This window comes from Pimephales promelas, chromosome 17, assembly GCF_988280905.1.
Source record: "Pimephales promelas chromosome 17, fPimPro1.hap1.1, whole genome shotgun sequence".
NCBI lineage: Eukaryota > Metazoa > Chordata > Actinopteri > Cypriniformes > Leuciscidae > Pimephales > Pimephales promelas.
Window position 1 is genome coordinate 20,168,685 of NC_142785.1, and position 72,089 is coordinate 20,240,773.

At 37.2% G+C, this 72,089-nt stretch overlaps 1 long non-coding RNA gene across 1 annotated transcript; it reads left to right on the forward strand.

The window, feature by feature from the left end:
• Positions 1-2,732: 2,732 nt before the first annotated feature.
• Positions 2,733-44,151, forward strand: LOC120471492 (uncharacterized). Its single transcript, XR_005620808.2, has 3 exons — positions 2,733-2,941; positions 33,636-33,718; positions 43,634-44,151. It is a non-coding gene; the product is annotated as an uncharacterized LOC120471492 (long non-coding RNA).
• The last annotated feature ends 27,938 nt before the right edge of the window (positions 44,152-72,089 follow it).

Here is a 72,089-nt window from a genome sequence, read left to right on the forward strand (position 1 = left end):
AAAAAACACACGCACAAACAATCATACACACATGGCTCCTCTGCTGGGCTTTCTTGTGTGTGTCCTGTTTCACACGGCTGAATAAGCAGTGCGTTAACCATCTAATGGGGCCAAAGGACGTGTCCGCTGAACTACACTGAACACACACACACACACACTCCTCACTCACACTACACCTGAATGAGCACTGAGTTAACCATCTAATGAGGCCAAAGGACGTGTCCACTGAACTGAGCGCACACACGTGCATTTGCCTAATGCATTATAATAATATTGTTAATGCATTAAGGCCTCCATAATGCAAAATTGACAATTAAAACAGCTTATTGGTTTATGTTCTCTTTAATGATTGTAACCACCTTTATAATCTATAATTATACTTACCTATTTATACTTATCGATAGGCTACACTTTAAAGTCAGCATGAAATGGTCTAATATGTTCTTGATCTTATTGTGAACTTTTCATCACTGTGCTTCTTTAATTATTATTATATTTTTTAATTAACCTACTAACCTCTCTCTGCATGACGTGTGCAAGACTTCTCCAATCATTTAGTTTGACCCCTTTTTTACTATCTGACTCGCATTCAGATATTCCTCTATCCAGTCAACTGATGGATAGAACCCACCCAACATTTTTTTTTTCTTTTTTGATAATCCATTTCACAAAACGGATGAAAAGATCTCTTGTTACTTTTGTTTTATTGTCACTTTAAAAAGTATAAAGTATCACAACTAGGCTCCAAAATTAGCAAATGCTTAGCACCCAATGCAAGAAAATATTTGCTTCAGGTCAAGTCAAACATGTTATGGATAGATTATGTGGAAATGCATCTCCGAAACGGGACGTAATTTAACCCAGATATTTTTTTCAGAAGACAGAAAACATGTCATAAAGCCCATTACAAGTCTTAACTCATTTTTGACCAAATGTGTAGTTACTGCACTTTGCCTTTGTAGGGCAGTATGGAACCCACCTCAAAGAGCATGCACAGAGAAGTCCAAATTAAACATGATTTAATGACTCGTAAATGTAAGTACACATTGACGGCCCACAATATTTATATTGTTTTTACCTCATGTAATCACATCCAAGTGATCTGAGGGCGCGGGCGCTTTGGTCTGTGCAAGCGCCAGGAAGCGCCGAAAGTGATGGTGACCATAACCCTGTGAGGCCAAAGCAGATGTGGGATTTTCTCTCAAGCAGTATTAAGTTAAAAAAAAAGTGTAAAATACATTTTTATGGCCAGTAAATTTTCCCCAATTTACCTGTCACTGGCAAAATTAGCTCACCATCTCATGCATTACAGAGCCATGAACATTTTAGCATTATAATGCTCTATAAATGTGTTTATACTTACACCAGCATTATGTAATGGATTTTAAAGTGCATTATGAGACATTATGATATGCCTTTTACGGTGCATTATCTACAGCTTACATCGAATGTTTCCATTTACTGCACATATTCACTCTGGTGATTTAAATGTCACTATGGGATGTGTTGCTATGAATAGATAAAACCTATAGATGAAGATGAGGCAACTAAGAGAGACTGAGAGGGTCTTCTGAATGAAAGGCCATGAGCGGGGGAGAGATGACCCACTCAGATTAGCTTCATATGCAAGGAGGCCTCTGCTGAAAGGCTCTGATCAGACTCTGCCTCCAGACTTCAGACAGACACAGCGACCTGGACTACACTGACCTGGGAATGGCACAGACGGACAGAGGAGGGAGAGAATGAGATAACGGGAGTGGAATGGAGAGATGGTTGTTGAGGGATGAACCATCTTGAGTTGCATATGTATGTGTGCTGAGCCGTTTTCCTTTAACTTGAATGAAATGAATGACTGAACCATAATCACAACGAACCAAATCAATCTGATTAAACTACTGTGAAGAAATTAAACACTACCAAATGTTGTTTGGCATGTCAAATGCCCAAATATTTCATAGAATCTACTTTTATGTGGATTTTTTTTTTATTGGAGCCTAATTTTTTACTGTGATTCACATTTATTTGATACTTCTAGCATTGAGGTTTAACTCTGATGAAAACACACAAAGTGCGCTTAAATGTGTGTGTGTGTGTGTGTGTGTGTGTGTGTGAGTGTGTTTAATGGCATGAGTAGGGAAGGAGATTGGTGCAGGCTATAAAGTATCTCATTAAAGCTGTCAGGGCTACAGTTCAAATCAACTACAGCTGTGCTGTGTCTGCCTGTTGAACTGCCTAACTGAACACTTCCCCAACAAACACACACATACACACACACACACACACACACACACAAGTGCTTGACAGATCAGCTTTGGTCTTTTGGTAATTCTATGAATGAATAAAGGATAATTTGAAGTTATAATTTTATGTGCATAAAAAGGCAGCTTCTGTCCCATTTCACAAATAGTGCAATCCGACCAACAGTGTGAATATAAAATAGTTTACTTAAACAAGAAATGAATGTGAAGTAGGCTACATTACATTTTAGACACCATATTGCCAGTTGCTTTATTTTTACTTCTTTCAGGGAAATTAATTCCATAACACCTGTCAGGCTATTTTTTTTTTCTGAATGAATTGAGTGTTTTTGAGCGAATCTGTAAAAAGAATGATTCTGAATTTAATGATTCAGTGAGTCACTTACATTGCCACCTACTGACAATTGTGTTTCTTTCCGGAACAAATCGTTTAAGTTAATGATTCAATGATTCACTTTGGAATGAACGATTCAATTACCTGCACACTACGAATAGGCTAACGTTCGAGAGAAAGCGCACTGAAAAAGTCTTGGTGTAACGTTAGTGTTCTTAGATAAATTTCAAATTATTCAGCTAAAAAAGGAAAGTGTGGAATGGATACTTATGCACTCACAGCTTTATATATTTAAGCCTGGCGAGAAATTGTCAAGCCTTCGGAGAAGACAGCAAAGCATCTTTCAAATGTGAGTTTAATGTTTTATCATTTTTGTGTTATTAATGTGTCAGTGTTTGTACATTTTGTGCTATAAATGTAGGATACATAATATCTTACTTGTTATTTATTTATCTATATATAGGCTAGCATCGCATGCTAAAGCTGTGTGGTGAAAAACAGCCTGCGCTTCCGTGTAGCAAGAAACATCCGTGTAATGTAGGCTAACTTCTGAATAAGTTCTTGACCGACGCGATGTGTTATGATTGTATAGTGTATGAAATTAATCTGGATTTACTACATGGACATCATGTTGTTTGCGGTAGGCCTATTGTTTCAGTCGCGTTTCCTCACTGGCTTTCACAACTCCTCTGCAGTGTAGATAGGATAGAAAGAAAGGTGTGCACTTCAAAATCTGTTTAGGTTAGGTATACTTATTGTCCCGATGGGAAATTTATTTTGGCCTCACGAATACAGCCACTGCAGCACCAAACATAAAACTAACATAATGCCAAAAAAACAACTATTTCATTTCTGGTGTTCAAAACCATAATGGACATTATAGAGTGCACTCATTCAGTTTAATAATGCACCTCAATAACGTCTGTACAATGTAGTGCATAATTTGAGAACAATTAAAATATATTCCATCTCAGTTCATCTACAAATCTTTCCGTTGTTTATTTAATCACAACTGAGTCTGACTGTCAACTTTCATCATGTCACTCCATAACAATTCTTTATCTCCTTATCCATTGCTAACACCTTGTGGGCCACAGAGCATTTAGGAAGGAGGTGAGGATCATGAATGCTTAATAGACAGGAATGCCTCTCCTTTGACCTCAGCCTGTAAAAGAGAAAATGAGAGAAATGCTTCAGTTACTTCTTATCCTTACAGAGAGCCGTTGCTCTTATTAGCACAATAGCAATTCAGGGGAAAAAAAGAGAGGAAGGGGGAATGAAGTGTTTTGTTCTTTGTTCTGTAGCTGATTGCAGACTGGACTAGGGTGTCACGTGGCTTGAGCGATTCACTCTCTTCTAACCACCACATGCCCCCCCTTCCCATCACCCCACCATGGCCCTCATCAGGTCATGTCAGCTTGAGTTTGTTGCTCCTGTAGTTTTTAATTCTGTCTGATAGCTGGACAAAAGCAGAGTGGAGGAACAGAGGGGGAAAAAGAGGCACGATGGCGCATTGTGGGTAATAATAAAGCATAGGGAAAAATGGGGGACAAAAGCATTTTTATGTTTTTTATAACCCGTCATTATTGCATTCTTTTTTTAGTTTTTCCTTCGCTCTTTCTCTCATTCTCGTCCTCTTTCTTGTCTTGACTGAATGGATGTTGGTCCTTGAGGTTTTATTTTTCACTCATTCATATTACAAGACAAATGATGTTTTCCCAAAATCCAGAAACTAAGATCAGATTTCTTGACTCTGGATTCTATCCAGTTTCTGCTAATAGCAGAATAGCACTTAGCTTTGACCTAAGGCCCTTTATGAATGACAGAAGCAAATGAAAAAAGAAAGAGGGGGAGGGAGAAAAAGCGACCACACCAGCCTACAGCGAGACCATTATGTTTGATGAATTTGGCCACCGGTATGTGCCATTTTGAAGTGTTCTGAAGGGGATATGGTTTACATATTAAGCTTGAGGTTGCCCAAAAGTTGTTCAGAGCTTGTGTGAAGACTGGGAGAAACACGAATTGTGATGAGAATCTACCGATTCTCTCTCTCCCGCTCTTTCAAACACACACACACACACACACACACACACACACTAGAAAGAGCTCCCTCTGGTGAGCTTACAATATCTCTAACTCTTTCTCTCTGTCAATCTAGTGTGGGGCTAGTTGTCACAGTAACCAACAGGTCCTGAGTAAGTAGTACAAGATTTAACAATAACATTATTTGTTGGTTAACTTAAAATAACAATAAGTTTGGTGGTTACTTTTTTATGTTTTGTGGTTGATTGATTCACCTAAATTTTTTGTGTAATTTTTGCTTTACTGTTCATATTTCACTGAAAGGCCTAAAATAAACTGTGTAAAGGCAGATATTGTTAACTTACCCTACAGTGTGTGGTGTGACAACATGCCCTACCCATTGATCACAAGTGGAATGGTACATTGTTTCCTGCTGTAATGGTGCAAATGTTCATATGTGTTTATGTAACCATGGCTTTACAGCAATAATCCTCTACCAGTGGTCTGAGACCCGCTGGCGGCCTCTGTAAACTTCCAAGGGAGGCTGAAGATGACTTTAAAAGATTTGAAATAAAACAAACCAAGCATTAAAAAACCCTAGATATTTTAATTCACCCCCTCAATAACTAATAATTACCAACTAACTCACCCTGAGAAATATACTTCAATATTCACTGGTGCTCAGGAAAGGGCCTAAACTATTTTCTGTGTGTCACACTTCCATCAGATTTAAGTCTGAGATGAAAATGGAAGCTTGGATTAACAAGGGACTTTGACACAAAGGCTTTATAATGAACCCAGAACATCTCAGCCTCAGGCACAGTCTCACAGTCAAAAGATTAGGACCCCCAAATCTCTCTAAAAAGGCACTTATAATATAATATAATATAATATTGTTTTTAAAAAAAGTCTAATAGATCAGCTATTAATGTTCATGAGTTCTAATGGTCTGGTGGTAGAACTTTTGTTAAGCGTGCTAGCGTTTCTGGATTCTAATCTGCCCTCGTATAGTTTTTTTTTTTTCTCATTAAAACCAAATTTGTTTATCAATAATTGTATATCAAGAGCAGGTGATTTCAACAGGTGATTTTTATTTTTTTGTGTGATTTCAACAGTCTCAGCAATTGTTAGTGATAGATTGAAGCATCTGTGTACATTCCAGCGCCAGATTTTTAATTGACGTGTGGCGTCTCACAGTCGCGTCGTGTCTAGTGTGGACAGACACACTTGCTGTCCCTGGAATTTTATCGTGTCGCGTGTAGTTAGGACACGATGATAGGAACCGTTTCTAAATTAGAAACTTTGCGTGTCGCGTCTGGTTAGGACAAAAACTCTGATTAACATCACATGGAAAAGATACCTTTTATCGCGTCGCAGCGTTGTGTCACGTGTAGTTAGGACACGGTGTTAGATTCGCAGCGGCGAACACACACTCGGCAGAGTAAAATGATTTAAAGCAAGATGAAAGTCAGCGACTTCAGATGCAAAGGCTCGTCCCGCAGAAAGCTTTTCTCAGACTGCGCGGAAGCGCCCCCATTGGTTCAGACGTCGCCAAGGCCTCTCGATAGGCTGCTGCAGTTGCCACAGCACAGCCAATAAGCACGCAAGCTGTCTTGCGAGCCCGTTCACATCCCAAAGCGCCATATAGGACGCTTTTGCAAAAGCCTAAATATCCAACGCACATGGCACCCTTTAACGTGAAATGAGACGCAGATATATTTGGGCAGAAGGCGCCCCCTAGTGGTCTAACCCTTACCCAACACCATACCTAAACTTAACCATTAACCGAAGCGTCTCATTAGACGTTAAAGGGTGCCATGTGCGTTGGATATTTACGCTTTTGCAAAAGCGTCCTATATGGCGCTTTGGGATGAGAACGCGTTGGTCTTGCATATGTCTGCATGCTGCCGCAATGCTTTTTACATTAATTCAAAATTAAAGATAATTTTTGGCTTCAATATCTTGTGGAAAAGAGGTTTTTCCCTAGCGTAAGTGTGGCGAACAGGACGGCCGAGAGAATGGTGCGAGGCTGGTGGTGCGTTTGCTAATGAGCAACAACTGTGGAAGCATAAAGGGGGAGCGACGACATGGATGATCGAGAAAGGAACAGGCCTGGTTTTACGCTGGTTTTTTTTTGTTTTGTTTGTATTTCATTTTTGGTAGCCGGCATTTGTCCGCGAGGGGCTGTTGGCGGTTTTTATTTTGTGTATTATTTGTGTTTAATTTTGGAAGCCAGCCGTCGTCTGCGAGGGGCTGCTGGGTTTTTTTTTTAGTTCGTTTGTTTCATTTTTTTTAAATAAAGATTGTTCACCGGTTCCCGCCTCCTTCTTCCCTGAACTTTGCTACCGTAAGATATTACACAGAACGAGAGAACCTCTCGTAAGAGAACTGGATTTGTAAAGTGATTTCATGGAACTTTAACCCTTTAAGTGCAGCACACACATCGCCATTATAACAGACGCCTAATAGTCTTTCTGAATGAATAAGTAGGAGGCGTTCTGTTCTCTCAGCCCGCAGTTTCTTCATGAATCAAACAACTACGAGACAGACAATTTCATAACATGTGGTGTGCTACTGCTACCCCGGCCAGTAACCAAACTTAACCTGTGCAATTAGAGCATGTTACACCGTCTGAGGAGGTGCTTTGAAGCTGTCGGCACCAGACATAGATAATGAAGGGCTAGGCTTTGAACTGGTCAGATGAGGACCACTTAAATTAAAGCGCTCATGCCTCAGCATCTTGTGTCCCGACATGAAGTGGTTGATTATAGTGATGGGCATGATCGGATCGAGTCATTTCGTTCATTAAAGTAGCTTTAAATGTCATCCACGTACGCAAACTTGATCCATTATAATGCAGCCAAAGATAATTTACTGGGAACATAAATATTTAATTTAACTTCCAAGTCTCTGGTTAATTTGTCATGTAACACACGCAATGAACACTTGTTGGTTTCTTATATCCATAAAAAAAAGAAATGTCAGACAGTGACTGTGAAAGCAAGTCAATGCTAAATTAATTTAAGCATAATTTAATAATAGTGATTACAAAATTAGCTTTGGGAGTCAATGTATTCATCTTTCTTTTCTCATAAAGGAATATTCCAGGTTCAATAAAATTAGTCAACATGAAATGAAAATTTACTATATCTTTTTTTGTAAGTGCATGTTATAGATCTTATGGTGAAGGATTTATGTTGTTGTTGCTGATTTTAACTAATTACCTCGTAATATTTAAAGACACACTCTATGACTTGTTCTGTTCAAAATTGACAAAATTTACACAATGACTGAGTACATCATGAATCCATCTTCCAAACTGTAATTGTTTCTAATCTGACTATTTTAGATGGGGTGGGACAACTATAGACGTCATATAGAGCTAGACATAGATATCCACAAAAAGTCTTACAGCCGGCGGAGTTTTTATCGCCATCACTGGCGGCCATCTTGTCACAGGCAAGCTGATGTAAGATGAGTGATCAGCACGAACACAAATACTCTTATCTTGTCGAAATCTTGACGGATTTACAAATGGTTTGGTTTCTTACAAAGGTTATTAACGTGGCTATAATTCTGGATGATTATTTATTTATACACTTAATATTCATAAGTATGCAGTGTCATAACTACATCTCTGACGTTTTTAACAAACCAACCCGTTTGGAAATTGGTAGAAAATTGAGCAAGGTATGGTTATTTAAAAAGTACATGCACCATTAAAACACGAGTGAGCGAGCCGCCTGTGACAAGATGGCCGCCAGGTGCAGACGTCGACCTTCATTGGCAGCAGCGTGGATGAGATATCTACCCTTTATTGTGGATATCTATGGAGCTAGATGCTTTATTGGCCACTGGGCGCAAGAAATGCGGCCGCCATCTTAAACCGGTCATACTCCTATTGTGTTGCTAGAGTACTGTGCAGCATATTCCTGCTCAAATCGGCGGACTATCGCTCAGGAATTACTTTTCAGATTTAACATTACCGTATAATTGGTTGTATTTTGTGAATAAAATATCCCATATGTCCTGTATCATAGCTACCCTGTGTGAAAATCTGTTTGGTATTCGGTGAGATTGAGATACGTTTAATTAATTGCGCTGACAGCTCATTGCACCTTCCAAACAGATTATTATGCTAAGCGGAGCGGGCGACCGGTTTAAGATGGCGGCCCCACGGCTCGTCCGTGCCAATGGGCAGTAGCGGTCGATAGGGCGTCTATCTCTATATGATGTCTATGGGGACAACATCCACTTCGGATGTGATTTGTCTTAAACAAAGCTCCTGTCCTGCTACATTGTTCTTTCCGCAAGACGCATGCAATTCTGTTTATTTAACCACTAACGCGCCAAAAGTTCTGTTTCCTGTGTTTGAGTTAGTTACCTTGGTTACTCATTATTTGATTATCGTTTCCACCTGATGTTCATTAGTTTCTCTGTGTGTTTAAGCTCCGTGTTTCTTTCAGTTGATCGTCAGTTCTCGTCACATTTTAGTTTGGTTATTCAGTTCGTTTCCAGTGTCCTGAATTCATTGTTAAACAAATTTAAACTGCTGCATTTAGATCCTGCACTCCTCATTATTATCTGTGATTTGTCACAAATGCTGCTGATTGAGCTTAACTTGCCCTCTAACCTAGAATATTCTTTTAAAAATCAAATTTTGGTCAAAGCTATTGAACTGCCAACTCTTTTCTGCCTTTCTCCAACATAGTGCTATTCACACTATTCTCCCCTCCAGGAGATAAATCTTCTAATCTCATTGATCCAGTCGAGGTGAGTCAAGCCAGTGTCTTATCAATAATCACTGTAGGATGTGAACATGGGAAAGTGTTGTCATATAAACCCCCATGAACACAGACACACACACCTGCCTCAGTCTAATAAAAATGGGGTTACTGAGGAGATGGAGACACGGACATTGACTCATGGATAAAGCTCTCTATACCTTCATCGACTTGGTAACCTGTATGTGTGTGTAATTGATTTGGGCAGGAGGTCTAAAGAGGAAGCAGAACCAAAATCTATACCCATAAACCTGACTCTGTTTAGAGGAACAGGAATCTCAATTTCACTGTTTCTTGATTCACATTATCCTTCTGTTTGGCGTCCTATACTGTTTGATTTCATTGTGTAAGTCTATAGTTCATTATTTTAAGATGCTAATGCAAACAGTGATTATTACACCCATTTGAATGCTGCAAAAAGGGGTATTAAAAATGAATTCAAAATGTTCTTGATATAAAGTTATATTTAAGCAAGCATAAATCTATAAGTCTCAATGCTTCTAAATTCTAAATCGCTTCTAAATTTACCTTTTAAATATATTATATGATATGTAATATTGTACATTTATATAGTTTAAAGGAAATTTATTTTACCGCAAAACAAGGCAAAAATAATGATTAAGAAAATTAAATCACTCTTGATATAAAGATAAACTCTAATAAGCAGAACATCGAAAAATAAGTCTTAACATCTCACATTTTGCTTCTAAATATGTAATATATTATAAAATATTACATTTATTCTGTTTTAAGGATGTTTATTTTAATGCAAAACAAGAGCAATAATAGAAAAGAAAATTATATTAAATGAAGTCTGCAGAGTATTCTATAAATATTATTTATTACAATAAAATGCATTTTATAAAGTATTGTTTTTCCAACATTGCCATAAGAGGAACATACAAAAATGTACGATAAAGCAGTGCCATGTGGGCCTGTCATTATTTAGCATGGATGATGAATAGAGCAGCATATGGCATTGACTGATGTTGCCGTGTCGATACGGTGCGCTCGCTTGCTGATATGTAACCAGTCAGATAAAGTCATGTGTGGAGATACCTTATCTCTCACTGTGGACCAAATCAATAGACTGTCTCTCCCTCTTCGCCTCTCTGTCCCTACATTTTCCTATTTCCCTCCCCACCTCACCGACAACGCATGCATTTTCTCTCTCTGCTTGTTTTTTTTTGTTTTTCTCTCCTTTTTCTGGTTTATTGACCATACGTTGCAACACAGAATCATTATATTTGCCATTTTTGCGATCACATTCACATCCTGTACCTCAATATTTGTGTGAGTATCAACTTACTTATTTACAGCAGACAAACTTTTTCAAAATCTAGTTCCCATGTAAACTGACTCTCCCCTTTCTAAGGCCATTCCATGCCCTTTGAGTAAAGTGAGATGACTTGCTGAAATTATGAGGAAAAGTTATATTATAATTATCCCTCAACATTATAATAGATTATTTCTCAAAAAAAAAAAATGTTTTGCAGCAGTCGGCCTCTGTGTTTTACGTCTGCAGGATCCATATCACAGTCTATTGTGCCGCCCCTTTAAAGTAATGAAGCCTGTGATGAGTGACACTTCATTACTGCGTAAAAAAACCCAGTGATCATTTCTTTTGTCCAGCATGAAAACAGAGCACTTTCCCTTCAGTTGAACTCTCTGTCACTGGATGGAAGTGTTTTCTATTGAACCAACCTGTTTGATCTGAAGGGAGACTAAGCTAGCTTGAAAAGGTGATGATGACAGACAAAAAAATACACGAGACAGTGTTTTAAATAGATTCGGTAAAGCATCTTTGTAGTGGTTGTTTTTTTAACAAAAGTTTATTCAATTCTTATCTTAGAATCACAGAGTTTAACTACGAAGTAACTTTGGATTTGTTTCGTCACTGTAATGGTGGTTTGACTTTTGCGCTTCACTGCTGTTGGTTTATCCCACCGCTCATTATCTTCACCTATTGGGGTCAAGTCATTTGAAACATGCAGCAGACATCTGCCATAAACTGCCAGATTAGAAGATGTTTTGTGTGTCCTTATGTATGGATCTTATCTGTATTTTATAGCTCTGTGTATCTCTTCTCCCCTTCCCATAATCGATTGATAGCTCTTGTAAATTCCTCCTGTGTGATTGCAGTAAGACAAACAAGGGTGTATAAATAATAAAAAACATTCTTCTGCGGTTGTTTCCTGAAACAAAACTGACATCAGGTTCAAAATGAGGATTGAAAAAACTGTTTAGATAAAGTATATCACATTAAAATTAAACTCAGAAATTTGTTTGTCAAACTAATTTGTTAAAGGTTGTTTTTCTTAGTGCTAATAAGGTATCCAACCAATTCAGATAGATAGATAAATTAACGTTAAAATACAAATCAAAAGAACAACCCACACCAAAAGTAACAGCCACATCAGCTAAAACATATTTTTAAATGGATTAAATTAATTACATTGGGCTGCAGTTGTAACTCCTGTGTGTCTCCATCCTTATTTCTAAAAGTGCTTTATAGCGTATTTAAGTCTAGCTGAACTGACTTTTTCGGCAATGACTGGAAAGCAGAGGAGAAAGATAAGGGGGTATTGACAGGCTTTTGTTGAGTGCTGGCTCCAGGCATATTAGATTAAGACAGACAGACAGACTGTGATGGAGCAGTCAGTAAAATATGATTAACCAGTGATCAGTGCTGGCTCATGAAACTGTGTTAAAGATAAAGAGACCCATTGAGGAGATGTCTTCAGATCTAAGAGATTTGCCAAATGCTAATGTTAAAGATAATTTAATAAAGAGAGGAAAAAGAGCTCTCCCGCATTCTTTGCACCATTTCAGGTTTGATCCAAATGCCATAGGTGCCATCAGTTGATTTCAGGGGCAGATTCACAGGCAGATAACATTCATGAAGGATCACATAGCCGTCTTTACGGAAATGCAGTTCAGACATACAAATCTATTGGACGTGTTTAAAAATGGTTAGATTCAATCCTTGATTCTGATTTCCATTGATTCTGTTCTATTTATTTATTTATTTACACTGCGCAACACTGCGATTCCTATGTTGTTTTTATTTGAGTTTTCAGGCATATTACACATTGGAACTTTGTTGCTGTTCACGGTCAGGGACTATTTTTTTCTAGCGGAAGGAAGGCTTTTTATGGAAGCTTGTTTCCGCCATAGAATGAAAAATATAAAAGGTAAGTTAATTGTGAGTTTTTATTCTACAATTCTGACTTTTTTCTCACAATTGTGAGTTTACTTTTCGCAATTCTCGTTATAAAGTCAGAAATGCATGATATAAAGTCAGAATGAAGTCAGAATTGTGAGATTTAAACTAGTCTTTTTTCCACCTTAGAACTGGCCTGATAAGTCGCAATTGCGAGTTTATATCTCACAATTCTGAGAAAAGATGTCAGAATTTCCACATATAAACTCACAATTATGTGTTATAAAGTCAGAATTGTGAGATGTAAACTCGCAATTGTGAGAAAAAAAGTCAGAATTGTGAGATAAAAAGTCACACTTCTGTCTTTTTTTTCTCAGAATTGCGACTTTATATCACCCAATTCTGACTTTATATCTTGCAATTCTGACTTTATATCATGCAATTCTGACTTTATATCTCACAATTCTGATTTTATATCTCGCAATTCTGACTTTACGTCACGCAATTGTGACTTTATATCATGCAATTGTGACTTCATATCTCGCAATTCTGACTTTGTATCACGCAATTCTGACTTTTTATTTCACAATTCTGAGAAATAAAGTCAGATTTGCAAGATATAAACTCGCAATTGTGAGAAAAAAAGTCAGAATTGCGAGATAAAAAGTCACAATTATTTATTTTATTTTTATATTCAGTGGCGGAAACAAGCTTCCATAGCTTTTAGTGATTTTGCAATACTTTTCTTTTCTTTAATATTTTTATTGTGTGTGGTAACCGTTTTACAAAAGCAATAACTTACTCAAGGCAAGTTCTGTATCGTGAATGAGTATCGGCTGAAGGGGTTGTACTCCGCTTCGCGTCGTGCCTAACAACACCCTTCAGCCGTTACTTATTCACGATACAGCACAGACTCTTGATCCTTATTGCTTACATAAAGTATTTTCAAATACTTTAAAAATCAGTTTGCCTTGCACGCAACATGGGTAAATATTACATGTGTGGATGAATCAAAAGTAAACTGATTCAATCTGAGATCAAACCAATGCAAACAATGACTCAAACATTCAGCCAGGAAGGATAATCTATTTGTTTGTACAATATGTTTAAAAGCCAACTGAAATCTTTTGTTTAAAGCATACACGGCCATATTAGCGTAATAGTCAGTCACAAACATTCACAAAGCAGAATAAGTTATGAATTATGATAGCATGTAACAAGTCCACTGTACACTCTTAAAAAAGGGTTCTTTGGGGTTCTATATATGAAGCATAGGGTTCTTTACACAACTCCAAAGAACCTTTTATCCTCAAAAAGTTCCACAATGACAAGAAAGAAGCCTTTTTGGCACAAAGGTTCTTTATAGGCTATTATTAATTCATATATTACATTTTTTGCAACATTTTGTAGTTGTGCTTAAATTATTGTTTATTAAACTGTTGTAGTAACTTAATATCACATTTTAATCATGCTGAGTTTTGGAGGAGAAAAACTGAAATGGCACTCTTCGTGTGATATTGATTAACTTCATAAAATTATATAAATATATACATTTTCTAACCCCCATATCTTGAATTTTGTGATCATTTTAGGGTCTTGATGTTTGTCAATAATATGAAATATTTAATCCGGAAAGGGCAAAACAAATGATAATGAATGAACCCAAAAGGTTCCATATAGAACCTTTTTCCTGGTTACAAAGAACCCTAAATGGTTCTTCTTATTGAACCCTTAAAAAGGGTTCTGTATAGAAACTTTTAGGGGTTCCAAATACGTAGCGCTGGTAGAACCTTTTAAGGTTCTAGAACCCTTTCTTCTAAGAGTGTACATGAGTGGTGTGAGGAGGTACATGTGGCTGTGAGAAAGTTAGAACAGTGTTTTAGAATGCAAGTTCCCAGCTAACAAAAATAATATTTTGCTAACGTTCCCATATGAAAACGTTGTTTCTGAATATTTCTATTTATCTTTTGAATATTTAATTTGAATGAAAACTTTTGAGTGTACTAGACTAGTATACTAATACTTGCAACTTGCTCTGTCAACCGTCTTGTCACAGTTTAAATCATTCACTTTCAATTTGATTTAATTTCCTGTTCAATTGGAGAATCCTGTTGAAGAAATTGAGTTACATTTTAATCTACTAGTCGTTGGTCTTTCAGTCAGAGAACTCTCTTCAGTTAAATGACACATTTAAAAGTTAGTGACCAAACGTATCTTTATAAAAGTTCACAATATTATTTCAGATTAAATATAATATGTGGATAACATTGAATAAATGTTTTTTTTCGTTAGGTTAGAGACTGATTATTAATCACTTAAACCCAGCCCATTCTCATCCCAAGGTGTCATATAACTGACGCCTTGGGAAGCATTTTGACCATGCTTCAATATCCGACGCTTTTTAGGCATCCCCACCATCTCTCTCGCTCTTCTGCCATGTTTGTAGTTTTTTCTTTTCTTTCTTTTTTTTTTTTTGTGTAGTAATCAAATCCTAATCCAAAGTGCAATGGGTTTTGGGCAATAGTTGACCATCTGGGAATCTTTGGAATAATCATTTCGATTTCCTACAATTAGGGAAAGACTATTCTAATTTCAAAATTAGGATGGATGTGCGATCGAACATTCTATTAACATTACTGGAAGAATATTTGATAATGACTTTGAGAGAACCTAGCCAAGCTCTCTGAGAACGTTCCCTGTTAGTTGGGTTGGGATGCCTTGGTTTTATTCAGTGCTATATTGGTGAAGAGACTGATGGCAAAGGAGCACACTTATTCATTCACTCAACACACAAAAACATCCACAAAGCCAGACTGACTCCTCTACAGAAAACTCCTGGCTCCTTTTCAATAATCAGAGTCTATAAATTAATTCTTATTGTCGGGGAGTAGCACCCTCCTGCTTACTTTTTCTCCCCTCTCTCGCTAATGTGTTTCATACACCCACTCAGCTGCTGTCCACATAAAATACCAAGAGGTTTTCCAACAACCTACTGTACTTTGCCAGTGATCATATTTCTTTTCCATAACTAACTACGAGACTTCGCCCAACGCCATCTTAAATCTGCTGAAATTCATTGTTCAAAATTCACAGCTGTATAGTTCATAGTTCATATGATTCTACTTTGTTTTGTCAGCTTTATTTTTATTTGGATGGACAAATGGTGCATTTCTTTCATTTTAATTAGTGTTTCGATTGATAAATGAGATATTGAACAAGGTCAATGAACATTTAGATCATTTTCTTGAGTTATAGATATATAAATTGTATACTGAACACACTTTATAGACAGTTGACAGCTGTGTAAAGGGTTCCCCCTACAAAACGGCCTTTTACCAATGGATAGACAAGAATGCGTATGTGTGCGCGTTTGTGTAAGATGGATAGAAAAAAGAGCACTTAGCTTTAAGTGCTTTTCCGTACTAATGGAGGGATATTTAGTGTGGTTTAAGCAAAAGCTTCCATTTCGACTAATGAACCCAGGTCATGTAAATATTTAGACTCCAATCCAAACGATATCCAGACATGTATAGCGCCCCGACTATCACACATGCACACTGTCCCGCTTCCTCCAACAGCAGCTAACATACACAAATCATACTACACCCCTCACACGTACAATACAATATACAAAAAGTTTAACTGTTTAAATAATAACTTTGAAACATTTTTTTAAGTTAAACTGTAGCATTGCAGGTCAGTAGTGCATGTACACTCTCAGAAAAAAAGGTACAAAAGCTGTCACTGGGGCTGTACCTTTTCAAAAGGTACACTTTTGTACCTTAAGGGTGCATATTGGTACCTTAATGGTACATATTAGCACCTAAAATGAACATATCAACACTTAAACTGTACATATTAGTACCTGAAATGTACATATTAGCACCTATTAGCACCTAAAATGTACATATCAACACTTAAAATGTACATATTAGCACATAAAATGTACATATCAACACCTAAAATGTACATATCAACACTTAAAATGTACATATTAGTACCTGAAATGTGCATATTAGCACCTGAAATGTACATATTAGCACCAAAAATGTATTGGCACATAAAATGTATTAGCACATAAAACGTACAAATTAGTACCTAAAATGGACAAAAGTGTACCTTTTGAAAAGGTACAGCCCCAGTGACAGCTTTCCTTACCTTTTTTTCTGAGAGTGTACATTCACAACCAGATTCATGATTATTCTTTAGCCTCAAGTCACCATGAAATCAATTCTACTTCTTTGATTGAATATTGCGGTATTAATTATAAATGGTTTATCCATGCACCACATCATCATTGTTACTTTTTTAATTCATGTACCCTCTTAATAACTTCCCCTCCCTCTTGCAGTGCCATCTCTAATCTTTTCTGGGGGAAAAAAAGACAATAGGGAAGAAAAGACTTTCAACTTTCTTTTTAATGACAACTTTAAAGGTGCTGTAATTTTTGGATAGTACTAGCATAGAAATACCATAATATGTTTGCAGCTATTTAGGAAAAATGCTAAGTTCACATTTGTTTCTTTGAAAAACTATGTGCTACAGCCAGTTATTTTACTTTGAAATGTGCTTTTTGTGTTGGAATGTCTCTTTTTGTTTTCCAACTTTCCACCGACTGCCAATTTACCCAATAGTGTTTCAACACCCTGTGTTGCTAGTTGGTGGAAAACAGTGAATTGCAGCCATAGATGCAAGCAAACAAACTGGGTCAGAGATCGCAGATTCTACTAGATAAAAGCCTCGGCATCCATCTGGAAATCTCTATTAACGGGAGAATATTAAATTGAACACTCAAGCGTTATATAATGGAATGTCTTTTGTGCTTAACCTTTAGAAAATGATGATTGTCAACCACATTAAGACAAACTAAATACTATATGAGTTTTTATTTTATTTTTTTAATTTGCCATTTTTTGTAACCCACAATTTGGGACGTAAAGTAAATGCAGTTAGAAATCCTGATTTGTTTTATTCACTTAGTGGATGCTACCTTTGGGACTAAATGGAATTTTTTTTTTTTTTTTTTTTTGAAATTTAGCTTTTTTGTAGAGTGTTTATGTATACATTTATACATAAACTTAGTAAATTTTTTACTTTCACTTGGTGTAAATTGAATGTAGTGCTATTTACACTTAATTTAAATGGCATATCGCCTTTTGCACTTATTGCAAATAGCTGCTGCCATAAGAAAAGTGTCTCTTTGCACACAATCATGGTTTGAAATTAGTTTTTGTTAATGAAATTAGTTAATAATTGATAACATAACTAATAATTATAATATAATAATAAATAATATATCATATATTGATCATAGTGTCTTAGTAAACAAAAAGTTGTAAGACATAAAGTGTTTCATATACGTAGAAAGCAGCTTATATAATATTGTTAAAAAAAAGTTAATATGAAGTGTTACCAAATCTACATTCTTAAATCTATTAGACTTGAAAGGAATTAGGCCTATTTGTATGAAGGCTTTTCTGGGCATTGACGTGTCACGTATGTGAGAGCATGAGTGTATGTGTGGGAGTCGGTGTTTTATCGGGAGATCGGATAGCAGAGAGTGGTTTAGTCAGTGTGTAACAGAAGGTCTCTGTTGGTCTGAGGTTCCTGTCGCCTAAGTCTTGTGTCTCCAAACGCTCTGGGGGAAACAAGAATCTCCTGCAACTGCTGCTTCTAATCTAGTCTGTAACCACACAATATACACACACATACTTACGCACTGCATGTCAGGGCTGGTCTGGACGCCCAGTAGCCAGTGAGCTTCCTCGTGCTTTATCTCCTTTATCAGCCCTTCTTCAAAGCTGCTTCTGCTCTAGAGAGGCTGGATCCATGAAAGAAAAGCAGGGAGGGGGTCTTAGACGATTGTCATGCGTCATTGTGTTGAGGTCAACATACACACGCACAACAAGACTTAATGTCATGAAACTGTGCCATAAAAAGTTTTTCATTTAAAATATATTCAAATAGAAAACAGATATTTTAAATTTTTATTTTAATATATATTTAATATATATATATTATATATATATATTTTTATTTGGTTAATTGTTTTTAGTGTTTTACTTTTTCAAATAAATGCTGGTGAAATTTAGATACTTTCAAAAACATATCGTAATGCCCCCAAATATTTGAAAATTAGTGTACTGTGTGTATATGGGTTTCATCAACTTAAGGTACTTTTATATTCCAGAGGTTGTTTTAATGAAAAAATATTTCAATTATTAATATTTTTAAATTAATTATAAAAAAAATTAAATTATAAAACCATATTGTTTATCTTTTTTTTCTTTTCTCAGATGCCTTTTATTTATAGATTTTACTGCTAAAATAATAAATAAATAAACTTTAGAATACCATGTTACCAAAAACAATGTAGATTTTGAGATGGTGTAAATGACTATTTTATTTTATGTTATTTTATTTCGTCTAAATAAATGACATGATGCATATATTATACATATACTGTATACATAGACTTTGTTAATAGACAAATTGAGTGAAAAGAGTGTTTCACAAGCCAATATTGTTGTGCATGTACATGACTTAAAGAGTGCTGTAACAATTGGTAGTATTTGATGGCGTGCAGAGTGTTTTTTTGTTTTTTTTTTTGTTTTTTTGTTTTTGGAGAAGTGAAGAGATAAGAGAGAATGGAGCCATAGATTAGATACACGTGGCAAATAGTAAAACAGAATACCCAGACATGCCGGAGGTTCTGCTATCATGATGGACAAGAATGAGAGTAGCTCTGGAATGTGTGTCCATGTGTGTATTCCAATAAGAATTTTCAGATTATTATATAAGACTACAATGCTACAGTAAAAACCTGTAAAACCCTTGATTAACTGTAATAGATAACCTTACATTTCATTTAGTTTTACAGTAAAACACTTTTAAATGCACTATTTATGGAAGGAAAAAAATAATAAATCATGTAATAATTTACAGTGAAATGTTTTATGTTATGTTATGCTGTTAAATTATTGTTTTCATTTGTGTTACCATTATAGTGTTTTGTATTTATGTGCATGACACATATACACCTTCTATATTATAGTATTTATTTTCCCTCAGTTTGTGGAAAAGATACTTGTAATGAACTTGAATTCATCATATGGCTTTCTCTTACCCACCTACAGTATCATGGTGATTGCCAATATATGCTAACAGTACAAATCAGACTTTAGTGGCAGTGTGGCCTTGCTAATTCTGTTCAATTAACATAAGTTATTAATATTTATATGTGCTGCCAATGTTCCAAAAGGAACACATTTATGTAGTATCTAGGGTGACCAGTCCCGAAATTGGGAGATTTGTCGCACGTGCTCCAAGACGTAAACATGTCCCGCATGTCAATTATGTTGTAATTGTTTGTCCCCTGTAATACAATATCCAAAAACAAAGCACTTGAATCCGATGAGCTTGTAATCAAGACTTCAGAACAGGGAAGTTGGAAATTTCCGATAGCATGTGAAGGCAGCTTCGGTGTGGACCTCATCAAAAGTCACTCTTGCCAGATCCATCAAAAAAATATATATAAAGTTCAAGTGCAAGGAATATGGTAACCCATAGTCTAATAATCCAAGTCTGGTATAAATCCAGTAATCCATAGTCTTTATTGCATAGTCTAATAAAGGAAAATAAACTGGTTGCTACTTAAGGAAATTAACAAGTAACAAGATCCTGACTCTCTTTTGTCATTACATTTACATTTATTCATTTAGCTTCCACTTTTATCTAAAGCGACTTATAATTGCTATATGTGTCAGAGGTCGCACGCCTCTGGAGCAACTAGGGGTTAAGTGTCTTGCTCAGGGACACATTGGTGTCTCACTTTGGATTTGAACCCAGGTCTCTCCCACCAAAGGCATGTGCCTTATCCACTGCGCCATCGCCACCCCATTAACAATCCCTGGATTTTCTTTGGAAAAAATAGTAGGGGTTTAACCCTAAAAGTGTCCCCTTTGGCCTCTGTCCATCATCGTGGTCTTCTAATCATCCCCATATGATTGGCTTCATCTCTCAAAAACATCAGTTATGAAAGAAATCAATAGTTTAGTGTAATGGAAAAATATAATTTTACTCAATATTTGTATATGCTATGTATTTTATGCTAATTGGAGTAGGGTGTTGCTAGCCTAGTAATGTTAATGTCAAACTATGGAAAGCCTTGGCTGTTTTGGTGTTCTGTTGATCTACCTCACACGTTGCTGTGGTGAATTTTCTCTTAAACTCTCTTTCTCTTAAATCTGAACTGATGAATAAAGAATTGCTGGTGAAAAGGTTTGTGGTGGAGGTAAGTGTTCTCGTGTTAGCTCGTTTTAATAAAACAGGGCTGTGTTGGCTGACCTTCACTGCAATTAGTGCAAGAACAATTTTACAAGCTTTTTGGAGATTGAACGTAAATGGAATGACATGAATCAGACCAGCAGACAAGAACATAAGTCTGGGCGTCATTCTTTTGCTTGTGTGTCTGTTTGTGTATTGATTCTGTGGGTGCACTATTTAATGAGTCACACACTTTTATAACAAAATGTTGCTTCCGTTTAAATGTAATTTCCTTTCCTCAAGCACTCTTTACGACATCATTGCAAGTATGTAAATTAGCTCTTAAAAACATTTTAAAAAGGAATTGAAATGCACATATTTTCTCTGCTCATATTCTCTAAGTTTTATAATCAGTGAAACAATGACAACATTTGATCGAGAGCAGTAAAGGAAAGACAAAGCTCATGTTTGTTGTCAGTGTCTCTTCTGTGTATGTGGATGTTTGTGATTTGGCGTCTCTCTACACAAGGCCATGAGTCAGGATTATGACCGCATTTATTGTATGATAGTCTCACTGTCTGCTCTCTCAGGCCATTTTGACCGTTTTATTCCACCCACATTCAGTTGAGACACGCACAACACAGTTGAGACACGCACAACATTGACCTGTGTACATATTCATATTTATGTCTGTAACTTCGTAACAACTTTAACGTTCCGCTCTCACACTCATACAGCACACATACAATAAGTTATGTCTATACATTAAGTTCTGTTCAAAAGTGTGTGGATGGTACGATTGTGTTATATTTATGAAAGCAGTCTCTTATGCTCACCAAGGCTGCATTTAATTGATCAAATGTTACATTTTAAAATAACTGTTTTCTATTCTTATTTTAACATTTTATTTATTCTTTTGTTTAATTTTTTACATGTATGAAATGCTGTAAACTGATTTATTAATGCTGTAGTTATCTTATTGTTATCACAAATAAATATTTCAAAAATCCCACTTGCAGGTCCAGGCAAAATCTAACGTTTTAGACGTTATATGGTTTAAACTGGTTTAAAAACCAGATTTAAGAGATCTATACACATAGTATATTAAAGGGGTGATGAACTGAGAAATCAAATTTTCCTTGAGCTTTTGACATCTAAGAGGTCATCATATTACAAGAATATCCTGTAAGTTTTAGAACTGAAAACGTCCTTGTTAGTCGAATAAAATCTTTTATTGACACCAGCTTCAGCAAACAAAGTTTTTTTCAAAGTGGGGAACTATGACGACAAAGAGGATAAAACACCACCCCCGCAGAATAAGAAGATCAACGCGGCCGGTTTAGTCCCTCCCAACGATTCGCGCATTCACGCATAGCTAAATAACATAGGTTAACTTTATTTCATAACTTTATTCATAATTATTCATAACTTTATTTTTAATGACGTTCCAGCTGATGAGGTAAAACATTGTCCGTCTGTTCGCTTCATTTCACTGAGGATTGTTTTGTCAACAAGACTGGATTTGCAGACCGATTAAGATAAGTACGGTGCTGTGCCGTCTATATTGGATCTGACAAGATCTGCAACACACAAACTCTGGGTCGAACATGTATGAGCGAATCTTTCCGGTTGCCATTTTACAACATTGGACGTTTTCTAAACAATTTCCCCCAAGTGGATCGACGGGTGAGTTAAAACTCATTATAATATGTAAAACTGTTCTCCACTCGCAGCAGTGGGCGCTTACGTCTTCATTTAAGTCTTCAGTGCGAGACGCCCATAAAAACCAAGCATTTTTCAGCTAGGCTCAAAACTTGGGTATAAAATAGCCTATTACCTGTTAATTTTGATGTGTTTGAATGAAAAAAAAACCAAGCGAACGTTATAAGTTGACCTCAGACAACAATTTAATAAAAATTAAAAAGCCAGTTCATGACCCCTTTAAAGCATACTTAATGAGCCAACGTGAGGTGTAACACTAAGACAAGAGGCTTTATGCACAACTTACTTCCGCATTCTCTGTAAAACAGGTCGCATCGCTTCCGGTCCAGGTCTTTTGTATGTGCTTCATGAAATTTTTTGCGGTTTTACTCAAGATAACTTAAAAGGAGCGAGCAAAGATTAGCATAACCAATATCCTTCACATGTGCAGATTGATATTTAAATGTTTTATATTTTTTATTCTTCACAGTAACGTTTAGATATTTAAATGGAATAAAACGCCAATAACAAAGTGAACTAGTTAGGTTAGCTGATTACCTTAAATATCCATAGATATCGTAGTCAGTTCTTACGGCCGTTAACACTTTCTCTGACAAGCGGATGCGATGATACCCGTTTTCCGGTTTGGTCACGTGACGCACGGCATAAAGCCTAGTGGTCCAATTCTGCTGAAATGTGTGGAGTTGCTGTGAGAACAAAGTGTGTGTGTGTTTTAACTGTGTCAATATCTTTACCATTTTCTGCTTTTAAGTGGGATAGGGAAATAAAATGAAGAAGACATTAACAACTATACAGGGAAAAGCTGAAATAAGATACTTTTGTTCTTTAATTACAGTAAGTGATGGTTAACTCAGAAAAAAAATTTGGTCATTTACCTTTTCTCAATCCTAAACCTGCGGCCCGCTTTCTTCTCTGTATATACGTTTTTTATTTATTCCTTACAGTGAAGGTTGATTGGGTCCAGTTTTGTTTTGGTCCCCACTGACTTCCATTATGGACAAAACAGATTTTCCTTTTCCGTTCCTGACAATTGTACAGCATCGTCATTTTGGAGTGAACTGTCCCTTTAAGAAGTTGTTTCTTCTTCCCTCACCCCTTCTGTCTCCATTTTTATCTGTCTCTTTTATCAGTTTTTCATTTTACTTGATCTGGATTTCCTTTTCTGTTTACGTCTTCTCAATTGAATTTCTCAGCAATTCCGTCTCTCCCTGTGGCTGTTGCTGTCTGTCTTTAGTGTGCTGATTACTGCTGACACTGATGTCCTCATTAGATTAAGAGACAGGGGGCCATGATCTCATTGCTACTGCAATAATTACAGCTCTCTCCCGCAGTCCAATAACCCCTGAACCCCTGAGGAATTTTCTAACACACTCACGCAGGAGAACAGCCCGGGCACACACGTACAGCCATTAGCCATTGTGGTGAGGCGCTTTGGCACCAGAGTTAGGGTGGAGACAGGGGGCATTCTCAGCCTGACTTAGCATGCTGCCTAAATAGAGAGCAGTCATGTCATCTTCCCTTTTTTCTCTGCTTCTTCCTCTTTGAATGATGTGCAGGCAGAGGAAGTTTGTGGTGGTAAATAGCGGCGTTCCTCCCAGACGCACAGACGTCAGCGTGGCTTGGACGCTCACATTGGAATGCTGGGAATTATAGCCTGTGTGGTTCGCTCTTGCTCTCAGAGCAGTGCAGTTCCTTTCTGTGTGTGTATATATGTATGTGTTGTGTGTGCGAGTGTGAGTTTGACTGTTAGGCATATGGTTTTGTGTTTAAGTTTCCGTTCATAGCAGTCTCCCGCTTTTATGAATGAAGTTTATTCTGGGAAATAGGAAAGGCCAGTCTTCATGTCCACACAGTAGATTTTTATTGATATGTAATTAGTGCTGTTCATTTATAACACACATAGATAGACACATGCCACATATGCACACTAACAGTGTCTTCTTGGTGACACAAAATTATCAGCAGTTAATTTCTTTTTTTTTTAATTTACACAACATATTAGGAGCTGATAATCTGTGCATGTGTGGGTTTGTGTAAATTACATTTTAAAATATGTTAAACAAAAGTTGTTTAATCTATTTTGCAATTTACACCTAAAAAGAAGACGTAAAAACAAGTAAATTGGTTAAATGGCAGAAATAATTTACCTTACTAAGGCAAAGCTTTTCAAAGTTTTTCCAACTAATCAACAATCATATCTTCTTTAAATGATTGAATCAAGTTAAGGAAAAATCCTACCTTAATTTATGTCAGAAAAGGCAGGCGAAGGAAAATCGGGTGGATCCAATTGTAGCCATTTTAATTAACGAAGCAGGAATTAAAAATAAATAGGATTCTGTAGAGAACATAACTGGCATTAATGCATTGACAATACCAGACAATGACCTGAACAAAACTCAGGTCATAAATACACAGGACTTAATGACAAACTTAACCAGAACCAGTTGTGCAACATAATTAGCAATCTTGACAACAATTGAAGAGTGGGCACGTGGGGGTAAAGGAAAACACAGGTATACAAGGTGATACAAAAGTCAATAAAACCCACCTGACATGAAAACAGATCCTCGTACTGTAAACAGAAAATACACCTTAGTGGAGTGGGTTTATTAGAGGAGGGGTTCAACAAAGTTTATTGGAGGTAGGGTGTGGAGTCCATGCGTGGAACAGAAGGAAGAATCAATGGGAGATCTAGCAGAGGGAAGGGCCCAGGAGGAGAAGCCTGGAAATAGATGATGGAGGGAGTAGCCAGGGAGGAGATGACGGAGAGAGAAGCCAAGCAGCGACCCAGAGCAGAGCCATTGGGATGAAGGTCTACGGCTGAACCAATGAAGAGAGGAGCCAGCAGTCCAATCGACTTGGGTGGAGAACCCATGTGCAGCCAAAGGGACAAACACCTGGTATAACATCGTAGGGGCAAGGTGGAGCTGCAGGCTCACAGGGCTGAGGTGAAGACGGGGGCTTTGCTGACCTGGGCGGAGCCGGTGGGAGTATGCAAAATGGTGGAAGGAGGAAGGACAAGCCAAGTGGAGCCAGAAGGGTAAAGGATTGAGGTGTACCCAAAGACCTGGAATTCAGAGACAAAGCTAGAGTGATGATGGACCAAGGTGGAGCTTGAGGGATGTAGGAACCTGGATGAGCCAGAGGAATGATGGACCACGGTGGTGCTGAAGAATTGTTGTGCCACGCTGAAACAGATGAGTCGGAAGGCTAAGGTGGAGTCTTAGGCTTGGAGGCCTGAGTTGGAGCTAGGAGATTGACCCACCAGGGCAGAGTTGGAGACCTGAAAGCCCATGGTGGATCCGAGCAGTTGGGCGAGCGACTTTAAAAGAGTCACAGGGCTGAAGGGAGCCACAGAGGTGTGGCAGAGGAACTGAATGGTATTGTCAGAAGAGGAGGGAGTGGGGGGCTGGGTGGGTCCAGAGGCGATGAAAGAGACTTGGGGCTGGGTGGACCATAGAGTCCATTATATTAAAAGTGCTTGTAAGGAGAAAATCCACGCCAGGGGTGGGGGCATAAGCGTGACAGTCCAATTCCACCAAAATACACAAGTGTACTGGCTCTTGCACACCTGGTCAGACGTTGCAACTGGCTTGGTCTCTAGGATGAGTATATGGCTGTATGCTCTAGCTCTATTGAGACCTTCTCCATCTGGAGGGTCCTTGGTGGGCATTAGCTCTCGTCTTGTGGTGGTTCTGAGTCTGCAGTAGGATCTGGCTCTGTGACCATGGCTGGTGTGGTAAGGTGCTGGATTGGCTCTGAGCCCACGGTGAGCGTGATTGTTGTCAATTCCTGCCTAGTCTCACCTCACCCACGGTAAACGAGGAGTTCATAGATTTCCCTCAAGGACCATAAAGGGACAGGGGGGACTAGCTGTTTGACTTGTTCATTTAAGCCAGTCCAGAAAAAGGAAGTCAGGGCACTATGTATGGTATGCTAGGTCCATGAACTTTCTGGTGTGTTCCACAAGGAAGCAGCCATCCTGGTTTGAGGAGGAGGAAGCAAACGGCTGGAAGATCCATTATCTTTTCAAGGTCCTGTATTCTGTTACGTCAGACAAGGCAAGTAAATGAAGAGGAGAAAAGAAAAGGTAGTCGAACCATGAACGCCGTTCATACAGTTGAGCTCACTTGGCACGTTGTTCGTGGTTCGACTTATTGAGACTGTTTTCCAAAGATGGCTCCTGCCTGTATACACGAAGTGAACTGTCTTTGTAAAGTATCTTCTTATTAAACCGTCTGTACACTTACAAAGTTCTCAAAGCTTTGTTTTGCATGTAGAGACCCTCATTATGTTACTGTGCTGCTATTATAAGCCTTTTTAGTGGTATTAACTAGCAATTTCTTTTTACTTATATGCCCCCATATACTAGCGTTTTAATCTAAACAGTTTTTAGTGATAAAACTCTTTACATTTGATATCATTAAAACAAATCTCAGAGAACAATTGACTAGGTACCAGTGTTTTATTAGACCAAAGGTTCATATTGCGCTGGAGTTCTTCTTTTAAATGCACAGGACTTAATAACTAAATTAACCAGAACCAGGTTGCGACATAATTCGTATCAATGACAACAAATAAAAATTAGGAACGTGGGGAACAAAGGAAACAGGAACTGAACACAGGAAAACAAGAGGATACAAAGTAAAAGTCCATAAAACAGAACATAAACCTCACACACTAGCATAATGTATTTTATTCCTTTATTTTTTTGCAGAGTACAAATGTTGTGCACACATTCACGCACCATGGATTATTAATTCTACATAAAACCATACACATGTATGTTTCACTTCATTTAGTCCTATTAGTACTGTTTTTTTTTTTTCCACCAGGCCAGTTCCATATTCCTCCATTGGTCCATAAGCTGACCATTGACTGTTGCCTTAATGAGCGTAGGTGTTTACTTCCTCTTGCCCTGCCAAGTCAAACAGTGAAAAACATTGCCTTCATGTTACACTTTCTTTTAGATTTCTCTGCTGTCATGCCAAGTCTTCAGGCCAAACCCCTATTCCCCTAATGCAGAGTAAAAAAAATAGACTTCCTAAGCAATTAAATGTCACCCTGGAGGTTTCTAGACCAGTATATTTACACAGTAGTAAGTGAAGGTTTGACAAGATTATTATGTTCATTTTAACATAACATTTTGTGAAAAAGCAATTCCAGTTTAGTCCTCTGTCTTGCTTCATGTTCCCCTGTCAGATATCCTGCACAAAGCCACATCATTATAGCCTTCTCATAATCCATCCATCAATTTTATTATTTTTATATATTTTATTTTACTTTACTTTACTTTAGAGTGTCTTTACCACTTTAATTTCCAAAGTCAATGTCTTGCTGAAGAAAATGATTTTAAAAACTGAATTCATATTTTTGTGGAATGAGTTAATAGAGACTATGCTCTTACATATTTGGAAAGAACAGATAAGCAAGGGGAGTGTAAGGCAGGAAATAAGTGTGACAGATAGACTGGAGGAATATTGAAAAATGAGTGGGTCGTGCAGATAAATGGTAAATGCACTGCATTTATATAGCGCTTTCACAGACCCAATGGCCACCAAAGCGCTTCACATCTTTCCTCACATTTACCTACTTTAACCATTTAGCCACTGCCGTCCGTTAGCCATACGGAATGTAGCTTTTATCATGAGAGAAGAGTCTGATTCAGCAGAACTGGTTTATCTACGTCCTTGGAGACAAATGAGCCCCAGAATCCTCTCGTTATCACAATTTTCTGTGATATAATCATGGTACATGTTTTGCAAAATTGACTATGTTTACATGTGCATTAATAATGCTATTTCTAATTAACAGAGTAAGGACTTAATCACAGCAAGATCTTTATATGACATGAGCAAACCTATTCACTCCCTTTTACGTGCAATTTTCATTATTCTGATTATTCGCTATTGGAAGATTTTCACATTGCAATGCCACTGTAACTGTGTTTGCTTACGCTGCATCACTTTAATTCTTTGTGTTGTCTCTGGATGAAGGGACATAGCAGAGACTGCGCACCAAGTTGTATTAGCAGAGTTTAGTAATTCAGAATAGAGGGAAAACTTAACTTAGACGCTTTGCATTGAACCATATAGAGACAACCCTTAACTTCCCTTATCCCTCTGCCTAGACATATAGGCCTATACATATACTGTATATAGCCATTTTTTGGCAGAGAGGAATGGAGACAAAAATGGTAGGGATGGGTGAGAGACAGAAAGCGAACGTGCAATGACTTATTAATAATGGCCATATATTTTTCCCCCTAAAAAATAGATTGGTTTAAAGTTGTAAAGTTCAGCATTTAGAACAGCACAGCCAAAATAAATAAATTTATGACACAGACGAACAAATTGGCCAGAAGGCATGTGCAGAAAGGGACAGAAGCACATAGATGAATCATGCAGACTGACTTTGTTAGCTGTTTTAATGCCAAAGTAAACAGAATGGCACTTTTTTGTTCTAGTGTTGGTAGAAGAAAATCTTTGAGGGGGTGATGACTGACAGTTCTGGGTCACTATGGCATGTTGCCAATAGGCAGTGTGATTGTTTGAGTTGGCACAAATTAAAACCTGAGTAGTGACATAAAGTCCTCCTGTCGTTCTATGACTGAAATATGTTTCTTCAGACTGTTACCGGTAATTAAACAAAATTACTTGACTTCTAATCTGGGTGGCAAAAAAGCAGTAAGGGCAATTTAAGTTTGGGTTTAGAGGGTTTAACTTGAAAACTCTTAACAAACTTTAAAAAAAAAAAAAAGAACAGAGCTAAAATGTTGTGATGCACACTCAGATTAATGTCCAATCACATTGACTCAAGTGTAATTAAACAATACATTCATCATTGCAATACAGTAAGTGTCTCATGCTGTTTTGGCAACTGTAGCTTAAAAACTGTAAACCTAAAAGAGCTACAGGATATTTGCATGTTTTAATTTAGATTTTTAAAAGTTATTTTAATTTTAATATAATTTGAAAAATCTACATTAGCTATAAATAATGGTCAGAAAAATCTTTTTTTCTTAAACGAAGCAGATCTTTAGACAAAATATCAAAATGCATTTGAAAAACGTTTGCCCATGATGAGTCTCATATATTATACTTTAAAGACTATGGAAATGTGTGTATCAAAATATGATACAGTAATCTTTATAGGGTTAATATGTTACGCCTATGTAAAAGAGGAAATAGAAAGTAGGCTACGATACGGACGGCATGTAGCTTCAGTCAAGTTCAAGTACAATGTTGTATTGCATTTACCATGAACGGCATAATAACCAAAGACAGTAAAAGAAATGGACAGAGTGACCTCATTGATTTATCACAGCAATACAAAGCCATAGGCAATAAACCTAAAAACAGAACATTTTCCTTTCATTAAAAAAAGTAAGTGAATAAAAAGGGATACATAATGTTAATACAGTTTAATCTTGCAGATTACATGAAGCAGCATGAATATTGTCCTAAAACGTACCAGTCCAAAAGGTGAAAGCTCATCTAGAGGCAACACTGAAAGCATTGACCTCGGTTTGTTGGTCTTAGTTTAGATACAGATCTTTGCGGTGTTGGGCCTGACATGGATCCGTCCTGGTCCAAGATTCCAGAGGGTTAGTAAGACTTTTTAAATGTGTGGCCAGACTAAATTCTGATTTTAGCCCTAAGATGAAATATGGGGACAACTTACATGTCTGTATGTTTAACCAGCTACTTTCTTTTTATACTGTAACTATGTCAACGCAGAGTTTAAGAAGCCTACTGATAGGTCTGCATCAGTAATTGGGTTTAGGCTGGTATTTCACTGCCATTAGCATGCTTTCTGATTAGCACAATTAATTGCTGCTTTATAGGAAACACAGAGAGAATACGACTTGCAGACACCAGCCTTCAAATTGAAACCGGGTCAAAGTTCACTGAATTACAGGGTAGTGTGCATGCCTTAGGTTAAAATTTTTTTTTTGATGTTAAGCTCAACTCTGGAACCGCTTTTGAGGCCCTTGTGCTCCTTCGACACATACTGTACACACTCGTGTTGTCTATTTTCAGTTCCTGAGTGTATAGCAGACAGCATTGATACTTGAAGCACCCAACAGAACCATTTCATCCCAAATGGATTCAGACACAGTAGTGGGAGCGGAGACCCAATCATAGGCTGTAATTTCAGCACATTTATCTCATTTCCTGTGCGCTTTGTCTTTCTCTGCAATAAAGGGGTAAGTAATTGGAATAGACTCCAGATAATGGGGAATTCTGACCCTGCCATTCCTCTGCAAGACTGCAAGGATGCTTTGTGGCGACAAGGGAGAAAACTTGGGCAGTTTGCGGTTTCTTACACAAGCACTTGGAGTCAGTAAATGGGGTAATATAGTATTCTGTACTCTGCTTGTGTACTGATTGCATTTGAAATAGTGCTGGATCAGGCCAAGCATGGTTTCATCTTGTGAAATCAGACCATATGAGATTAATGTTCAATCAGACACAGATAATACAAAAATACATCACTTTTGTGCAATTTGTTTTTCAGCAATTACAGTTTACAAATGTACAAGTTTGTTTTGAGGTATCAAGAGACAAAAAGGCCAAACGATATGGAGGACTCATACAAAATAATGTGTGCAAATGGCCCAGTTTTTCCAGATTTTTCTCAAAGATATCACCAATAGAAAGGGAGAATCACCAGTGCAAAAAATCTTCTTGAGAACAAATTTATTAGAGGTGCAAAACTTGACTAACGTTTCGATGTAAAACTACATCTTCATCAGAGTCCTCTCTAAGTCTGCTGGAGATGGAACATGAGAATCGGAGTTGATGGTGGCATCATTCTTTTGATGACTCACACAGTGTGGGAAAATTCGCACAGCCCATTACACACGCAACTGTTATCCCAACCAGAGTATTTTTTTGTCTTCATTAGATCGTTTTTTACTGCAATGAAAATAAACAAACGCATTTCCGACTTTAACTGTGGTTTGGGAAATTTAGGATTTTGTGCAGCTACAGTATTTCCAATCAGTTCCCCTCTTTCCAAACAGCAATCAAACTCTTAGAAAATATTTCTGAAGTTCTTATCATTCATTTGAGATGACAAGCTGGGTCATAAAGCATTATCTCTGACATAAATTCTGCCTTTTAAAAACCCACTTTTCCTTCTAAATTTCCTGAGGATCAGAGATCCAGTTTCAGGTTTGTTATTGTGTGAATGAGGCCATCTCTCCTTATATAGTCCATAAACATCACATTCAGACGCAAACATTTCTTCCCACTGTATTTAATGAGAGTTGAGTTTGGAAATGGTATGGTTGATGGAAAACACAACCTTGCAATTACAGTGAACAGGCTGAAATGAGTGTAACCTAACCTTTGCTGTATGTCATAGTGTTGTGCGTACAGGCCAGGGTGTCTGCATCCAAGAATGAGATGTGGATTTTAGACTTTTTTTGTTTGCATGTATGTCATTTTTAAGCAAAAAGTGAAATCAGACTTTACGAAAAAAACATAATTACTTAAAAGTTTCTGCTGTTATTGGTTGTCTCTAAACAAGCTGTCAGTGTGCTGCTGTCGTTTTTGCCATTCAGCTGGGTAATTTTCTCCCCCCTCTTTAAGCCATATGTTATTTTTGGATGAATGGCCCCAAACCCTGCCAGCCCGCTAACACAATGGAAATGCCAGAACACTCTTAATCCTGTAAGAATCCCAGTGATTTTAACTAATCCATCTGTATGCCGGGCAATGTACCTTCTTCCATAGCATTGCTGTGTCTAAAAAAGAAAACTGTGTATCTCTTTACATTTATCTGAAACTTTTTTCTTTCAGATACCACCTCAACACTTCAGTAAAGAAGCTTTGTGTTTAAAAAAAAAAAAAAAAAAAAAAAATCTTGTGACCGGTAGACATCAGTATGAAAGATCTCTTTAAGCATGAAACAGATAATAATGTTGCTGTCTGTTGCTGCTCTTTCATGGTGGTTGCGGGTGTCCATTGATACGTGAAGGACAGACCTTTAGCTGGAGAGGGAGGCACCATACAGATGCTTTTTGGATAAAGTGAAATATTGTATATTGGTTGACTGCTATTTGTGTTCATAACTTGAGTCAATGAGACAGAGTTTTTTTTAATTTTTTTTTAAAGGTCCTTGTATTATTCCAGTCAGATTTTGTTTCCATTGAAAAGTTTTTTTTAACCTCCAGAAATGAACATTACTTTTGAAAAATAAAATAAAAAATACTTTTAAATCATGTTTAAATCAAGTTTGGGATCAGTAAAGTAAGAATATATATATATATATATATATATATATATGGCTGCAACACATTCTCAAGTAAGTATATGTCAGTATATGACCTAAGGCGTCATATACTGACACTTTTGCCAATGCGTAGACATCCAACGCACATGGCACCCTTAAGCGTCAATATAACACACTTCGGTTATGTGTACGTTTAGGTCTGTTTTTTTTTTACACATTGACAAAAATAGGACGCCTATTAGTATAGGACGCCTATAATATAGGACGCCTTGGGATGAGAACGGGCAGATATATACTGGTACCCTTTTATTCAGCAAGGATGCATTAAATTGATCAAAAGTGACAGTAAAGACATTTATAAACTTACAAAATATTTCTCTTTTCAACTTTCAATTAAAAAAAACGGTTTTGATCAATGCTACTGTATTTCTTATCAAATAAATTCAGCCTTGATGAGCATTAAAAACATTTAAAAAATCTTACCATTTTGAATGTGTTCATTAATGATATAATAATATAAGAAAATACTATAAAGAATATTATTTAAAAGCAAATAAAAGCTGTTTTATTTTACATGGAGAAGGTCGCCTCCTGGGGGTTGCCATTTTAAAATCGCATACCTTTATCTCATTAACCCCCATTATTATATATACAATAATGTCTAACTTGTGAATAGCGAATTTCTGAAATGGCATCTGTAACTGAGAACTATTGCATTTGCATAATGCTACATCCATGCCACTTGATATCAGTATAAGAAACATACAGTAGGTGTTCATTCAACTGTAAAAATTTTTAGACAAGAACTTCTGAAATCAATTCACTGTTTTCTCACATGATTTCAGACTGGCGCAGCTCTTATCATGCCCTCAAAATGGAGCTTGCGCATTCCTATCCGTCATGCGTTCCATCAAAGGACATCCTTAAAGTAAGTGACCATTTAAAATATTTTCTTGAGCGGACATCATATCTTGTTCCATCTGGCCTGGTCTAGACATGTTCACTCTCCTCTCTCTCACTGCTCTTCATTGCTTGCCTTTTCTACACTTTGCAGTGCGTGCAACTAAAACTGAAGTAAAATTTTTGAAAAACTATATAGACATAATAACAACATAGACATACTGAACAATAATGACAAAAGCATGCAGCAGTTTTAAATAAAAAACTTAAAATTAAAATGGGAAATATAAAAGTAAAAGTAAGTGTCACTGATGTTAAAATAGAAATGGTGCATGAGAGATCAAGTTGTTTGAGGGTGTTCTTGGAACAAACAGGAAGAGGAAGTGGATGGGGGGTATGGGCGGTTGGGGGGTTGAATAGGTAATAGGTTGAGCAACTTTGTCCTTCCAAACTAATTACCCTGAAAACAAACAGCAGTAAAACTTGTCCAGTTGTTGCATTTGGCTCAGTATTTGTATTTGAATCTAAACGCCGGGATTTCTTTTGTTTGCTTATATATATCTAATATGTTTGTCTTTGGTGTGTCTGATTTGTATGTTCAGGACTTTTGTGCACTGTTGATCGTTTTAGGCATTTATTTTTATTTTTTTGCTTAATTTTCACCAGAAGTCGTGCATAGTTTGAGAGACACAAGTCTCCACACCCTTTTCCATCCAAACAAGTCTTTTGCTCTCTCAGTCTTTCTTTTTGTATTTCTATCTCTCCCTCTTTCTCCTCTTCTCTCTTTCTAGGATAAGTATTACAGTTAATCAGATTATCACTCTTTTCTCTGAAAAGACCCAGTAGTCAGGCAGATAAAAGGGCAACCTAGAGTCCCCAGGGGTCCTGACAGACAGGGATCAAAGGAGTAGCTGATTAGCCAAAGCAATGTCGCTTTGATACCAGAAAGAAAGTGAGATAGAAAGAGTGAGCAACGAGACAGACAGACAGAGAGAGAGAGAGAATTCAGATGGATGACAGTGTTTCATCCCATGTTTCAGCAGATGTCTTGGTTTACCTGCTACAGAGTCATCTCTTTGTCCTCTCTGTGGTAGGTCATACCTGGCTTTTATTCTTTCCTCCAGCAGCAGGAAAAGACACTCTTGATCTTCCTTCTATTCAGTATTCAATTAAAAATGAGTGTGTGTTTGTGGGAATTCCGTACATACGATAGGCTAAGTGTCTATTATGAGCCTCACCCTGTCTCGAGTCTTGTTTAGGCTTTACAGGTCAAAGTTCATCTTGCTCTGATAAACTTCATTCCATTAGTCTGATTGTGACCGACTGGCAAAGCTTGGCAGGAAGCAGTGGATAAAGTCCAGAGTGAGAATGTAATCCTCTCACATACACACTCAACCTTACATAAATCACAAGTTCATGGCAGCGTGCAGGTGATCTTTGTGCCACCCACAGGTTTGAGAAAGTTAGTGCACTGCATTGACTAACTCTGAAACCACTAGACACCCACTCGCCGTCGCCACACCTATACTGAAGCCGTGAAGGACAAAGTCGATTTCTTGAAATGTTTGATGGCATCGTTATTTGCAGAATGTGTGCTTAAAAGTTAAAGGGATAGTTCACTTTGAAATTAATTTTTGGTATGTTTTAGCTTACCTCAAGGGCATCCAAGATGTAGGTTCTTTGTTTCCGCAGTAGTTTAAATTTTGATATTTTTAGGTCAAACCGTACTTGTCTGTGAGTCATATAATGCAGGTCTATGGTCACCACCTCAAAGAGAAGTCCAAATTAAACATGATTTAATGACTCGTGAATGTAAGTACACGTTGATGGCCCCATACATGAAACGAGCGGTTTGTGTGAGAAAACGAACCGTATTTGTATAGTTTTTACCTCTTGGAACCACAGCCACGTCCAAGTGATCTGAGGGCGCGGGATGCTTCGGCCCTCGCAAGCGCAGAAAGTGATCTCTCGCCGGTGTATGTCACAAAACGTACTTCACGCAGACCGAAGCGCCGGCCCCCTTAGATCACTTGGACGTGGCTGTGGTTACAAGAGGTAAAAACAATATAAATACTATGGCTGTGTCAAACGATTAATCGCGATTAATCGCATCCAAAATAAAAGTTTGTGTTTACATAATGTGGGTGCACTGTGTATAATTATTTTCTCTATATATATATATATATATATACAGTGTTTCCTCTAGGATTTTTCCAAGCTGTGGGGGCAGGCCCATTTCCCCCGGCGGGGGGGGGGGGGGGCTGATATTTTCACTTAGGCCACGCCCCCTTGTCTCTATTATAATCGATCATGCGCATCCCGTGTGCAGAATGATGCACTTGAAGCAACACCAAGTCACAGCACGCAACGCTTCACATTGAAAAGAACATAGCGAAGGGATTAGATCTATAATATGCTTAGTAGGGCTGGACGATTTGGGGAAAATGTCATATTGCCATTACTGAGGTCAATATTGCAATTGTGATATGCGATTCCGATATAATAAAATGCTTTCATGAGTCCAACTTGCTTGGTTCTAAAGTAAAATGCACACACAGATTAGTGATCATTCTGTGTATTAATGTTTATTTCTCAACTCAAACTAAAAACAACAACTAAATGATTGATAACACCTATAATGATCAATAAACCAACCAAACCATCATTACAGTGAAAGCTATCAACTTTTTTAAAAAAATTATTAGGCTAAAAAATTTTTTTAACAACTTTTAAATTAAGTGAACTTCAAACAATCCCCACATAAACCCATAATAAAAACCATATTTACCTGTGCCCTTCCTGTCTTAACAGGTAGGATACAGAAATTGAATAAAGTTATCAAACAGTCTGCGCTGCATGAATTATAAATTATATATAGAATAATCCTTATTAAAGCTACAAAAGTTCTTTAGTCAAGATCAGTGAGTAATTTTCTAATTTCCCTTTGTTCTTTTAACTTTACTGACAGAACGCTTTATTCGCTGCTGGCCCTTTAAGAGCACCCGTTGCCGAGACGCGGATCTCACATGCGCCTCATAGCAAAACTCTTTTCGTCCATAAGACTTTTCTTACGTTATGAAGATACTCGACAAAACGACATTTTGGCATAATTGTGTGTGCTATTGTTCGTTCAAGCTCGAAAGAGAACTGTATTCTGGCACGCGTCAGTGCATGCGCATTATGGCGCGCGTCTTTCTGCGAGTCTCATTTAGGGCATTCACAGGCAGCTTTTCAGTTCTTGTCGTGCAAAATGCGAAAAGGCATTTGCACGAATAAGAGCGGGATCGTGTAACACTAGTCAAAGGATGACAAAAATGAAGAGATGCTGCGTTAATAGCCCTAATTTGTTTATTTCATATAAAATCGCGGCATTTTGCGTTATATAATTGCATAGGTTTGAGATCGCTATACGATTGCGATTTGATTAATCGTGCAGCACTAATGCTTAGTGTATTCTATATGCAACAGTTTTTTGAGCCTTTTCTTTTAACAGTTTTAAATTTCAGTGCGCATGAAGAACAATAGCACTCTCTCGACTCTATGCTGTAATCTCACATACACCCGGGAGAAGGGAATGTGAAAGGGCAATAAACTCCACTCCAGCAAGATAAAGTCATTTTATGAAAACCATCTACTTTATGCTTTATCTACAAATAAAGTATAATAATGGGAATATTGACCTTGAAGAGTGTGTCGTCGTGTCGCAAACGAACGCGACGCGCTGAATTCTGAATGAAGAATGACTGAGGCGAGATGACTTTCCGTTAACTTTAACTTAGCGACTAAAATTACACATTATACAATGACTTTAGAAGTCTTGGAATATAGGGTGAAAACTTGATTGTGCTTTACAAAGTTTTTTATGCCTTTAGTGGGGCTTAACAAAATAACATAATACTATGCAGAATATCGGACGTCACTGAGAAGCTGCAACCGTGGCGGGAGGATTTTAAGTGTGGCGGCCCGCCACGGGAGAATGAATGTAGAGGAAACACTGTATATATATATAAATACACACACATTCTTGTATATATTTAAGACATATTTGCATGTATATACTGTATATATATATTTATATTATATATAAATCTAAATATTTTATATATAAATAATATTTTTTTTCTTAAATATACATGCATGTGTGTGTATTTATTTATATATACAAAATAAATATACACAGTGCACCCACGTATATTATGTAAACACAAACTTTTATTTTGGATGCGATTAATCGCGATTAATCGTTTGACGGCTCTAATAAATACTGTTCTTTTTTTCACACAAACCGCTCGTTTTGTGTCTTGGGCCATCAATGTGTACTTACATTTACGGGTCCTTAAATTATGTTTTATTTGGACTTGCATTATATGACTGACAGACAAGAACGGTTTGACCTAAAAATATCAAAATTGAAAATACTGTGGAAACAAAGACACCTACATCCTGGATGCCCTTGAGGTAAGCTAAAACGTACCAAAAATGTATTTCAAAGTGAACTATCCCTTTGACAAATTAACAGTTCACCCAAAAAATTAAGATCTGTTAAATATTCACCCTCATTTCACTCCAAACCTTGGTGCTGTTGTTGCTGTATTGTTCAGAGGTTTTTTGAAACTCTTGCCACTTGCTCTTGGTGTATCTGAAATTACATACTTCCCTACTATATAGTAAGTGAACAACAGTGTATGTGACAAAAGAAGTATGTCCAAATACACATTACTCATTAAAGAGTAGGCAAAACGTTACCTGAATGACCTACTAACAATGAGATTCTGTATATGATGTACATGGATACTGATAGGCCATATGATACTTTGTGAAATTACTTTTTCAAAATAAATACCTACTCAAGAGTATGCGATTTCGGATGCAGCCATATAGTGAACCAATGGTCTGGTCTCGAAACATTCTTTTGAACCGAATCTTTTAAATTAATCAATTCATTTGGTTCACCATTTGTAATAAAACATATTGTTAAATATAAAAATATATATATTTTTTTTGTGAATCACAAATTACATTTCGTACTGTTTGACTCAAGCCATGATGTTGAATAGCTTGAGGATGCTTGGAAGCACACACACCACAAATGGATTACGTTGAGATGTTTTTTTGTTTGTTTTTTTGGATTGTTTTCTCTTTGGAGCTTAATGTGGTCACTATTAATTGTTGTTGAATAATAAATTGTGTGAGTATTCTTATATAGATTAAAAAAAGTCAAACTTCTTTGGAACAACATAAAAGTGAGTACATTATATGAGAATTTTCTTTTTTGGTTGAACTTTTTCTTTAAAAATGATTTGACGTAAAATAAACCTTTAAACCCCAAATATACGTTAAATTAAATCAAAGAACACATAAGTGTGACGTCATTTCTAATAATATCTGGCCTAAACAAAGCTGTTTTGGAGGGTTTTTTTTAAAAACCAAGTCTCCCGCACAGTCCTTCCGGAACATTTTGTGGCAGCTTTTATCTTCAAATTGTCCTTGGTCCATGGTGATTAAATGACAAGGAAATCTTTTCAGATGAATTGGTTTAATCAGTCAGCCAAGGTTACATGAGAGTAAAAACATGAATATACTGGAGTGGGGAAATGCAGAAGTGGTGCAAACATATCCACATCTCTATGATCAGATGGTTTCTTAACTGCTACTTTCTTAGTTCGGCACCATTGCACTATATTTCAAACTTCTTGCTGCTTCGTTTTCATTTTTAAATAACAAGCTCATCTGAAATTTCCTGAATTACTGCTGTTGCATTTGTGCACTAACATCCATGTGGCATGCTGAAAAAAGTGTTATCAGCTTTAAATACAAATGTCACATGAACAAACAAGAAAACAGGTCTCATTACATCCGCTTGTCAGACAAAGTGCTGACGTCAGTACGAACTGGAGGCGATATCCATTGACTGTTAAGGTAATAATCAGCTAAGCTAGTTCTTTTTATCGTTGGAGTTTATTCGACGGTGAGAAAAGGAACAAATAACTTTTAGATATCAGTCTGCATACGCTATTATGGACATCGGTTATACTCATCTATCTCTTTTGAAGGTATCTCGGGGAAAATGGCTCTATATTTCACAAAGACCTGAACCGGAAGCGATGCGACCTGTTTTACAGAGAATGGAAATTTGTTGCGCATAACCCCAATTTACATGTTTATATTTGTGAACTGTACGTTAGACAAAAATCTGTTTTCTGACTCCGTCTCTCTTTTAATTGGGTCTGTGAGGCAAACACTACATGACCACATTGGCTTTGAATGTGTGACCATCTGCCTTCATAGAAACCACAGAAGACATTTGTTTCAGTGATGTCACATGCTTCCACCCATATGCAGACACATAGCTGGCTTTGCTTCTGTGCTATCTGGTAGCGTAGAGATGGAGAGGCGCTGGAAAGTGTTGCTGAGATAGGACCTCTCTCTTGGGCTTTTAAAGTCTGACCTCAGACCATCTCCCTGGAGATAGATACTGAGTGAGATTGAGATACAGTTCAGACTGAAGCACACCTCTTTACACAGTCACATACTTGGCCATCAATGTAATGGAGGGTAAGACATTCAGATAGACTGAGTGCATGTGTGCTCATATGTATATGTGTTTTTGGCCATGCATTTCCCATCAATAGAGCTCAAACATCCTTTAGTCATGCCTTTGAACATGCTACACAAGCTCTTTTGCTTTTGAAGAGAAACTTTTCTTTTAAATAAATTAGTGTTTTTACTGTATTTTTGCAGCCCTATGCTTAAATATGAGGAATGAGTCTAAACAAGCTTCATCATATCTCTCAAACCTCTCAAAAGCTCATTTGAGATACCATGACCCTTCTCCAACAAGAGCAGCAAAAAGGTCCTTGTCTCTAGAACTGTTTTCTTCTCTGCATAGGAATCTTATCTGGTGGCCTCTCCTCCTTAATGGTTCAATCTCACTGCAAAGTGAACAGTATTATATGGATGTAATGGGATTTTTATTGCTCTGCATGAATATTTGAATTCAAGAGATCACCCATAAAAAATAAAAGTTTTCTCATTTCACCCTCATGTCGTTCCAAACTGGATGACTTTCTTTATTCCTTGGACTATAAAAGGAGAAGTCATGAAGAATGTTCATGACCAGGGACTGTCAAGCTCCAAAAGGGATAAAAAGCATACTATAAGTATCCATGCAGCTTTTCTGAGTCTTCTGAAGTCATATAGTTTTGTGTGTGGAACAAGCTGGTGGTCACTATAAGAACAACTTTGACTTTAATTCTGCTTTATATAACTCTTTCATTGTGTTCCATGAAAATTCATACTTATTTCAAATGACATAAAGGTGAGTAAACAATGACAGAGTTTTCATTTTTGGGTGACCTATTGCTTTAAGTGTAGCCAAAACACATACTTAACATGACCAACAGGTTGCTATGACACATACACAGAAACACACATACAAACATCACTGAAAACTTTAATAAGTTGCAGAAGACCTGCATTACATAACACCAAGAGACCCCAAGGAACATAAACCACACACTAAGATGGTTAAACAAACATGTGCACTTACTCAAACACTGACCCTGAAAGCTTTTAGGACATTTTATGAGCACTCTCCCAAGATTACATGCTTATGACACACCCTGTAGAGACATGTTTCCTGAAGGTTTTCAAGAATGGACACTCATGCACACCAAGCAGAGAGTAAACACAACACGATTGTCCTTGAGCGTTTGTTTGTGCCAGCTTTTAAATCCATGACATTTATTGATGTGGTTATTCTTTCATTGGCCTCTTAATAGCATTTGAACCAGACTTTCATTCCTTTAATCTCTTTGTAAGTTTGTTAATATCTCCGTTGTCCACACTTGTCTCGGATGAAAGCTTTATAACAAACTGCTGACTTCATATCCTCTCATAGTACCTCAAATATAAATTATTTTAAATTATGCTGTGGCTGGTATTGATGCACTAACGGTCAAAAGTTTCGAATGAGTGGTGCTCAAGAAACATTTCTTATTATTATCGATGTTGAAAAGAGTTTTTTGCGGATTAAAATTTGTGGAAACTGTAATAACACTATTATTCAAAAGTATGGGTTAAGTAAGGGTTTTGGGTGGGGACATTCAGCAGTGTCATTAAAGTATTTTTAATACTACAAAAGATTTCTATTTCAAATAAATGCTGTTCATTGAACTTTCTAATCATTCAAAGAATCTTGAAATCAGTGCTTTACGCAAAAATATTAAGCATTTTTTTTAATTGATAATACACTCTAATAAATGTTGGGTTGTTTTAACCCAACAAACCCAGCCATTGGGTTACATTTTTAAATTACATTTTTAACCCAAAGGATGGGTTTGTCCATATTTTACCCAAAATTGGGTTAAAACAGCCCAGCAGTTTTTAGATTGTAATAAAAACCATTATTAATAATTGAGCTCCAATATGAACTGAGCACCAAATCAGCATATTAGAATAATTTATGAACACTGGAGTAAGAATGCTGAGTCACAGGAATAAATGATTATATTTTAAAATGTATTCAGATAGAAAACATTTATTTTAAATTGTATAATATTTCGCATTATTACTTTTACTGTATTGTTGATCAAATAAATGGTGCCTTGGTGAGCAGAATAGACTTCTTCCAAAAACATCAATACAGTCCTTCCTGCTGCACAGCAAATTGCAACCAGATTTTAATATTTAATAAAACGAACGTGTGTGGGCGTTTTTGTGTTTTTATGCTTGTTGGTGTTAGGCTTGTAGTTTTGAGTGTGTTGGTATGCGTGTTTGTATGTTTTGTCTTGTACTCTTTTGAGGCCTGCAGTTCTGACCCTTGAACTCTGTCCTTTGTTCCCTCTCTCCAGTGGCAGAATGAAAGCGATCAGTGCGTCTCTCCTGCCGAATACATCCATCTCTCCAACTGTGCCAAAGCGACTGTGTAGATTCGGGTTCTTTTGTGAGATTAACAAAACATTGGTTTAACGTTAGCACACACAGTTCAATGCATCCGTAGCCCTGTGATTCATATACATGAATCATTTTAAAATGATAGGTTTAAAAGCAAAAATATATATTTTAATTAATGTCATCAACTAATGTTGTTTCAAATCTGTTTGATTTACTTTCTTCCATATATCATAAAAGTAGGTTTCAAGCTGTTTCATACAGTGAATGTTAAAAACCCTAAAAATCAACAGAAAGTACCAAAGTGCCATAATAGTAGTTCATATGACTCTTGTGCTGTATTTAAATTCGTCTGAAGTCATACAATAGCTTTATGTGTGTAGACAAACTTCTTGTTGCTGGTGGTTTTTATGTACCACACAAAAATGATAATGTTTGGAATCATAGATGGAAAACCTGTTATGAAGTACATATTTAACAATAACTGCAGCATGTAGAAATGATCAGAAACTTAAATTTAGGGCTTGTCCTCTGCTGACATTCCATGGTCACCATTCACTGTCATTGTGTAGAAAATATAACATCCTGCTAAACTTCTCTTGCTTTTGTTCCACAAAAGAAAGTCATACACGTTTGGACCAACATGAGGTTGAGTAAATGACGACGACAACATTCTCACATTGGGGTGAACTGTCCATTTCTACCTTGAATACAAATCAATTTTTTATTTTTATTTTCAAAAGTTTTAATAAATTCACAAGTTAAGCTATGTTACAGTCCCATGTGTACCTAACAAGACCCATTCGATGACCTTTGACCTGAGAGGAGTAACCGTAGCCCAAACATGTCTCCTCCTGTGCCAACAAACCTGGTTCGAGTTACACTTTTAATAGGCAGGTTTAAAGAGGGCAAAGGGAGGTGGAGTGTGGAACAGATCAAAAGTGCTTTCCTAAATGTCCTTTGTCGTGACTTTGCCGTGTTTGATGTCTATGCTGTTGACTCTCTCACTCTTTCCCTACCTCGATTTCTCTCTCTCTCTCTCATTTCAAAGAGATGGAAGAGTCATCTCCCTCCCGCGGTCTGCCAACACACAGACCACCAGGGGAAGTCAGGGAGTGAAAAAAGAAAGAGGAAGAGAAAGATAACTGGAGAGATTGGACAGTCGGGAGCTTTTGAAGAGAAGAAAGACTGAATTCTGCCCCAAGAACAACGATAATGGACATGGGGTCCCACTGGGGGACGGGACGGAGGGGTATATATGAAATATGAAAGATGAAGTGAGGGATTAGCGTGATGGAAAGCTTTGGTGAACACCAATTAAGAAATGCTTATTTCTTAATATATGCTTTCTTTCTTTCTTGCTTTCTTGCTTTTTTTCTTTCTAAACTGGCAGGACGTTTTTATCTGTTTGCAGTGTGGACTGTGATCCTTTCACCTGGAGCAAAGGCTCATGAACTACATGGTCCAAAGTGTTGGGAAATCTGCATCCTGTTTCGTGGTTGAATGTCTGTTGACTGAATGCATCAGTTAAAGAGACGGTTCACCAAAAAATTGTAATTCTGTCATTAGTTTCTCATCCCCATGTCGTTCCAAACCCTTTAGACTTAAAGGATTAGTTCACTTTTGAAAAAACTTTTGCTGATAATTTACTCACCCCCATGTCATCCAAGATATCCATGTCTTTCTTTCCTCAGTCGAAAAGAAATTTAGGTTTTTGATGAAAACATTCCAGGATTTTTCTCCATATAATGGACTTCAATGGGAACCGGATGGTTCAAGGTCCAAAAGACAGTTAATAACTGTTTCAGATGCAGCTTCAAATGTCTTTAAACGACACCAGACGATGAATAAGGGTCTTATCATGCGAAACGATCGGTTATTTCAAAGCTTATTCCAAAAATGTAACTTTTCTAAGGACAAATGCTAGCCTAGCTCTATTCTGTGAGGCGCGTTTGTAACGTCACGTAATACGTAATTACGTTCAAAAGGTCACGGGTGACGTAGCCGGAAGTACAGAATCAAAATCGTCCGACATCGTTGTTTTACCTTTTAATTCCTTTTTTGTAAACGCCGTTTGGGTTAGTTTTCACGTTCAACCTATGCGTTCAACTTGTAAACACTCTGATTCTGTACTTCTGGCTACGTCGCCTGTGACCTTTTGAACGTAATTACGTACTACGTGACGTTGCAAACGCGCCTCACAGAATGGAGAAAGGCTAGCATTTGTCCTTAGAAAAGTTACATTTTTGGAATAAGCATTGAAATAACCGATCGTTTCGCATGATAAGACCCTTATTCATCGTCTGGTGTCGTTTAAAGACATTTGAAGCTGCATCTGAAACTGTTATTAACACTGTCTTTTGGACCTGAACCATCCGGTTCCCATTGAAGTCCATTATATGGAGAAAAATCCTGGAATGTTTTCATCAAAAACCTAAATTTCTTTTCGACTGAGGAAAGAAAGACATGGACATCTTGGATGACATGGGGGTGAGTAAATTATCAGCAAAAGTTTTTTCAAAAGTGAACTAATCCTTTAAAGGGATAGTTCCCCCCAAAATTAAAATTCTGTCAATATTTACTCACCATCATGTTCTTCCAACCCTGTAAGACCTTCGTTTATCTTCGGAACACAAATTAAGATATTTTTGATTAAATCTGAGAGCTGGATCACTCCTCCATACTAGTCCATAGGCTTCTAAGGGATTGAAACTTGCCGGCCCCAAAAAGTTATTAAAGACATCGTTAAAATAGTCCAAGTGACTACAGTGGCTCAATCTTAAGTGCATCAAGCGACGAGAATACATTTTGAGCACAAAAACAAATAAAAATAATGACTTCATTTCAACTATTCATTTCCTTCTCTATGGGCCTCTAGTCAGTTAACATAGTGTGATAGCGTAGAGCTACGTCACACGTAGACTCACTATTGGCCGACGCTGGTCCACAGAGAAGGAAATGAATAGTTGAAATAAAGTTGTTATTTTATTTTTTTTGCGCACAAAAAGTATTCTCATCACTTGATACTTGAACTTAGGATTGAGCCACTGTAGTCACGTGGACTATTTTAACGATGTCCTTAACAACTTACGGGGAACAAGTTTCATTACATGAAGAAGCCTGGAGGAGTGATCCAGCTATCAGATTTCATCAAAAATATCCTAATTTGTGTTCTGAAGATGAACGAAGGTCTTATGGGGTTGGAACAACATGAGGGTGAGTAAATATTGACAGAATTTTCATTTTTGGGTGAACTAACCCTTTAAGTTCATCTTCGGAACACAAGGAAGATCTTTCTGATAAAATCGGAGAACTTTGTCGCTCCATTGACAGTCTACGGAACTACCCCTTTCAAGACCCAGAAAGGTTCTAAAGACAACGTAATAGTAATCCATGTGAATCCATGTTTAACCTCAATTTTATTTAGTTTGCAAAAAAAAAAAAAAAAAAAAAAACATAATTTAACTCTTTATTTACAAAATATGAATCTCCAGCCTACAGTATGTTGATGCGAGTGATAAATTATGTTTTTGTGTGTCATAAAATTGAGGTTAAACCACTGTATTCACATGGATTACTTTAATGATGTCTTTCTGGGGCTTGATAGGGGTAGTTGCGTAGACTTTCAATGGAAGGAGTTGTCATCTTTTCATTTTGGGTGAACTAAGCCTAAGGCTTTTTCAGGCCATTTATTGTTAGTTCTTTGCATGGAAGAATGAGAGAAAGGTAAAAGGTTCAGTGGTTTTGACAATATTTAGCAATATTTAGCAAGGCCCATACTGAGTTCTAAACAGATAAGAGAGAGCATCGGATGAATAGATCAACAGATGGATGAAAAAGTGAAGTGAGTCAGTATATAGCTATGCACTGTCCCTGTGCCCTTTCTGTCCTCTCTGTGCTATTTGGATAAAATCTCTTTTATCTCCGCTGGTGCCAGCCTCTGATGCATAAACACTCCAGACTGGCTCCTTTTGCATTTGATTGTGGGAGAGAAAATGAAAGGAAACACAAACCGCATTAGCGTTGCAGCATCAGTAAGAACATCCCGTGTCCGGCCTGTCGTTCATTTCATTTTACACTTCTTCATTTCTCGTACACAGTTCATTTCCTCCTTGAACTGCACTGAAGTCGTCCATGCTCTTGTGTATATATTAGAATTTATAGTGTCCTGTTGATTTGCATTTTTTGGTCAAATTATTATTTTTTTTCCCCTTTTTATAATAATAATAATAATTATTATTATTAAATTACACTACAGGCTAATGTTATTAGTAAAACTTGTGGGTCCGAGGACATAATTTTTATGGACATTTTTACTGACTCTCAACTACATTGTGAAAAAAAGTAAAACGCATCCTGTGTTCCGATAAAAGAAAAAAAAAACTTTGCTTGAGAAGAAGATTTACATTTTAATACATATTTTTTATATATAATAGATGTCATTACAATAATATTTTTAGAGAACACACTAAAGTTCAGATTTGCTTAATGTTATTGAAAGAAGGCAAAGTTGAACTTTTAGCATCATTACTTCAATCTTCAGTGTCACATGATCCTTCAGAAATTATTCAGAAAACATTTTTTCAGGATTCTGTAATGAATGCAATGGTTTAAAATCAACAGAATTGTTTCGAAATATACATAGTTTTTGACAATGTAAAAAAAAATACTGTCACTTTTGATCAATCAAATGCATTCTTATTCTATAAAAGTATTAATTAAAAAATAAAAAATAAAAAAAAATTTACCAAAGGGATCAGAAACATATATGACATTATGAAGGCCCTGTTGGGAAGCTCAGACATTGTAAAGCTGTTTCAGTTTGTCATCACATATATTTAACCAGGAGACTTTGTTAAAGGCATTTGTTCAAACAGTTTTAAATGTATGAATATGTCACCTGCCATCACATCAAACCATGTGTTTTTCATTATCATTTCCTCTCCACACACTTGTGTCCTCAAACACATGTATGTGTGTATATTGTTAGATGTGTTATCTGCAGCACTGGAATCAGATACTTTATGATACAACTTTGAAGAACTTTTCATCTCTTTCGCACACCCCGTCTCTGTCTCACTCGGCAGGGTGGGCTTTAATCTATTTTCACCCCTGGCTTCTTAAGAAAGTAGATCCAATAAGTCAGCTTCCTGCTGCGAGAGTCACTCCTGACTAAACTTTGTGTGTGCGTCCTCTATGGGAATAGTGGTTTTCTTAGACCTTTTCCATCTCTCATTTCAGCTTGATTTAAAGGGATAGTTCACACACAAATGATACTTCTGTCATCATTTACTCACCGTCATGACCACAAAAGAAGATATTTTGAAGAGTGTTGGTAACATGCTTCCTCCTAAGATATATCAAGAAAAAAAATCATTTTAGTGCTAATGATGATAACATGTGACACATTCATTACATTTTGATCATGCTGCAACAACTCTGTGAAATGAATTTGGAATTGAATATCCTTAATCACAGCCGAACAGAACAATGCACCAAATCATCTCTGCACACCATCTCATTCCTTCAAACCCAAATGAGAGAGCGGAAGTAGAAAAACAAAAAAAGGTCTTCCTCAGAAGCGGGTATAAAACTCCCTCTGTTCTGCATTAAACGAGTCTCTTTGGAGACTCTCATCCTGTTTCCATCCTGCCGCTCCTAAAACTCATTACCGGCCCCAGTCCCCTACCCCCCCACATCCCTATTTCTTTCTTCCCTTGCTCTTCCCACTCACTCTTCCAAACTTAAGCCCTGTTCATACTACGAGTGAGTTGTAGTACGCCAGTGGCTGCGCTGGAGGGCGTTCCCACTACTGGTTGCCTAGTTATGTTTGTGAGTGACATTCACCGATGTTACTCTAGACAACAAATACGTTTTCTTGCCGCTACAAAAAAAAAAAAAAAAAAACATTTTGGAAGGAAAAGTCTACATATAAATGGAATCAGTACATAAAATGCTAAATATTAAAAGTGAACGAGAAACAGTGCTCTTTGCCAACATGGCAAACATGCAAATACCGGTCTATCTGGGCTCCCGAAACCCTTCAGGCATGGAGTGAGTGTGGTGAATACCATTCTATGTACACAGAGATATATCGTCGTTTCTGACTGCTAAAATGAGCTTCTCGTGCAACTTGCCTGACTCGAGCGGCAACATTCTAATCTGAAAAATGAAGCCTACCCGGAAGTGCGAAAAACTGTAATACATCGAAAATCCGCTAGGGCTGGTCCCAAAAGGAAGCAAATGTCCATTGACCCCATGTTAAAATGTCAGTTTTCACAGCATTAATTCTTTTACAGGTTGGTCCCATGGAATTTTATTGTATTTTTCGATAGGTTCTGAGTGCCTGACAACTGTGAGGGGGGTGAATTTTTTGTAACTCATTAGTTTAGATCATATTTAGATATAAAATGTATGACAAATAACTAAGGTCGTGGTTAACTTTGATTGTCAGCTTAATTGACAAACTAGCTTTACGCTATATGCCCTATGTACACAGCTTCGGTTGTCTAGTAGTGTAAACAACTAACTGACACTGTAGGAGTAAGTTACTTTGCACCATTTTTTCCAGTAAGTGACATTCCACTACTGGTTTACGTAGTTAGCACTATTTAGCATCAATGTTTGTGGGCAGTGGCACTGCAACAGTTTGCATTAAATCGTCTCCGATAAGTTAGCGTCCAATAGGGACAGGTGGGATTTTGGGGGGGCTAATACAATGCTAAATCATAAATCAGATGTACCTATGTACAGTAGCATACCGATGTCCAGCAATCGATTTAAATACAGTACATTGTATTTAATTTGTTGTTTAATGAGATCTAATATGGCGTTTTTGGCGTATTATGCCTATGCCTAGTCTGCCAGTCGATCTTGTAACGTCATAGATAGCTGAGACGTCTTGGCTGAAACAGCGCGTCCACTAGTCTCACGCAAATGCAGGTGGTAAGTCTTAAGGCCATTGCACAGAGTACGAAATTTTCTTATGCATTTTTTCGTGTTCGTCAGCCTAAAAATTCGTCACGCACAAACCTTGCACACTGAGTCCGATGCGTATTTATTAAACATTTGCGGGAAAAAACGCAAAAATACAAAATGGATTCGTCAAGCAGTGAGGATGATTTTGTTGTCCTTTCTCTTATTGAAAGAGAAGAAAGAGAAATATCACGTTCATCCAATCCTGAAATTGCGCCGAGAGGAAGCACCTCCTTATCAAGGAGTTGCGAATTTATCCCGGGTGATTCAAAGTTCACCTCAGAATGTCAGTGGAACAGTTTGATGCTTTGCTTGCGATTCTAGAGCCACATTTTAAAAACAAGACCATCAATTTCCGTGAACCAATCGATTCTGAATAGAGACTGTCAGTTTCTAAGGTATGAACTAAAGACACACACACACACACACACACACAAGCACGCGTGCGGCCCAGTGGAAGCGCTGGGCAGACAGAACAACTGTATAGGCTACAGGTTATTTATTGTACCCAAATAATACATTAGTTATCGAATTGGCTGCTCAATCACACATTAATCGATCCGAAATTTCAATCTGATTGAAAGGGGAGGTTATTCCTTTCATAATCCAATCGAGAGAAGAGAACATTTGATCGAATTGAAAACTGAAACTGAAAGCACTGCGCATATGTGCATTGATGTGCGGAAACGAGCTCCATAGACAGTAAACGAGCTCCCCCCGGCCCTGAATTGTCAAACCTCTCAAAATGCTGGCTGTGGATGCGAAAAACGCAGAAAATCGAACACGATCTGAATTTTTTTTTATGATAGACGGAAATTGCGGAGGCGGTGTGCAAGCGTGATTGACATAACGTGAGGTCGAATTTTTTTTTTAACGTGCGAAAATTTTGGATGCAAATTTCGGACTCAGTGTGCAATGGCCTTTACCCATATATGTCTTGCTCAGAAAGTGGGCGGGGTTAGGATCTCCCAAAATTTTCAAAAGATAGCGCCACCCTTACCCTCCATAAATGGCCTCCAAAACATTTTTCAGAAAGTCTATGGGTGACGTCACAGATGCTTTGTCCATTGTTTACTGTCAGCTCTTCAGTGCTGAGTCTATGGTCAGACTCAGCACTGAAGAGTGACGTGCTCCACTGACTTCACTCCTATTGGTTGTTGCTCCTGAAAGTCACTCTTCATTTGCAAAAAGTTAAACAGATCTCAAATTTGTCGCGTCACCAGACACGCTCCACTGGAATGATTGAAATGAATCGTATCTTGTTGCTTTGTCGTTGTAGTGTGAACGGGGCTTTATCCTCTGTGCCCCATCTGCCCTTCCTGTTACCATGGTTATCAGCAGAACAAAAAAAGCCATGTTGGTCTTCATAACTTTGGGTTAGGCTGTGTGAATGGCAGTTTCTATGGTTTAGATGTTTATAGATATAAATGTATGCAAGCATTTTTTCAAATATACTCATGTTTATGCCTTATTTATTGTGTTGACCATTGCAAGAGAGCGAGTAATTGAACATTTATGTGATAAACCAAAGATGATGCCATGAGTTTCTGTGGAGGAAATGTTGCCTTGTAAATTGTTTTACGACAGTCAGTCATGTTTGCAGATCCCGTGTTCCAAATCGTCTGGAACTTGTCCTATAAAACAGAAATATAGCAAATACAGCTCTCTCTACAATGAATATGTCTTAGCAAACATGTTGAAGATTAGCAGACAGGCAGTACATTTACTGTGTGCCAAACTTTTCCACATAAAAGTGGCTCTATTGACGTCCATTCAAACAGAAAAGTCTCCTTGAAAGAGTTCCAATGTTATTTTTAAGGTAATCTTGAAATCTCCGATGACACTACAGTGATGTTTTGTACTACACAGCAAAGATTTCACACCTTGGTCAAGAGATAATGACAAAAGTGATTTGATTTGTCCCTTTCAGGCTAGTCTGTCACACATCTTAGGTAGTAAGCTCAACTCTCATCTACTTGTATGGAGAAAGACCTGACATCTCCATCGGTGTTCGTCAATTTTGCATTTTAATATATTTCAAAAATGTGATTTATTCCTGTGATGGCAAAGCTGAATTTTCAGAATCATTACCCCAGTCTTCAAGTCACATTTATTTATATAGCGCTTTTTACAATACAGATTGTATCAAAGCAGCTTCACAGTGATAGAATATGTGATAGATATCACATATTCACAGTGATGGAATAGTGTCACTCCTTTAGATATCGTTCAGAAATCTTGAGTTTTGGTGCTCAAGAAACATTTTATATTATTATCAATGTTGAAAACAATTGTGCTGCAAATTGTTTTTTTGTAAAATACTGTTTCAAGGATTCTTTGATGAATAGAAAGTTTTGGATCAATTTAATGTTTATTGTATCCTTGGAGAATTAAAAAAAATATTGTCTAAAAATGTTGAACTAGTATTTTTAATATATATATTTATATATATATATATATTCAAATATATTAATGTATATCATGCGTTAGCTTAGAAACATTTTAACATCACATTTCAATTGAAATTCTTAGTGTTATTTGTTTAGTCTGAGACTAAAAATTTGTTTTACTGAGTTTCCATGTTTCCACCTTACATAAGACAGCTCACTAGATTTCGGAAAAACATGAATGAATCATTTTTGGTTTAACCAAAGATGTAATCCATTAGAGTTGCTATAAGGAGGATATAACTTCTCTTATAACTTATTATCACTCACATATTCTTTTCACATTGCATTCACATGCTTTAAATCCAGGACCATTTGCTGGACTCCCGTTCAAAGCTATAGCGTTTCTGTAAAAGACTCACTGTGCAGAGTGGATTGACAACTGTGGAATAATTATTTTCTGTAAAAACATCCTGGAGGTTTCCGACAGGCTGTCTCCTGATCAAAACAAACATGAATGTGCTATGTTATTCAGAGTTTAACTTTTCCCACCTGATTTTATCACTTTGCCTTAACGAGGGCTCTGTCCGCCGGGCGAAAGGGTCACTAAACAGTGCGACTCACTTCCTTTCAGGCATGATGTAGTATAGGTAATGTGTCAGAAACCTTGTGAAGACACCAGCTAACCCATGTAAGAAAGTGATTTGAGGACACGTGTAAATGGCCGATCTGTGGACACTGCGTGAATGAAGTGTGCTTTTCACATAGTAAATCAAGCAGATGAATGGTGTCTCTATCATTTGTCTCAAACACTGATGAATAACACTCACTTTAGCATTTGCGTTCCTCAGAGAAAGGCTGTTTGTGTGTGTACGGGTGCACGTGCGTGTGTGTGTCTTGGTCGGGGAATAAATGAAGATGAAGACAGGCGCCACTGTTTATTGTGTTTGTGTATGCGTGTGGGCCGGTGTGTTTGAGGAGTGTCTGCTCTACACGAAAGCCTGAAAAGAGACTGAGGGCCACAGAGACACGCATGGAGACTGAGAGCCGAGCAGTGTGTACCATCTAAACAAAGAACAGCTCTGTTTGCTGAAAATTATGCATGTGTCTTTGCTGCTGGGGTTGCTGTCTAAAGGAGGTTCTCAAAATAATATGCAGTGGTGTCTGCATTTCCTGTTACGCTTGATGTAAACTTCCCCAGCCTGCATTTATTAAAAACCAAATGACTAGGCAAATACAACCTGTTTGAACGTCTTTAGATGTGTAAATGGCCTCAAAAAATTAAGATTAAAAGGCATGATTGCTACATGTTCTCGCAATTCCTGTTATTTCTGGCTTTTCCTTTTCTCTGCATCATTTTGTTTGTTTTACACCATTGACATAGTGTCACCTCCGTAAATATACTGTTAGTGATTTTGTGACATGTCCTGAAGTCTTCCAGCCAGTGGGTACTGACGTCTCAAGGCACACTGAGTGTTTGTTGTGCCAGACTCTTGGCTGAACTTCTCTCCTTCTGTCAGCACTGTGTTTTAATTATCGTCCTAATTTACCCCCCTTATTTTTCCAGAGTTGCTCCACTTCAGTCACTTTCCCAGGTGGAGTGGCATCCGGAACGCTATCCGGTCTGGCACCAAACAACTATTCTGGCTTTCCAGAATTTTCTCCTGTGTCCTCTCCCTCTTTCTCCTGTTTGTATCCAAATAGCGGGATGATATATGTTTTTTTTTTCCCTGTGAATCACAGTCATAATCATAATCAACACCTGAATCGATAGAAAATATCAACTTGTGTATTTCACTTCTGAGTGCCTCAAAACCTGACTATGCGCATCAGTGTATGGGTGTTTCATCAAATTTTGACAACTTTGTGTCCCAGGAGGTGATTTTTGTTAAAGGGATACTCCACTTTTTTTGGAATTAGGCTCATTTTACAACTCCCCCAGAGTTAAACATTTGAGTTTCACCGTTTACAAATGCATTCAGACAATTTTCTGATAATTAGAAGAATATCAGTAACCAGACAGTTTCTCGTCTCATTGACTTCCATAGTAGGAAAGAAAATATGGAAGTCAATGAGACCAGAAACCGTCTGGTTACTGATATTCTTCTAAATATCAGAAAATCGTCTGAATGGATTCGAAACGGTAAAACTCATCTGTTTAACTCTGGGGGAGTTGTAAAATGAGCCAAAAAAAAAAGGGGAAGTATCTCTTTAAAACTAACACATTTTAAGCTATAGGCTTTCGGGGAGCGCTGTATGATATGGTACCAGTAAAAACTATTCTGTTATATGAAGGTCACATTTAAAACTTTCATTTTGGGAACTTTTCTAATGACATTGATATATGCAAAGTTCTGTCATGAAACTCTAGATGGCGCTGGCTAGATCCTTATCTCAAACTGATTGCAATCGTATGATTCTCTATAGGGCACAGCTGATTGGTTCCTGCTGTATCACTAGCTAATGAGCTTGCGTGCTTGACCTTCAAATACTTCAGCATTTGCCTTAGCAGTGCAGTGCATTTTCCGGAAACCCTCCACCTTCCCCAGGTCCACCTGTATTGATCTGCTACGGGTAATTAATGTATGCTATATTGTACAGTAGCAACATACTCACAGCAATGTGTCTTGTATGTATTGGCAGTAGCAAGTCCCACTTGATCTGCAACAGTGTAGCAGATCTATTCCGCCAAGACCAGATATATCAACATTGTCATACCAAGCATATTATAATTATTTCTGAAAGATCATGTGACACTGAAGACTTCAGCTTTGCCATCACAGGAAGAAATGGCATTTTAAATAGTAATAATATTTCACATTATAACTTTTAATAAAAACAAATAAGAGACTTGACCAAAAAATGACTGACCAAAAAATATGTATGTTTATGACTATGACGTAAACTAAAGGCTCCAGCACAGGAAAAAAAAAAAAAAACATCTGAGCTCATCAAGCCATGTCATGTGTCCTTTAGTTAATTCAAGGGCATGGTGAATTATGAGTGTGGTATATAAAAAAAGAGTTAAGTAAAAAGAGAGGAGGTGCTCTTCATCAATAATAGAAAGCTGTGCTGGTGTGGCTGTTTATACTGGGGGACTAACAGCAGTGCAGAGTGCAACTGTAATCTGCCCCTCTCAGTAAACAGTCTGTCATAGTAATGGCTCTGAAAACAAACGATCAACTCACTTCTGGGGCCCCACCAAAGAACTTTAACACACATACACTCTCTGGAAGCTCTTTTACCAGGGGCCTACCTTCAAGTTATGTAGAGGACAGCTTCCTGCATCCCGTCCTCTCTCTCTCTCTGTGTGTGTGTGTTTGTGTGAGAGAATGAATGTTTGTGTGTGCCTTGGGAGCAGCGGCAGACACTAGAGAGACATAGATTCAGGATCTCCATGGCGATAAGGAAGTCAGCAGGAAGGAGACATCCCAGACCCCTTCTAGCACCCAGACTGACAGACTCCCCCCAAACTCACACACGCTCGCTCAAACCGATGCTCAACGCACACTCGGCATAAACACATGTGCGCATTCCATCGCTCTTTTCCTCCTTTAATGAAAGAGGCGCTATTCATGTTTCATAAAAAAGAAGGGAAAAATAACATCAGCTATATCCGATGGCTCGATAAGTGAGATAAAAAGAGGCAAGAGCTTCAATTGGCCATCCTGAAGTAAGGATTTGTGCTCATTTTCCCATAGAGAAGCCCACTGTTTCATTCCATACACAACTAACACTAATAGTCTTGTTTGTATGGCTCCACCAATGTTAGTAATCTTTGATTTTAAAGTTGTACGATGTCTTCAGAGTTTTAAAGTGCAGGCATTTTGATGTGTACGCCTACTTAGGATGTTTAAAAATCTACCCCATTAGCGTCTGCCACCATTACTCATTGGGTTATATGGTTCACGATGGCAAGCACTAATGGTCCTTGATTATGTAATCTAAAAAGTATGGAGTCTACTAATTGTTTTAATTCTTGTAAATATGTTTCGTCAGATAACATAACTCACTATAGCCTACTTTTAGCGCTTTGTTTTCATTCCTGGGAAAAATTAAATATGGTGCTACTCTGATTAAGGTCTATCATGATGGCATTTTCATTTCATTTCACATCATTAGGTGATCTGTCACCGAAATTCAGTAATTTTTAACGATTTCCCCGCCATTGATGGAAATTTCCATCATCAGACTGCGGCTGTCCAATATTGTATACTCTAGGTACTTATTTTCATGACCGCTAAAATGTATGTTCTATATAGTATGAATGTAATCTGGACTATCACCATGTTGTCATAATCATGTGACCTACCAGCGTCAGTTGCGTCGCTCCACTTCCATTCATGAATCCTCTCCTGTGACTTGATGAGAAACGTGTCCATCGTACGCACATTTCAGAATCTGTCTGTAAGTAGTGGGGCATCTAATTTTTGCCTACTCTTTTATAGTTCAGACATACTTCTTTTGTCATATACTCTCTTTTGTATAATATATAGGGAAGTATCCGATTTCGTATGCAGCCAGTGCTTCCCCGCCATTGACGGAAATTTCCGGCTTTCTGTGTTTTCACTATGTGGTAGTGGGCACCATGACACATCTTCTAAAAGAGTACTGAATCTTCTGATCAAGGGATGTAAATGGTTAACCAATTATCGATTAATTGTCAACAAGAATTTACTTGATTAAATTAAATTAATTGACGGCTAATTGAACATTGCGAATGTGATACAAGATTCTCGCGCGAGAGACCCGACACAAACTTGAGGGGACAAAAAAGAAAGCAAACATGAGGCGGTCCTAACCTCTCAAATCCGGCTGAATTCTAACAATAACTTAGCTCTCCTTATTAGCTCTTGCATGCTAGCTAATAACTTTTTTTAAAGCTGGGTCTCAAACATTAACAGCGCTGTGTTGGACAGATTTGTGCCGCGTGTTCCATGAGGGAGAGAGGGCGCAAGACGTACGGGTGAGCGAGAGCTTGAGAGGTAGTGCTGTGCTTATGGGAAACTCTGCCCTCTAATTTTACTGTCACCTTCCTCAGGGATGATTTCAGTTGTGTTCTGTTCTAGTTCTAGATTTCAGTTGTGTTCAGGTCTAGTAATTTTACTTTTACTTTTCTCAGACCAAGGGGGATTATAAGTGCTGGTGCTAAAGTTTTTTTAAGTTGTAAGGAAGAGTTAAGTAAAAATGTATTGGAAAAAATGAGCTTGTTGTGAGATATCTGCAAAATATTATGTTGCTTCTTGCACGTTTTGCCCCCTGTTCTGACAATTCATGCTACCCATCGAGATTTCCTACTTACCGGTTAAGGCCAATTTATACTTCTGCGTAGGGTGCGCGCAGTAGGTACGGCGTAGCATACGCAGAGACGCGTCCCATACCGCGTACCCTTCGCCGTAGCCTGACGCGCACCTCCTCAAAAATGTAACTACACGTCGCGACGACGCGGACCGCAAGATCTGTGATTGGTCGGCTTGGTTGCATCGCATTTCCTCCTACACATTTCCGCACGTGCCTTCTCACACATTTCCACACGTACCATCTCCTCCGACGTCTTCTCTCATTTCTGCCTTTCAGTTTTAGTAATTTCACTAAAATTAACTGTTTTTCCACCTCAATAAGCTCCAACTCCAACATGATCCGCTCTCTTTCAGGCTTGTAGTAACCTAGTCGCAACTCGGGCAATGTAAACAGTGGAACATTAAAACCCTCCGCCGCCAACTAGCGTTTCGGAGCAGTACTGCAGAGCAACCAAGACCTGAACGCAGAAGTATAAATGCTCACAAAGGCGTCACCTACGTGCGTAGCCAACGCCGTTCACAACGGCGTACCTTCGACGCAGAAGTATAAATTGGCCTTTATGCGCATGTGCAGACTCACAGTTTTTTTTTATTTTTAAAAAAATTTTTTTTACAAAAGGTACATTTTCCTGTTATAATGTATAATTTCCCTTTAAAAAATGCTTACTACCATATGAATATTTGTACGGTCAGCCAGCTGAAAAGGAATAACTGAAAGTTTCAGTTACTATAAGAAAAGGTGTACTTTGACAAGTCAAAGATGAATATTTTATGATAATTTTTACTTTTCACACCGTTTTAAAAATAAAAACAGTAGTCTACAGTACTATACAGTAGCTACTCATAACTTAGAATTGTATTAGAATTGTATTTCATACGACTTTAATCGGCATTCTGTGATCAATTCGCGCTACGGTAGCATTTTTCGACAAGGCAGCAAAAATCGACAGAACACCCCCTTTCACAGTAAAATGTCCAAGATTTTTCAGGACTCATACCAGAGTGCTCTGCCTCAGAAGTGCAACGCACCAGGTGAGCTACCGAGCAAGTTTAATATTTTATCAGTAAAGCCATAAATATGAAGCTGATTGTGTGATGCTAATGTCAAAATGTACAACTTTACAACTCATGTCCTTTGGTAAAAGTATTCTGAGGTCATTATAGTATTGTGCAAGGAACCGCCTGAAAAGAAAAGAAATAAACGTTAGCATTTTACTGCTGGTTTCCCCATACTGACTTTGCGCAGTGCAATTTTATTCACGCTGCTAGGTAGTCTGGATACCATGGACCAAATTTTCGAGGGGACCAATCACAGAACGGGGAGGGAGCAGCAACACGATGACGATGTTTATGCGACACACCGAAGCAGTTTGTTTATACCTATGGATCAAACAGCAGACGTGAAGTTACCTTTCGATGCAGCCTTAAATATTGTTCTAACTCAAATAAATCTCTGACGATTGTCTTCTTACTCGTCTAATTTCTAATTGAAACGATTGCCTATGATGAGCTACGTACAGGCGCATTTGATAGACATTTGTAGAACCCAATAAACGGCTCCGGGCATTCGTAAACCACGCCTCAAATACGGAAAAATGAACATGTGGTTCCCAGACCACATCTCAATGTCAATGAAACGTTGTTTGACGTTAGCCAGGCTAGCTAGTGTTCATTTCAGCTAAAAAAAATTTCAAAGCAGTAAATGGGTACACTTTTGGAGTTTTGCAAAATTGCAGATAGTCATCTTTTCCTATTGAGCGTGGCACTGCTATAGCTGAGATTAAAGAATGAAGTTCTAATCTGTGTTTGATGCTTTGTATTTCCTTGTGGTGACTTTTGGGAGATTATCCCACAGATGCTATTTTAAACAAACCGAAGCTGTTGCCGCGTATGTAAACATATCCATCTTCTTTCTCATGCTTCTGTGAAAAAACTGAAGCCCCTTGGACAATAGACGATAAACAGAGGCCGTGCTTGTGTGTGTTTGCACTGTGACTTTTCACATTAGTCTTCCACCCATATTTTTGTGTTTGTGTGTGGGAGCGTGTATGCACCCATTTATCATTCGATCATTAGCCATTACTGGCAGTGTTGTCTGTCAGCGTGAGCAAACAGACCTGGAAAGATTGGACAGGTTTGAGTGAGATGAACAGCAGCACTATCAACTACTATCATTACTACCATCTTCATCCTCAAACTCACTGTCACATATTGTCATAAGCAAACATAGAGAGAGGTCAAAAGCTACATGGGCTAGAACATCTATGCCTCCTCCCTTTCAAACTTGACCTTTATTCTTTGTTGTATTTTATTTATACTTTATTCTTCAATGTTTTTCTTTGCTTATCTTTTCATATATTGTGATTTTTCAGAGAGAAAATGTTTCATCTTTGCTCAAATATTAATATCAACCTATGTGACCTATTATGATCGGATCAAACAAACAAACCAAAATTAATAATTTTTGATCTTCAAATAATCATCATGTCTCAATGTGCTTTCAATTATAACAAAAGTTTATGTGTAAACTCAATAAATACTCAATTGTTTGATGTGATGGTATTTTAAGTTCTTTAAAAATCTTCCTCCTGATTTTATTTATTTGTTGTAGAGTAGAAATAAATAATCTGAGTTGAATACAAACGCAAAATGGCAGTTTTTAAAGGGTCATAATAAAAGCATTTAAAGGGATAGTTCACCCAAAAATTAAAATGTATGAATTTCTTTCTTCCACTGAAAACAAAAAATGTTGGTAACCAGACAGTCGATGGTAGCCATTGACTTCCATAGTATTTTTTTTCCTACTATTGAAATCAATAGTTACCATCAACTGTTTGATTAAAAAAAAAAACCTTCAAAATATCTTCTTAGCTCAGCAGAAGAAAAAAACTCAAACAGGTTTGGAACAACATACAGGCGAGTAAAATATGACAAAATGTAATTTTTTGGGTGAAGTAGGCCTATCACTTAGAAAATATCTCCTACTATCATACAAAGACTCACCCCATGGCTATTCAGACCAGCATGTTCCCATCGAGACTAACATTAGGTTAAGAGGAGGCTATAATTTAAATAATTTTCAACATAAAGAGACAAAATAAGAGGGAAACATAAAAGCAGATAAATAAAAAGTTGAATAAAGGAGTCAGAGTAGGAGACAGATAGACATGACTGGAGAGTCTATATGTTGAGGTCTGTGGGTGGGCTGCTAGGATTAGCCCAGAGGACACAGAGACACAATGGCTGCCTACTGACAGCTCTCAGTGAACACACGCTGTCTGACAGGCATGAAAAAGCCACCACCTTCAGAGGTCAAAGGTGATTAAGGCTCAGGATGCTCACTTACTGATGCAGACTTAATGCTATAAGACCTCTGCTCTACCCCTTTAATTTCATCAAATGTCTTAGAAAATATCTATCCATCCAGTGCATCCATCCATCTATCTGTCTATCTATCTTGAAAGAAATGTTTACACTTTTTCAGCAAGGACGCATTGAAATTGATTTAAAAAGTGACACTTAAAATATTTATGATGTTACAAAAGGTTTCTATAGCATGTTTTTTAAACTTTCTATTCATCAAAGAATCTTGAAAAAGTGTACCAGTGTTTTTACAAAAAAAATATCCACAAGTTTCCGAGGGGCGCTCCTGTAAAAAATAAAGTGGGTGAAACTTCCGGTGAGGCGGCGGAAGTAGCATTCCAATGACCATTTTGTGTGTTAGTTAGCGAAGAGGCTAGCTGTTTTTCGGAGAATTATTTTACTATTTAAAGACGCAAATCTTTATGAGAGATGTCGTTACTGAGCTCATGGACAACATGTGCTGTTCGCGGTTGTATGTATAACCGGACTAAACTAGTTCAGTGGCTTAAACGGGATTGTTTTGAACATAAGCTGAAAACGAAATCAGAGTGTTCCTGCCAACGACTGTAGTTTCCATCACCTCCCAAAAGACGACGAATCTTCCTGTGTACATTTGTTTAAATTCTTAATATTCTATAAACTTTTATCAGCATGTGTTTGGCTGTTCTCTACTGATGTTGCACCTAAACTCAGGATCAAAGCCTGATTAATCTATTCAAGTAGCACATTCATTTATAATTTTGAATAAACTCCAAAGCACAATGACTAAGTGTGTATTTTTTATTTTAATTGTTTGTCAGCTCGCACAACTGTCTGTCACCATGCCTTGATGAGTATTGATTATTAATAATGTTATTATAATACTCCCAATCAACTACTGTGGAGGGTAAAGGTACTGTTATTTCACCTTTTTTAATTTCGTTTAGGTTGTGTTCCCACATCGTTAGCTAGTTTGGATCGCTATAACTTGAATGACTGTCAACTGTTGAATGAACGAGTGTCAAGCATGTCAAATCGTGCTTTGTTTACTTCCAACCGGAAGTCGCGCCCACTTTTGACGCAAGGCCTCATGGGGCGTAGGAAACTTGTGGATAAAGCAGAACTGTTTTCAAGATTGATAAGAAATGTTTCTTCAAATGTTTCGGTGAGCAAAAGAGTGTTCTTTCAAAAACATTAAACCATTTTACCTTCCCTTTTCATTTCTTGAACAACTATGTATGAAGACATATCATGGCCATATTCCTGGATGACAATGTCAAGATGCATCAGGCTCAAATTGCAAAAGAAGGATTGGGAGGGAGCTTAACAAATTATTTTCACACATGAATTGGCAGCTCTGAGTCCAGACCTTAAATTCATTGAAAGTGTTTTGGATGTGCTAATTACAGGATGCTTGACTTTTGCGATGCACCTCTTGATGGTTGGGATGTTATGTAATGTGGCCACTATGTGTCTTTTTACAAGGTTGTTTAAGAAATGAAAAGCTACACACTTCATCGATTAGGGTTAGAAGAACTGTTGCCAAACATACAACATGCTACAAACGTTAGCATGATACAAATCCAATAGACTCTTAAGCATTTGCCTTAAATCCAAACAGCGACTTTTTTTAGCCGGGCAGTGTACAGTCCAATACTGTCCTGTTGTCAGCACTGTGGTCCAACAGTAATGCATGCAGCCTACTGAGGACACATAGTGCCTTAAGCCGCGTTCATGAGGTTGGAAGAGGGAATTTACTAATTTAAGGGAATTTACTCGTTCCAGTCAATCACACATCACGTTCACATGTTGACCACATGATGTTGACGTGACACAACAAACGCATGTCATGTTTTTGTGTCAATTAGCCTATGGCAAAAACACAAATGTAGCACCATGCTATGCTCGAAGCAGCAAACAGGTCTTGCCACCATCTTGGAAGCGACGTCAAAAGTTGTGTCTCGAGGTCAGGATTTTTCTCTGCCCCGAGTTCACAGATTAGATGTCCAAGTCCAACTTCGAGTGGTGTTCCAGACGTTATTTCCTAGTAGGAGATGGAAAATAGGTAACGCTTTAGATTACAGCCTGGAAAGTACTGCGTAATTAAGACGAATTTACAGTGTAGTGTACCTATAAATACTTACATGTAAGTATAAGGGTACAATATATAAAGTTTGAGGAGTAAAGAGGTAACAACCAGGAGAACTAAAACAATATTTTTACTGTTAGTATTATATAACTAAGGGGAACTTATTCTACATTTATGATATGACAATCTTATATTTGGGGACAATTTATTGAGAACATACAATGAGTGACTTTTTGTAATAATGGTGTACAGTACATATAGTGTATAGGCTTTTTAAAAATTACAGGCTACATGTCTATGTATTTAGTTGTTTTTTTTATTTTTTATTTTTTTTTATAGCAAAAGTGCAGATGTTTAAGTTTGGCCTTACACGTTTCAAGAGAAAAGTAAAGCCAAAACTATTGCAATTTTAAATACTGGGAAATATGCTTTTGTTCCATGTAGTTGAAGGTTAAGTGGTGCTTGTTACCCTCTTGTTCCATGTAGTTAAGATAAGTACAATAAAAATACATACACAATCGAATATCACTGAGTCAGAATCCTTTATTTGAAAAACAACTTATTGCAGTTAGTCTGAAGAGATAGTCTAAATATTAGTTTAAAATATTGTATTTTTTTTCTTAAGAACACTTATCGTTTCCCTTTAGAAGATATTGATCCATCCATTGGGGTCTGCATAATACAGTTATTGCAGTAAGTGCTGTTTGAAGCTCCACCTTTTAGAAACTCCTTTTAGGAGTTTTACAACTAAAGGTTTCTGCATCAATTATATAAGATTGTGTATTTATTTTTATTGTACTTACCCTGTAACTACATGAAACAAGAGGGTAACAAGCACCACTAATGAAACAAGAGTATCTTTCCCTAATATGCAAGCAAAAGTTGCAATAGTTTTAGTTGTCAGTGCACTTTTGTTAAAAAAGATTACTGTATAAATGCATAGATATGTACACTATCATTTTTAAAAAGCCTATACACAATATGTGTTGGTACACCATTATTACAAAAAGGCACATATTGTATGTTCTTGCTAAATTGCTCCCAAATGTAAGATTCTTGTATCATAATAGTAGAATAAGTTCCCCTTAGTTATATAATACTTACAGTATAAATAATTGTTTAATTCTCCGGGTTGTCACCCCTTCATTTCCCAAACTTTACATATTGTCCCCTTATACTTACTTTAGGTAAACCATAATTACCAAAAGTTACAGTGTAAAACTGTTTTAAGTATGCAGTACTTTCCGGACTGCAATCTAAAGCGTTACCAAATGTTCAAATTCCGAGTGTGGAATTCAGCATTAGTTCCGCTGGGGATACTGGTTTGAGTCTGGCCTGCAACGTGTGCCCAACCACCCAACCTAACCTGCTTTCGGTCATTCCTTCACTTCTGTGCTGCCAAAATAAAAACACAGCAATAAATAATAATAATAAAAAATTATATTCCTAAAGTTTAAAAAGTGACTTCTAGAGCTAAAATCATTGAGACTATTATTATTATTAAGGATTTCTATGGCTTTAGCTCTACTTTAGTTAAGGATACATAAATATCACAGCCTTGGCAAAAATATAATAAAAACAAGTGTGTGTCTCTTGTAAGGAGGATTGTTTATGTAAAAATGAGGCCCAGAGTTTCTCAGAGGTCTCCACACTGTATTGATCCCTTTACCACAGTCTCCTCAGCTCCACATCTAATCCTGCTTAGATACACATCTACAGTAGTTCAGATCAGAGGTGGCCGAGATGTTTGCAGTGTTACTGTGAGGAACACATGACGACGGACCTTGAAGCGGCGCTTTAGAACTCAATACCTCAGGAATCCACAGGTAGTGTTTTAGTCCTGTCATTATCCTGCCTCAGAAACCCACTGCACCGTCAGCACAGACAGCATTAAAATACCGCAGTTATTAAACATCAAACTTCAGCCCTCGGCCCGTCACAGAAAGAGACCTTTGTACCTCTGTGTATGTATCTGTAAGCGTGAGTGAGGAAAGGGAGAGATTCATGTTAGCGCAGTGTGTTAGATGAACGTCTGTTCAGAGTATCCCATTACTCTCAGGATCCTGCGGTGGGTTTTTATGTCAGAGGATGGATTGAAGTTCTGTAATGTCGTATAAGCTTAAGTCAATACGTGTAGAGGAAACCCAGTTCACGGTTAGCTTGTGTTTCTAAGACCACCGTGGCACCGCTCTGCTCCTTGTCAGGCTAGAGCGACGGAAAACGTAATGTGTTAGTGAACCGATGGGATTCGAGTTCGAGCTAAGGATCTAAAATCTTGAATAAAAATGACCCAAAGGTTAAATTATCAACCATTTCAGCTGTTTTCACCCAGCAATTCATGACTCCAAACTGTTGTTGTCTATCAGTCATACACTGGAGGTTAAGGGGGTCCACCAAAAAGCATGCACAGAGAAGTCAAAATTAAACATGATTTAATGACTCATAAATGTAAGTACACATTGATGGCCTAAGACACGAAACGAGTGGTTTATATGAGAAAACGAACAGTATTTATATTGTTTTTACCTCTTGTAATCATAGCCATGACAAAATAATCTGACAGCACGGGCGCTTCGGTCTGTGCATGCGCCGGAAGTGATCGCTTGCGCGCCTACGTCACTCTTTGTTTATACAGAGATTTCGGAAGTTTTACCTTTCACTAAACATATTTAGATATACGGGAAACCGCAATGGAAGACAATTTCGGTATATCTAAATATGTTTAGTGAAAGGTAAAACTTCCAAAATCTCCGTGTAAATATTAATTGACGTCACACGCAAGCAATCACTTCCGGCGTAACATTGAACTGATTCAGTTCGGTTCAGTTGGACATTGCACAACTGATTCAGATCACTTGGATTACACGAGGTAAAAACGATATAAATACTGTTCGTTTTCTCACATAAACTGCTCGTTTCGTGTCTTAGGCCATCAATGTGTACTTACATTTATGAGTCATTAAATCATGTTTAATTTTGACTTCTCTGTGCATGCTTTTTGGTGGACCCCCTTAGCCTCCAGTGTATGACTGATAGACAACAACGGTTTGACTGAAAAATGTCAAAATTGAAAATGCTGTGGAAACAAAGACACCTACATCTTGGATGCCTTTGAGGTAAGTTAAAACATATCAAAAATTAAATTCAAAGTGAACTATCCCTTTAATTCCTGAGGGGAATAGTGTCTACACTGAATTGAACTGACAATTCCATGAAATTTTAAACACTGTTTTTTTTTCTCTCTTACTAATGTATATGGTACTTGAGGTTATGTATTATTTTGGAGCTATTCTGTGCAGAAACAAGTTCAGGAGGAGGGAGTGTAACGGGTCAAATACTGTATGTGCTTCCACTTGATATATGGCCCCTTTAAATGGCACTCTCCACCCAGATCTGGTAGTAGGATCAACTGGTTCCAGTAGGGTTAATTAGATTCGCGCCAGCTAAGAGAGTGAATGGCTGCGAATGCACAAGGGTGATTGCTCAAACTGATCACCGCTGTTCTATGTTATTCAACAGAATAAAAACCCATCATAAAGCGCGATTTGGTGTCCATCTTGAGTTGACACACAACACAACACAGAGACAACACGGTTACATAAGAATGTAGGGAAAACTATCTGCAGTTCCTGATGTGAGGAAAACCACATAAGCAAGGCAAAGAGTTTAAATAGTGAGTTTCCGTCATCCTTGGACTGACTACCACAAAGTCATGTTGTACAAGGAAGTCCATTATAAACTTTACTTCCTGAGGATGCTCTTGTCTTTCAGTGTGCGCATTAAGCTGATTTTCTATTAGCCTGCAGTGGCCATTGTGTTTTACTGCACTGTAATCTGTAATATGATGAACCAGAAAGCAAAATGTGTATAAAGGGCCATACAAACTGAACCAGCAACTCCTGGCCATGCCAATACTCTGTCCAAATGTGAACAGTGCCAGGAGTGATGCCATTGCCAGGTGGAGAAGGGTGCCATTGCGTGTGTCATAGCCTGACTCACTGAGTTAGTCCATACTGAGAACAAAATCAACAAGCTAACAGTGCCAACAAGCTCTGTGTCATCACAAAGAACGATTAATCCCTAAAATACATACACAAATATAATGGACACTGCACACAGCGCACACACCGGGCTATATGGATTCCGAGAAATAAAATAACTTCTAAACAGAAGCAGATGTTCAAATAAGAAGACAACCAAATTCAATATGAGAGACAAAAAAATGCAGTAATAAGAATAGATTTGCTGTAACCAAATCGACATTTTGTTAGACAGGCGTGAAAGTGCATCTGTACACAAGCACATGTTTCTGGAAACCATGACTGCAGGCTACTGTCTCAACAGAAAAGGACTATGAATTATGAAAAGTAATAACTATCATCTGTTTGTACAGTCTGGAGATGGAAAGATTAGAGGACAGAGCGTCTCTGGTTAAAGCTGTGTTTGTAAAGAATGGCTCTTTGTACACAGTAGCGCACACTAACACACCACACCAGAGGCTATCTGTCTGAGTCCTGTTAGAAGGGGGTGACGACGAGCTGTCCCACTGTCCCACCAAACAAAACAATTCGTGAAAGCTCAACAGTCAAAATCTAAAAATGACAAAATACTGAATGTTATTATATTATTTATTTATTGCCATTACAACCTGTTTTGTCAATGGATTTTTTTCTTGGTGAACTCATCCACAATTATAACACTGAGACAAAAATAAATATATTATATGGTAAATGTAGTACTACTTATAATGATAATTTTATGCACAAATATGACAAAATACTGAAAAGTAATTTAAAATAATAATATACTGATATAAGTACAATCAATTTGGATGTTTAAGTCATTTCAACTTAATTTACATTAAACTGTCAAAAAAAAAAGTTGAATCTTGCATAACTTAAAGGGATACTCCACTTTTTTTGGGAAATAGGCTCATTTTACCACTCCCCCAGAGTTAATCAGTTGGGTTTTACCGTTTTTGAATGTATATTTAGCCGATTTTCTGATATTTAGAAGAATATCAGTAACCAGACAGTTTCTGGTCTCATTGACTTCCATAGTATATTTTTTCTTACTATGGAAGTCAATGAGACGAGAAACTGTCTGGCTACTGATATTCTTCTAAAAATCAGAAAATCGTCTGAATGGATTTGAAAACGGTAAAACCTAACTGTTTAACTCTGGGGGAGTGGTAAAATGAGCCTATTTCCAAAAAAAAGTGGAGTATCCCTTTAAATAAAAACGTTGAGTTAAGCCAATGTAAACATTTATGTTGCCATAACTTATTGATCATATATATATTTTACAGTGAAGCAATTATTATATTGTATTATGCTTATTTATGTATTACCTTAACTAACAACCTGGTTGTCTGGAATATTTCTTTGTGAGCTCATCCACAATTATAACACTGAGACAAAATGAAAAAAAAAATATATGTTGTCATAGCTTATTTATATTTTTTACAGTGAATTATATTAAATTATATTATATTATAATTTATTATATTATATTATATTATTGTAATAATTTGGATAATTATACTTTTAAACAGTTTTTTGTTTGTTTGTTTGTTTGTTATTTGTTTGTTTGTTTTGTCTTGTGATTTGAGACTTATGTCATGTGTCTTTAACATCTAGGTTTTTTTTTTGTTTTGTTTTTTGTTTTCCCAAATCACTACATTAAATTGTTCTAGAGTTATGATTATTGTGAACATCTGGCCTACACCGTCAAATCGTAAGACCCTGCAGCTTTAAACAGTCTTATAGTGCCCTCTTCTGGACATACGCTGTAATTATTTTGAGTTTGTCTAAGTTTTACATCAGTGGTTCCCATATAGACAGTTAGAGACAGTTAGCTGAAATGGTTTTAACAGGTAAGAAAGACATTTAAAATGCGCAGTGTTTTGGGGAAGAAAGAGGGTTCTATGTGCCACCATTATAATTTCATTTAATTGCTGCTGTTTATTACAACAATATAAATAAACAGATATAATCTTTAATTGTTAATACTAAATGCTTGCCTGAAAATAATGAATTACCTATCACTTCACAAGACTTGCAGAATCATATTCAGAGGCTTTAAACCTAAAACAAATTATTTTTTGTTTTACAAATTTGTTTTACAAAAGTCCACTGTTGCAATTGGATACGTCTATCTCTGCAGTTTACATATTTTTCCATTTCTTACCATATTATTTAAATATGCCTAACTGCTGATGACATCATAGAATATAAATGGACAAAAAACGAAAATTGTCAGCTAATAACTCACATGATACTATACATAGGTTGACGATCTCTTTACTTATACGAAAACTGTCCACAAGGTGGCGCTTTATTTAGAACCCGCATATTCAGTATCTTTTATTGATCCCTGCATGTTTTAGTGTACTACCGACAACCAAATATCCGCAGCATCTACTCTGCCAAATTTCTGAAAGTTTTAACATCATTGATTACTCCTTGAAGTCTTTTTTTCATTATTTAATTATGTCTCGATTTCTGTTGAGACATTCAGGTGGTAGAGTCAGAATGTGGCGTAAACAGAATGAGAACATGGATCCATTATGCCTTGTTACCACTGTGCAGGCTGGCGGTGGTGGTGTAATGGTGTGGGGGATGTTTTCTTGGCACACTTTAAGCCCCATAGTGCTAATTGGGCATTGTTTAAAAATCACGGCCTACCTGAGCATTGTTTCTGACCATGTCCATCCCTTTGGCCTCCATGTCCATCCTCTGATGGCTACTTCCAGCAGGATAATGCACCATGTCACAAAGCTCGAATCATTTCAAATTGGTTTCTTGAACATGACACTTCTTGTTCTTGAGTTCGCTGTACTAAAATGGCCCCCAAATTCACCAGATCTCAACACAATAGAGCATCTTTGGGATGTGGTGGAACGGGAGCTTCGTGCCCTGGATGTGCATCCCACAAATCTCCATCAACTGCAAGATGGTATAACTTACAGTATAAATTCCACAGCAAAAAGACACAACATACTTTTTTAGACTACACTAAAAGGCCTTTTACTAGTTAAAAAGTAGTCTATAAACTATCATTTAGATGACAGAAAGCATAGTAACAGGTTTTCAAGCAAAGTTTTGATTACGTTGACAATTTAGTGGCCCTAAAAATGTGCTTATCAAATATTATAGGCTTTGAATAATACCTTAATGTAGCCTAAATCTAAAATACAAAAAGGTCTCTGAGGCTTAGGGTATGGGGGCAGGAAATATCACCTGTCTTGTATAAAACAATAAAAATCAATTAAATATCCCCCACTATGATATAAAACAAGCAAACAAGCAAATGCGTGCAAGTGGGCGGCAGGCACGTAGGTGCAGGAAGTGATTGTTGCAATGACACATCGTTGTAGAAATTCTTGTCCCCTAATGGTCTAATGTCTCAGAATGTGCATTGTAAAGGTCAGGGAATACACTCTTTCTCACCCACTCCACCTTCTACTTCACTGCCAGAAACCTATCAGCAGGGGGAAATCCACTTCCTCACTTGAGCTCTGCTGGCCGTGTTGTTCTCTGTTTCTCTTTCGCAGAATATGACACATGATCAAAAACACACATTTCATTTCAGTGTTGCTGCGTGGAAATATGCACGTGTGTGTGATTGTGTTAGTGAAGTGTGATTTCGTTTATATTGAAACTTAGTTACTCGCTCACATGAAGCAATGCATCTCAAATAATATGAGAAAAAAGTGTCATAAAATCACTTTCACAGACCTTTACCTTGACTGTTCCCTGCTGGTGAAATGACCCGCCTAATTCAGCCCGAGCTGCTGATTCTTTAGCCATTTTCAGGAAACTGCAAAAAAAAAAAATTATATTATATTGAAATTTGAATTTTGAAATTTGAAAATTATATTATATTGGTATTATATTGAAATACAGATGTAATAAAGTTAATAGTTGTATTTAGAATCATAAATTCTGATTCGATTGCATCATTTGCAGTGCTTCATGGGATGGGGTGTGCAAGAATTTCAATGTACCGTCTGCAAAAAAAAAAAAAAAATGCTTTTCAAATGCTTATTTTGACCAGAAACCCCCTCAAACCCCAGAACAACTTTGTTTTCCATCCTGAAAGTCATTGAGTTTAGATTATTTTGTGACCTTTCTGCACACAAAATTCTCAGTCACCCAAAAAGTGTTTGAACTTAACCACTAAATGACATATCTTATCATTATCAGCAATCAAAATGTTTATTTTACACTTTTAGCTTTACAAACGTGGTGTAGATCAACACAGTTTCTCACTATAATACCTTTCTAAGCACAGTGATGAATCACACATTTTAGTCCATTTATTTATTTAATAACTTCCCCAAAGTAAAAGCATACATCAGTCTTCGTCTTAGGTGATACTATCATTTATCACAGACTCTCAGGTCTTTCCAAAATGACTAAGAAACTTCTGAAGAACTGTTTATTGCTTGAAACAGCTATAATGTAATTTTACCTTATCTAAAATCACAACCTGAAAATTTCCATCATCAATATATTTCAATATGTAGGTTTATTATATATATATATATATATATATATATATATATATATATATATATATATATATATATATATATATATATTTATATATATATATGTGTGTGTGTGTGTGTGTGTATTTTATATATATATAAATATATATTATTATATGATAATATTATAATATAATATTATTATTATTTATTATATAAAAATTATATATATATATATATATATATATATAATAAAAATCATTAAGATGCTTTGACAACAAAATTGCAGTGTCAGATCATATATTTATTGAGTCACTTTTATGAACACATTGAGACATTTATGATTGAGACATTATTTTGGGAGGATCTGGACAATCTATTACATTTTTGTCTGAGTGCACATTTCTTTGTCTTGCATTGCAACTACTTAACAAAAAACACATTCCATGGGAATATCAACCTGAGATGAGTTTTCAGTATCATCTGAAAACAATTCCTGGAAATATAAACTGTATTGTTGTAGTGTCCTTTTTTGCCATCTCTTATTTTTTACAATGGATGTATTATCCAGGGATCTCAGATAAAGCTATTTAAAGACAAGGCACTCACGTGGGGATTAAACAGAAATTATTTACTGAAATGATTAGCTAAAGACACAGACAGACTATGTTATATATTCAAATTCAGCAGACTCACCACTTTAATATTAATATTTCACAAAAAGAAACCCTATAAATGTAGGTCAGATAACACAGGTCTGCCTTTGTAATTCACTGGAGATACATACATTCTTAACATACATAGCACTGCTATGGTCAGAAATCATTATATTATTAAAAAACATTCTGCTGTTGGCAGTGACAATCTAGTATAAACTCGTCTTTACTCTCATAAAGGCCCGCCCTTATGTGATCAGATAT